The sequence below is a fragment of the Macaca fascicularis genome, chromosome 17 (assembly GCF_037993035.2).
Source record: "Macaca fascicularis isolate 582-1 chromosome 17, T2T-MFA8v1.1".
Taxonomy (NCBI): Eukaryota; Metazoa; Chordata; class Mammalia; order Primates; family Cercopithecidae; genus Macaca; species Macaca fascicularis.
The window spans coordinates 76,827,274-76,899,362 of record NC_088391.1 but is presented as its reverse complement, the minus strand read 5'-3'; positions in this window follow the sequence as shown (position 1 = coordinate 76,899,362).

Genomic DNA, 72,089 nt, shown 5'->3' with positions numbered 1-72,089 from the left:
TGATAATTTCTGTGTCTGTGTTCATAAGAGATATTGGTTTGTAACTTATTTTTTAATTGTGTCTTTGTGAAGTTTGTGTATCAGGGTTACTTTGATTTTACAGAATACAGGGAGACACCATTTCAAAAATTGAGGAGCAAAAACTTGTCCCTAAGGTGGAGAAGTCTATGCTCCTCAATTTATTTGGAATAGTTTCATTAGCATTGGTACCAGTTTTTTTTGTTTGTTTGTTTTTTGTTTTTTGTTTTTTATTTGTATGTCTGGTAGAATCCATCTGGTCTGGATCTTGTTGGTGGTGGTGGTGGTGGTAGGTTTTTTATTATTAATTCACCTTTGAAACTTATTATTGGTCTATTCATTGTTTCAATTTCTTCCTGATTCAATCTTTGGAGATTGTGTGTTTCCAGGAATTTATTCATTTCCTCTAGATTTTCTACTTTATTTGCATAAAGGTGTTCATAATGGTCTCTGAAAATATTTTGTATTTCTGTGGGATTGGTTGTAATGTCACTTTTTTCATTTCTGATTGTGCTTATTTAGATCTTCCCTCTTTTTTTTACCTTGTTAATCTAGTTACTGATCTATTAATCTTATGTATCCTTTCAAAAACTAATTTTTTTTTCTCATTGATTGTATGAATTTTTGGGGTCTCAATTTTTTTCAGTTCCTTTCTGATTTTAGTATTTATTTTATTCTGCTAGGTTTGTTCTTCGTTTGTACTTGGTTTCTAATTCTTCTAGGTGTAATGTTAATTTGAGATCATCTAACTTTTTGAGATAAGCATTTAGTGCTATAAACTCTTCTCTTAACATTGCTTTTGTTTCATCCAAGAGATCTTTGAAAATTGTGGCTCTGTTTTCATCTGTTCAAAGAATTATTTGTTTTCTGCCTTAATTTTTTTATTCAAATGTCCTTTCAGTAATAAGTTGTTTAATTTCTATATAAATTATGTGGTTTTGAAAGATTTTCTTGGTATTGATTTCTATTTTTATTCCACTATGGTCTGAAAATGTGGTTGGTATAATTTCAATGTATTAAAATTTATTGAGACTTGCTTTATGATCAAGTATGTGATCAATCTTGGAGTATGTTCCATGTATAGATGAGAAGAATGTCTATTTTGTGGTTGGTGGATGGAGTACTCCATTGATGTTTCCTAGGTCCAATCTGTAAAGTGTTGAGTTTAAGTCCAGAATTTATTTGTTAGTTTTCGGTCTTGATGATATGTCTATTTCTGTAAATGGGGTTTTGAAGCCTCCCACTGTAATTGTGTGGCTGTCTATGTCTTTTTGTAGGTCTAGAAGTACTTGTTTTATGAATCCGGGTACTCCAACATTGAGTGCATACATATTTAGGATAGTGATGTCCCCTTGTTGAATTGAACCCTTTATCATTACGAAATGATCTTCTTTGTCCTTTTGTAACTGTTGTTGGGTTCAAGTTTGTTTTGTCTGATATAAAAATAGTGACTCCTGCTCCTTTTTTTTGTTTTCTGTTTTCATGATAGATATTTCTTCAACTCTTTACTTTGAGCCGATGGGTGTCGTTATGTGTAAGCTGGATTTCTTAAAGATAGCAGATGTGCAGGTCTTGTTTTTTGTGTTTTTTTTTTCTCATTCTACATGCCACTGTGCACCTTTTAAGTGGGCATTTAGACCGTTTACATTCAATGTCAATATTGATATGTGAGGTTTTGATTCTATCATGGAGTTATTAGATGGTTTCTCTGTAGTTTCTATTGTGTGGTTTCTTCACAGGGTCTCCAGACTATGTATTTAACTGTGTTTTTGTGGTAGCAGGTATCATTCCTTTGTTTCCATGTTTAGAACTCCCTTAAGGTGCTCTTAGAGTAAGGCTGGTGTAGTGGTAACAATTTTTTTAGTACTTACTTGTTCGGAAAATATTTTATTTTTCCCTTGATTATAAAGCTTAGTTTGGCTGGACATGAAATTCTTGGTTGGAATTTCTTTTTTTTAATAACGCTGAAAATAGGCCCTGAATCTCATCTGCATTGTAAGGTTTCTGTTAAGAAGTCTACTGTTAGACTGAAGAGGTTCCCTTTGTATGTAATCTGTTCTTTTTCTCTGGTTGACTTTATTTATTTATTTATTTTATTTTAGCATTTACCTTGGTCAGTCTGATGACTATACTGCTTGGTGATGTTCATTTTTTACTGTATCTCACAAGTGTTCTTTGGATTTCTTGTACCTGGATATCTACCTCTCTAGCAAGATTAGAGAAGCTTTTTGAATAATTGTCTCAAATATATTTTTCAGGTTGTTCACTTTTTCTTTTTCTGATCAGGAATGCCAATAATTTGTAGGTTTGGTCACTGTACACTATCCCATATTTTTTGAAAACTTTATTTATTTTTTAAAAATCTATATTTATTGTTTCTGTCTGAGTGTGTTGGTTCAAAACACTGGTTTACAAAGTCTGAAATTCTTTGTTTTGCTTGGTCCAGTCTACTGATGAATCGTTCAATTGCATTTTGAAATTCCTTAAGTGAGTTTTTCAACTCCAGAAGCTCTGACTGACAATAATTTAAGATATTTATCTCTTCCTTTATTTTCTTGATTGCTTTATAAGTTTTTTCCTCCTGATTTTCAATCTTGTTTTGGATCTTATTAAGCTTCCTTGCAATTCACGTTTGATTTTTTTAATGTCATTTTTAAATTTCCATTTTGATTAGGGACTATTGTTTGAGGGCTAGTGCAATCTTTTGGTGGTGTCACTATGTTCAGATTTTTTGTGGTCTCAGGATTTTTTCACTGGTTTGTTCTCATCTGGAGATGCTGGCATTTGGAATTTTTTTAAAATTATATAATAAAATTTTGGTCTTTGTAATTACAACTAAGGCATTATGTTAACTAAGGATAGCAGTAAAATAGTAATCCAAGGTTTCATCTTATTTTCTCAATTTTTTTACTTGAATTAAATATTATGGAGCAAAAGTTTTTAAATTATTTTATTATTATAAAGTTTTACTAGAAAAATATTTTAAGTCATCCAATGCATTCAAAAGCAAAAAGTTAGTATAAATATGACAATAATTAAATAGCAGTACTCATAGACGTTTGCTTCTGGTTTACATAAAATACTGGGAGAAAATTAAACATATGCTGTGCTCTCATAAACAAAACAATTCTGGAAGATACTGCCACTTTAGGAGAGAACACAAATACTCAAGGGCTTTAAATGTCACATTTAAAATCAGGTATTATAAACATTAGCAAACTTAAAAGGAGAATTTTGTACATAGAATGATTTATATACAAACTAATTAAAACACTTAAAAGAATTATAGAAAATGGCACGTTATTATAGATTCCAATTTTGACCACTGTACATTAACATAGGTATACAGATGTTCTCTACAAGTTTATTTAGAATAATTTTTAAAATACTAAAGATTTATATATAGCAAAAAGCTGTTGGGCAAATTTTAATTCTCCATATTTTAAAATGTTATCTGCACTCTTTAAGGAGTCTTTATCTATGAAAACAAAATGCATGAACATAAGAGTGGTACAATATGGGAAGATTTGTCATTTTCTTTGCTGTCTTATTTTACATTATAAAGTTTCTTTAGTAGAAAAACCAAAAATGGAGGTTTTTGTTCAACCACACTGTAGATCTGTCAGGCTTCATCAGATCTTTTTTTTCAAAAAGGATGTATTTCTTCCTTTGAAAGAATATGCCGGTAAATAATTCTTACTTGCATCTAGATGTGAATCAATAGTAAGAAATCTGTCTCTATAGTGATTTTAAAATGCAACACTAGAATAAAAATTAAGATCTCATTTGAAACATTAGCACTTCTGTATATGGCCATTCCACCCTGAATGCATCTGATCTCATCTAAACATCAGCCCATTTTTGTTTAGACATCTTTATCCAAGATTTATTCTGGTGTGTTCTAGAATTCTAAAAGATGAATAGGTTTTCCACATCCAAAAAGTAAAATTATTTACTTTGTTTAATATGAGATAGGCATATTTAAAAGATGTACATACAAACAACCTTTTCTGAGACTCTGAGATTTCTCATGGGAATGAATATTTATCTTTGTTTAAAATGATTTGTCCATGTCATAGCCCAAACATCTTAGAAAAATCTAGCATAAAACAAGATCAAAATAAGTGTATTATAAATTAACAAGTAAAGGATAAGGCAGTGTATTCATTCATTCTCATATTGTTATAGAGAACTACCCAAGTGTGGGTAATTCATAAGGAAAAGAGGTTTAATTGAATCACAGTTCTGCATGGTTGGGGATGCCTAAGGAAACATACAATCATGGCAGAAGAGGAAGAGGCATGTTTTACATGGCAGCAGGCAAGCGAGAGCAAGTGCAAACACAGGAAAAACTACCACTTATAAAACCATTATATCTTGTGAGAATTCAGTTAGTATCATGAGAACAGGATGGGGGAAACTGCCCCCATAATCCAGTCTCTTCCCACCAGGTCTCTTCCTAAACCCTTAGGTGTTACAATTCAAGTTGAGTTTTAGGTAGGGAAACAAAGCCTAACCATACCATTCCACTCCTGGCCCCTCCAAACCTCATGTCCTCATATTTCAAAATCAATCATACCTTCCTAACAGTCCTCCCATGTCAACTAGTTTCAGCATTAATTTCAAAGTCCAATGTCTCATCTAAGACAAGGCAAGTCCCTTTTGAGGATGAGACTGTAAAATCAAAAACAAGTTAGTTACTCCCAAGATACAATGATGGTACAGGAATTGGATAAATGCTACCATTCCAAACGAAATAAATTGGTCAAAGAAAAGGGGCTACATTAAATCTGAAAGTTCCAAAATAGTCACCTTTGATTCCATGTCTTACATGCAGGTTATGCTGATGTAAAGGGTAGTCTCCCACAGCCTTGGACAGCTTCACTCCTATGTCTTTGCAGGGTACAGTCTCCCTCTCAGATGCTTTCACAGTCTGTCATTGAGTGTCTGCAGCTTTTCCAGGGACACAGTGCAAGCTGTTGGTGGATCTACCATTCTGGGGTCTGGAGGATGCTGGACCTCTTCTCATAGCTCCACTAGGCAGTGCCCCAGTGGGGACTCTGTGTGGGAACTCTGACCCTGCATTTTCCTTCTGCACTGTCCTAGCAGAGGTTCTCCATGGGGGCTCTGCCCTGCAGCAAATTTCTGCAGGATATCTAGGCATTTTCATACATTCTCGGAAATCCAGGCAGAGGTTCCCAAACCTCAGTTCTTGACTTCTGTGCACCCACAGGCACAATACCACATGGAAGCCACCAGGGATTGGGGCTCGCATCCTCTGAAGCAACAGCCTGAGCTCTATGCTGACTCATTTTAGCCAGGGCTGGGATGCAGGATGCCAAGTCCAAAGGTTGCACAGAGCAGTAGTGAGGCCCCAGGTCTGGCCCAAGAAACCATTTTTTCCTTCTAGACTTTTGGGCCTGTGATGGGAGGTGCTGCCATGAAGGTCTTTAACATGCCCTGGAGACATTTTTCTCATTGTTTTGGCTGTTAACATTCAGCTCCATGTTACTCAAAAAAAATTTCTGCAGCTAGCTTGCATTACTCCACAGAAAACGCATTTTACTTTTCTACTACATGGTCAGGCTGCAAATTTTCCTAACTTATATGCTCTGTTTCCCTTTCAAACGTAAGTTCCAATTTCAACCCATCTCTTTGTGAATGCAGAAGACTGGACACTTTGAAAATCAACCAGGTCACCTGGTAAATCCTTTGCTGCTTAGACATTTCTTTCACCAGATACCCTAAATCATCTCTCTCAAGGTCGACGTTCCACAGATTTCTAGGGCAGGGGCAAAAATGCCACCAGTCTCTGTTAAAGAATAGCATGAGTGACCCTTACTCCAGTTCCCAATAAGTTCCTCATCTCCAGCTGAGACCACCTCAGCCTGGACTTCATTGTTCACATCACTATCAGCATTTTGGTCAACACTGTTTAATATGTCCCTAGAAAGTTGCAAGCTTTCCCATCTTCCTATCTTATCCTGAGCCCTCTAAACTGTTCCAACCTCTGCCCATTACCCAATTCCAAAGTTGCTTCCACATTTTCAAGTATCTTAGCAGTGCCCCACTCTCTGTGGTACCAACTTACTGTATTAGTCAGTTTTCACACTGCTATAAAAAACTGCCCAAGACTGAGTAATTTATGAAGAAAAGTGGTTTAATTGACTCACAGTTCCACATGGCTGGGGAGGCCTCAGGAAACTTAGAATTATGGCAGAAGGGGAAGAGGCACATCTTACATGGCGGGGGTTGAGAGAGAGCAAGTGCAAGTGCAGGAAAAACTACGATTTATAAAACCATCAAATCTCCTGAGAATTCATTCACTATCATGAGAACAGCATGGGGAAAACTGCCCCCATAATCCAGTCACTTCCCACCAGCTCTCTCCATAAACACCTGGAAATTACAATTCAAGATGAGATTTGAATGGAGACAAAAAGCCTAACCATATCAGGCAGCATATCACAAAGCAATTAATTAGTTCTTGAATTATAGACACCAAAATCAACTATGTATAGTTCAGCAAAAAACAAAGTATTCTGAGAGTTACGTGGTGGTTGCACACAACATTTTCTGGGAACAGATTAATAAATTTTAGAAATAGTTCAGAAACTAGTGTACCTTCTGTTTCAGCAAAATATATTGTTCTATAGTATTTTTCATAGTTTTTTATTCCACAGTTTTCCTCTTGATTCTGAATTACTCTGCTTAGCATTTAAAATTTTAGATGATTTAATTATCGACTAACTTGGGTCATATTCCTTTGTCTAGGTGAAGTGGACATTTGTTATTTTTGCCTATCCAGGATTTACCCAAAATGAATCATAGATCTAAATGGAAAATACAAAACTTTAAATCTCTTAGAATATTATAAAGGAGAAAACTGTGATGACCTTGGGTATGAAAATGACTGTTTAAAATACAAGAAAATTTGATCCATGAAAGAAATAATTGACAAGCAGGACTTTATTGAAATTAAAAACTTCTCTGCAAAAATTAATAAACAGAATGAAAAGAAAAAGCCACAAACTTGGAGAATATATTTGCAAAAGACACATTAAGAGCTCTTATTCAAACTATACAAAGAACTCTTAATACTAAACAAAAAGAGAACAACAACAACAAAAAATCTGATGAAAAAATGGTCCCAGAACACTAATAGACAGTTCACCAAAGATGTACACATATTGAATAACCACATAAAAATTTGCTTCATATCATATGTCATCAAGAAAATGAGAATCTAACCAAGAATGAGACACCATTTACACACCAATTAGAATGGGCAAATTTTAAAACACAGAGAACTCCAGATGCTTTCAAGGATGTGGAGCACCAGGAATTCTCACTCATTTCTGTTAAGATTGTAAAATGATACAGCCACTTTAGAAAAACAGTTTTGCAATTTCTCACAAAACCAAACATATTCTATATGTTCTATACAATACTTCAATTATACCCCATAATATTTACCCAAAGAAGCTGAAATTTTTTTACATAAAAATTATTCACACAGATTGTTATGCAGCCTTATTCATAATTGCTAAAACTTGGAAGCAAGCAAACAAAATCTCTTTCAGTAGGTGAATGAATAAACTCTAGTACATCTAGACATGGAATATCATTCAGTGCTAAAAATAAATAAGCTATCAAACCATGAAAAGACATAGAGAAACCTTAAATACATAGTACTAAGTGAAAGTAGCTAATCTGAAAAAGGCTGAATGCTGTATTATTTAAACTATGTGACATTCTGAAAAAGACAGAACTTCAATGATTAAAAAAAAAAAAAAAAAAAAATCAATGGTTGCCAGGAATTGTGGCAAGGGGGAATAGGCAGAGCACAGACTATTTTTATGATAAGTAAAACATTCTATGTGACACTATAGTGGTGGATACTTATTATTCATTTCTCCAAACCCATAGATTGTGTAACACCAAGAATGAACCGTAATGTAAACTATGAACTTTGGGTGATATTGATGTGTCAACGTAGTTCTTCAATTACAACAAATGCGCCACTATGTGGGGCGTGTTATTAATGAGGAAATGTGCTCATGAGGAGCACAGGGTAAATGGGCTCTCTCTTTACCTTTCAATTTTTGTTTTGTTTTCTTTTTTTCTTTTTTTTCGAGACGGAATCTTGCTCTGTCGCCCAGGCTGGAGTGCAGTGGCACAATCTCGGCTCACTGCAACCTCCGCCTCACGCCATTCTCCTGCCTCAGCCTCCCGAGTAGCTGGGACTACAGGCGCCCACCACCACGCTGGCTAATTTTTTGTATTTTTAGTAGAGACGGGGTTTCACTATGTTAGCCAGGATGGTCTCCATCTCCTGACCTCGGGATCCGCCCGCCTCGGCCTCCCAAAGTGCTGGGATTACAGGCATGAGACACCGCGCCCAGCCCCAATTTTTGTTTTCAATAAAACTACTCTCTGAAAATAAAGTTTTAAAATACTTTAAAAAAGAAATTAGCCTTAATCTGTTGAATTTTTATCATTTGACATTACTTTCATGCTGTCATTTGATTGCTTTATTTCATTTCCCAAATTGAGATAATCATAAATATACCTCAAAAAAAAAAAAAAAAAAAAATCCTGTAGATATCATAGGCAACAAATACGGAAAATAAAGCATACTTCAAATGTAAGGTCATCACATGTATAAAACACTTAATGTTGATCATAGTTATAGCTTCAACTCTAGACGTGCATTTGAATTGCATATGTTAATTCACTCATGTCAAAAGGACAATGCATCAAATTAAAACATAAAACTGAAAGAGATAGCTGGATTAGTCAAATGCTTAACCTCTTAGGGAATGTATTATATATCTATTTAGCAGAGCCACATTTAGCATTAGAATAGAAAACAGCATAAAATATCCACGATGTCAAGATTTGAAATTTTATTGTTGGTTTCTTTATTGTAATTGTGCAGCAAGCATAATAATACATAACTGAATAAGGCTTCTATCCACAGTATTACTGTGCTGATTTCTTTAATAACTAGAGTACTGATTTCTTTAATAACTAAATAGATAATAACTGGAAATAATTTTAGAATACAAATACAAATGTTATAAGATCTGAAGACTTGAAAAATTACTATGCATGGAGAAAATTAAAATAAAGATTTAAAATTTCTACACAGAGGTTAAAAACCCAAAATAAAAAAAGATGTTTGCTTTGGTAATTTATAGAGAGAAAAATATTTACTTAAAACTAATCAGAATACATTGATATTCATTATGAAGAAATCATTATGCAACGGATAATTTAACAAAAGGGTTTCAAATGCCTCAATTTATATGTTAAAGAAAATTGAATCTGTTTTTCCCCAAATTGTTTTGATTTGCTCCTTTTTCACATACATGACTCCTACCGCTCTTTGGTAGATGTTGTTTCAAACAGTTAATGGTCATATGTTTGAAAATCTGGTTAAATAATGTTAAGTAAATCCCCACCATCTTTATCCAATTAATGATTCAAAGATGGGATAACATATCCTGTATATAATATACTTTCCAAAATCAATTGTTACATTAATATTTACAGAAATTTTACCTGAAATAGTAATAAAAGATGTCTGCTTTGAGAAGATATGTACAATCTTGACTTTATGGCAATCTAAGATATACATATTACTATATTTTAAATGTTTATATATGTCATTCAAAGTCTAGTACATTTATATCCTTATTATTTCTATGATATATTAATAAATTTGAGAAAATACTTATCCAAGAACAATAGTAGATATTTATATTGAAAGGCTACTACTCATTACTGTAGAATAAAGAAATGTTATGTATAGCTAATTCTCATTATTTGCAGCACTTAAGTTTTAGAAAATCACCACAAACACTGAATTTGTGAATACTGAGCTACTGCATCTTGAGAAAATGCAAGATTAGGCCCCTGCAAGCCTCTGGTCACATTTTGTCAAACAAAATGCTATTTGCCTTAGTATATGTTTGATTGCCAATATGTTTTTAAAACAACCCAGTCTCATCAGTGTGGAAAACCTGCCGCTCCATACATTTTTCCCGTATAGCACTTAGCAGGTATTTAAAAATTCCTCCCCAGCCTACTTATCTGCACCTGCAAGTTTAACATTTTTTGTGTGTGCCCTATTACCTTTCCAGATGTGTAAGCCAGTCAGCTTTCAAAAGTGTTTAACATTTTTTCGTGACTCCAGGTCTCATTACTACAAATGTCTTTGGCTTTTGGTCTTACTATACTTAAAAAAAAAAAAAAAAAAAAAAAGTTATTCTCATGAATCCACAAATGTAGCCATTTCTTCAGTTTTTACATAGCTTCAAAACATACTATAGATGTGACATCAGACTTTACAGAGCAGCCTCATGTACAGATTGACAACTTTTCCTTTTTATGAATGTTTTCTATTGTTGATTCATAATACTGAACTGAAGGACAGCATAAGTCATGCCTGAACAAATGTTATCTAGAAAACTTTTATTTTCCATAAGATATCTCACAGCATTCTTGTGAGATATCTTAGAAACATTAGACAGCCCTTCAACACCATGCTGATGGTCATTGTGAAGAGTGAAATAACCAACAAAAAGAAGAACAATGTTCAGAGTGGGAAACTAAATGAACCATAAAGAACCACTGGTATACAGAATGGGGGTTAAAGCAGAAGTCAGAATGCCACATTGTTCTGCCTGAACTATGAATATTCATGTTAAGTAACTCAAATTTTTGGCAGCTCTGTGAATGTCTGTGAATGATTTTGAAGTACCCTAATTATTAATATTAGGGTTAGAATTAACTTTTAGCAAGTAGGAAAGTTTACAAATACAGGACACATCGATAAAGAATATCAGCTCTTCAAAATACATGCCTATCAATTAAATGTTACTCTGATCAGAATTACCTATTGGAAGGAGAGGTCTGAGCCATAATCAGTCTCTTAAAAATATTTCATCAAAAACAGAGACATTTTTCTTTGTATTATAAAATTCTTATATATGGCCATTACAGACTCAGCTACTATTTGGAGAATGTACTTCTCAATAGATCAATTTCTGCCTGAAGTTATAAATAAAAGTATTCTACACTTGCTTTGGCTTTGATTGTTTAGTATTTTACTTAATCATTTAGTGGCTTAAAATCATTTAATACACCATTTTAAAAAATTTAGATGGAATTTCTGAAATTAAGAAATGGACTACCAGGTAGGTTTTTATTTGAGAAATAAATGTGTCTTTAAAATTAAACCACATAGAAGCAGGTGGGATAATATATTTTTAAAAATTAAAGGTACACATAGATAAAAAACTTAACATTAGCTAGAAACAATTTCTACTCAATCAGACAGTCCATCTTTTGCATGACCTGTGAAATAAAGTGTATTATCACTGAAATGACAAGAGACATAAAACTGGGAGATTTTAAAACTACACGTATAACTAAAATTATGATAGAAAACTATGAAACAAACAAGAATTGTAAAATGGGTACTTAATGTGAAAAATAACTAGACACTATGAAAAAACAATATAGGAGTTTCTCAAAATTTAGAAAGAGAACTGCTAAATGATCTAGCAATCCTATTTCTGGATATTTATCCAAATTAATTGAAAACAGAATCTAAAAGAGATATTTGCACTCCCATATTTATTGTAACATTATTCACAGTAGCCAAGGTATGGCATTAATCTAAGTGTCCATTAATGGATGAATGGATAAAGAAAATGTTACGGCTGGGCACAGTGGTTCACACCTGTGGTCCCAGCACTTTGGGAGGCCGAGGTGGGCAGATCACGAGGTCAGGAGATCAAGACCATGCTGGCTAACACGGTGAAACCCGTCTCTACTAAAAGTACAAAAAAATTAGCCAGGCGTAGTGGCGGGCACCTGTAGTTGCAGCTACTTGGGAGGCTGAGGCAGGAGAATTGTGTGAACCTGGGAGGCGGAGCTTGCAGTGAGTGCCACTGCACTCCAGCCTGGGAGACAGAGTGAGACTCCATCTCAAAAAAAAAAAAAAAAGTTACACACACATACTCAAACACACAATAGTATATCATTCAGCCATAAAAAAAGAAGAGAATCATGACATTTGTAACAACATCGATGAACAGGAAGACATTATGCTAAGTGAAATAAACCAAACACAGAAAGACAAATACCACATTATCTCAGTTACATGTGGAATCTAAAAATGTCAAACTCATAGAAGCAAGGAATAGAATGGTGTTGATCAAAGATTGTGGGATGGAGAAAATTGATAGTTGTTTGTCAAAGGATACAACTTTCTGTTACACGATGAATAAGTTCTGAGGATTTAATGTACAACATGGTGACTATAGTCAACGAAACTCTATTTGTAACCTGAAATTTGCTGAGAGTAGGTCTTTAGTGTTTCCACAACACAGGAACTAAATGGTAACTATGTGAGGTGATGGATGTGTTAATTAATTTGATTGTGGTAATCACTTCACAACATACACATACATGAAATTATTATGAAATACACCTTAAATATATACAATATTTGTCAGTTATGCATCAGTAAAGATGAGGGAATGAAAGAAAATACAAACCAATTTTTTTTTTTAAAAAAAAGGAAATAAGTAGAGTCAGAGAAATAAATTGAGTCAAGATCCAATTTACACAATTACCCTTCTATCATTTACTGGTATATGAGCCACAGGTGAAACTCATCAATGTAAACAGGCACATAAGAACATATCCAATTATGAGATACATATTATCTGGAGTCTTTCAACCTATATGCCTGAAAATCTGTCTTTGTACAGTTCAAAGTCTCCAAATGACCACAAAAGCAATCTTCATTGATCAATTTCCTTTTCCCTATACAAGCTCACTCTAACAGCAATATTAGAGTGGAATAAGGAATTTGTCTCTATGCTTACTATTTGTTTTGTATCATATTTAATAAATGAGCATTTGAGAACAGCCTTCTTTATATCAGTTCATTTTAAAAATTATTATAATTCTATTAAACTACTCTTTATTACTTCTGTAATATTTAAACCTAAAATTATTTCAAAACATATCTCATGTTTTGAAAATTTTATAATTTTTAAGGTCTAATTTTCAATGAATATTAAGAGAGCTGGAAAAAAGGATCTAATCAATTCCTTGCTGATTTATAACTTTTCAAAGCAAGCACATTTCATAAACTTCAATAATCTTAGGAACAGAAGGAACTTTAAGTATAATCTAGATCACCTCCCTCATTTTATTAATTAGGACACTGACGTTAGAGAGCGTGAATACATTAGTTAATATTCAATAGTTTATATTAATTATTAAGTTTTCTTAAAATTTATCACATTAGAAATTAATAACTTTAAAACAAAGTCAAAGGTTAAAGGATTGACATCATGTAGGCAAATTTAAATCAGCTGAAAGTCAGCAAGAAATATTAAGTTAATATTTAAAGATTACTTCAAGAATTTAATTATGAGGATATATTATATAAACTTATACATAGTTCCAAATGGAATTGAATATGCTATTGTTTTCTGACATTATATACGGAATAAGTAATTGAATAAAGTTTTTAAGACAACCATAATCTATTTTTGTAGAGACATTCAATTTCAGTTCAACCAAGAATATACTTATGAATTAGACCCTTTCTAAGATAGCATATGGCATTTTGCAATTCATGATCTAATACTTATCTTTTTCCAGGCTTTTAGATTTTCTTTGTCAATTAAATGAGAAGCCTTTTAGATTACATTTATAAATCCTTATGTCTATAGTTAAAGGCTCTTCTTTTCTTAAGGTGTCACAAGAATCCCTCATGCGCTTGACATCTATTGATCTCATCTACTTAATGGTTTTCTTTTCTGCTATAAATCTATGTCCTGGTCTTTTTTCAAAATGGTAATGACTCTCTCAATTTTCTTTTATCTTGAGCAGAATTGACTATGACATTTTAACATACAAGCTAAACAGGAGTATAATTAGAAATCATTTTAGTTACTCTCAAGTAAGTTACCCTGATTTTTTATAGGTATAACTACATAAACTTTTCAGAAAGTGCAACCAAATATTTGAGAAAGGATAAATATACACTATGGGCTTGGGAGTGCTAACAATGATAACATATATTCATACCCCATGAATCTGTACTTGAACCCACAACCTCTTCTTTAAAAATCCCTGTACTTAACTCTCTCATTCAAACAAAGCTCCAATATTTCATTCCGGATTAAGAAGGAAGAAGAGATTGAATTATAATGAATACTAACACCACTATTTGGTAGATAGACCAAAACATCTTCCTACCCAGCTTCAGGATTTCAAAACCAGACAGAGGATTTAGGAGACTGGGAGAAATTTCTTCAGTTATTAGAACAGGAGTTATCCTAAGGTGAGTGGGGAGAAGCTAAGAAGCGAGTGATTAAAATAAAGAGAAAGCGTAAGAATTATCTTTGGTTTTTGTTTTAATATTTGTAAAATAAAAATAACATACAAGGAAGACTAGGAAAGATAGGGAACCTACCGAGGCTTATCCAACCAACATTGCAAGCTTTTTTACCAATTTCATCATAATGCTAATGGCCAAGGGACTGCATAGCTAACCAGCTGAAGTGATTTGTTTTGTGCTGTTGTTTTGTTTCTGTTTTTCAAATGTTTAAAAATGTGCTTTGCAGATTATAGGAGTGGAAGGATATGTATCTATCTCACCGGTTGCTTCCGTAACCCTTGACCTCCTCTGTTCCTTTTTACCCCTACTGCTCAAGTAAATGGCTTCTTTTACTATCTGTTCCTATAAAGGTTGTACTTTATCTTTCTTTTTCAGGAGTTAACATCTACTCTTCTACTTTTTCTACACCTCAAATGATAAAATTGTTGCTAAAAAAGAAAAGAAAGAAAGAAAGAAGATATGGGAGAAAAATGAAAATCAAAATCCTAGAGTTTAATATTTTCAATATTATCTCTATTATTCATGACTCTACCCTTCCTTGAACATATATTCTTTAAGATAGAATTGATTACCTGGGTATAACGCACACAGAGTATGGAACAAAACCAGCACTTCAAAAACCTAATAAACTAATGGGAATAAACTTAAAATAAGATAAATATATAGTCATATAGTAAATTTATAGCTTTTATATTTTATTTTCAAGAAATAAAAGCTTGTTCATTTTTCACCCTTTGTAAATGCTATTTTACAAGATTTGCCAATTTTTAGAAAATGATTCTAAAAGTATAAATGGTGCAATTCAAAATTTAATAACAAAATAAATCAAAGTAATTGCTGTAATTTAATATGATAGCAATAAATAAATTGTCTTTGCAGACAAGCATAAGGACACAAAAATAATTGAAATTTTATTGTATGTCCTCCAAAATAAATAACTACATTAAAATTTGGGGAGATATTTATCAAACATATGGGTCAGATACACCTGAAGGATATCTAGCTCTTTGTACATAATTTGATAGTAGATCATGCAATTCATATTTAAGCTTTACAGTGGAAATTCCATGCAAAGCATTAAAATTGATATTTTGACAACATAAAATCTTGTCCACATTTTATAGTCTCTTAATAAAAATTTGAGAAGCTGCCAAGGCCAAGATTTTGCCTTTCTTAGGGAGATAAATGTCTTAATAAAACTCCCTTTCACCTTCATCTTAGTTTTACATGTATGCCTGATACTCCATTTGAATGCAAAGTTCTACATTATATAAACTGCATGATTTAACTGCATCTATAAAGTCTGATTTTCTAATTCTTGATACTCTGCTAATTGCTGTAACTAGTAATAATTAGATAATGCCCTAGAAACTATATATTTAAATTTAAAAATTAAATTAAAGAACTAAACAAAATTAATAGTGGGTTATGTGTAGATGTCTTTAAACTCATTGTGCTAATTGTATGTCTTCAGTTCATTAATAAGCTGTAACAAGCAAATAAAATAAATAATTGACCCTGGGAAAACACAGGATTGAACTGCATGGTTCCAATTACACATCAGTTTTCTTCTGTCTTTGCCACCCCTGACACAGCAAGACCAACCCCTTCTGTTCCTCCTCCTTATCAGCCTTCTAAATGTGAGGATGATAAGGATGGAGATCTTTATGATGGTACATTTCTATTTAATGACTAGTAAATATATTTTTTCTTCCTTATGATTTTCTTAATAACATTTTCTCTTCTTAGCTTACTTTATTGTAAGAGTAAATTACTGTATATAATACAATTGAGTTTGAACGACATGAGTTTGAACTGTATGGGTTCACTTACACATGGAGTTTTTTCAAAAAATATATTTGAAAAGTTTTTGCAGATTTGCAAAAATTTGAAAAAACTCACAGTTGAACAATGTAACCTGAAATATCAAAACAATAAAAGGTAGTTATTAATCCATAAAATATATGTAGATTCAAGTCTATTTTATGGTTTTCTACAATGAAACATACAAATGTATCACTAAAAGTTAAAATTTATCAAAACTTATGCACACAAACACTTACCGACTGTACTTGGCACCATTCTCAGTCAAGATAAATTTAAACAGAAGTAAAACCTCTGTATTAAATTATGACTGTATAGAAATAACTCTAGTACATGTTGTGCTACTGTAATACTTTTATAGCTACTTCCTGTTGCTCTTGTGGCAAACTCAGGTGTTTCAAGTATCTGCTTAAAATGCTGTGTGAATCTCACCATTTCTACGTGAGCAGTTCATGTCCTCAGTAAATTGGGTATGGCAGTAAAATGTGATCTCTCACAGTTTCAAGTATTTTTCACTGTTTTTAGTATAATACCATAAACCTTGAATAACACCCTGGGACAAAATGCCATTAATGATTCTAGAAGTGCTCTCAAAAAGCACAAAAAAAGTTGAATTCCTTGATGTGTACTGTAGACTGAGATCTGTAGCTGCTTTTGCCCACCATTTCAGATAGAAGATATATTTTATAAATAGATGAAATAAATCTGCATTATTGATAAATACCATACAGTTCAGTAAATGTATTTTCTCTCCTTCATGTTTTTCCCAATAATATGTTCTTTTCTCTAGCTTAATTTACTAAAAGAACACAACATATAATAGAGATGGCATGCAAAATATGCTGTTATCAACTATGTTATCAGTAAGGTTTCTGATTAACAATAGGCCATTAGTAGTTAAGTTTTGAGGGCATCAGAAGTTATATATAAATTTTCTACTATGTTTGGGATTGGCACTCCAACTCCTGCATTGTTCAAAAGTTAACTGTAGTTAGATTTGTGTTTAGAGTCATGCCGACTTATGTATTAATCTGTTTTCACACTGCTATAAACATTCTACCAGAGACTGGGTAATTTATGAAGAAAAGAGGTTTCATTGACTCACAGTTGCACATGGCTTGGGAGACCTCAAGAAGCTTACAATCATGGTGGAAGGCAAAGAGGAAGCAAGGCACATATTACATGGCAACAGGAAAGAGAGAAAGAGGAAAGGGAAGTGCCACATCTTTAAACCATCAGATCACATGAGAACTCACTCACTATCATGAGAAGAGCATGGAGAAAACCACTCCCATGATCCAATCACTTCCCACTAGGTCCCTCCCTTGACACATAGGGATTACAATTTGAGATGAGATTTGGGTAGGGACACAGAGCCAAATCATATCAACATATTTATAGCTTTTTAACCCACTCGAATTTTTAAACACTAAGTTCTTTTAGATGGTTCTATGGGTAATATCATGGGGAATAAAATGTAGAAGCAACTTTTTTTCTGACTACCCCAAATTAATAAAAATATTAAAGATTAGAGGAGACTATGTGAGTATAATTGATCAGATTGTTATAAAGAAACATTAATTTTGTATTTTGATGGGGTTAAAAATCATTTAGATCGACTGCTTTTTGTACCCATTTGTCACCAACCCTCAACATATACTCACACACATCCTAGATAAAAGCCACATAACTTACAATTAAAGTTACATGAGGGAAGAAGGCTGCATTGCACAGTTTCTGGTATAAATGTACTCCCTAGTTCCTAGGAATGCTTAGCACAAAGATATGTTCAATAAATATTTCTTGAGTGAATACATGACTGAAGGGCTTGCTCTGAATAGTGGTTTTGATAACTCACTGCTGAGGTGTTTAATTGATTCATTATATGTGTAAATTATTCATGTTCAAAGAAACAAGTGATAGCATACTCAGTTTCTTATGTTAAGTAATATTAATAGAGTTCAATTTATGCTATTCCTGAAATACATTAATTGGTCCTTAATAGTTTGCAAAGTTTTATTCTACAAAATGATTGTCATTAGCTATAGAAGGATTAAAAAGCATTGTTATATCAAGGATATCCAGGAGTTGTCATTGTGTGCACATATAGAATTTTCCCATATAAAATCATAGGACAATGAACAATTGTTTCATTAATGTATGTGTTTAATAAACTAGTTAGTTCACATATTTCACAGTAATTTTAAACTAACATTTATGTTTTCTAATTTTAAGGCAAAGGATATGGAATAAAATACTCTCTAGGCCCATGTTTTAAAGTCCTAGTCTCATTTGATTACAAAAATATATAGCCTCATTTACTTTACTTCTTCATTTTCAGCATTTAAAAAATATTTGTGCTATGATACGATTAAAAAATATATTGGAAATTCATTCTTCTGCTCTTATTTTTATAATACATATTGGTAAAAGCCTAGATTGCCATTGCTATGTATTACCACGTTTGAGTAAAAATAAATGTCCTCCGAGATACTGTAATATCTACTGCAAAAATATACACGCCTTTAAGAACAGGTGACATTTAATGAGGTGTACGTTCAACTGGAGACTATTGTCAGATGCTGTTATTTAGTGTCTTCTGATATTAGAATTGTGAATCGGTGATGTTTTAATAGGCTATCAACTTCTAACAACCAGATATAACCATTGTAATGTGTACTCAAACATATTAGCCTGAAATACTTCTTTCCCTAGTTAGATGCTGCCCTCTAAAGATGATCTCAAATCATTTTCACTAGAAATCAGTTTTAAAACCATGTTTGTTCTTCTATATACAACAGATTATTTTCTACTTTGAACAGTCTCATAATTATAAATAGAACTTTAATTTTTTAAATTCTATATGAATAAAAATCAATTTATTACTTTAAATGTTTTACTAATGATTTCATTAGTAAACTAAAATATTCTCTTTTATTTAATGTAAGACATTAAACAAAGGTCTTTTTTGAGAAAAAATCAGAATGAATTGAGTGAATCATTAATAGTGTGATATATAGAAATTAATATGGAGTTTTTATTATATAAGCTAGATATGTGACTTATGTAAATTATTAAAATTATACCTTGATATATTTTCTGATAAATATTTTTGGAAACTACATAGAATTATTTAAATACTTTTGGCATCAATGTAAATATATATTATAATATATGTTCATTGTTTAAAATGAACATATATTGGTCAAAAGGTTTAATTGAGGGGCATAGTATTGAATAAAAACCAAATGAGCTACTTTCACAAAAGGATTTTATTTCTGTAAGCTGTGAATTATTTAAGGGTAAATAATTTCATTTGATGCTTTTGAAAATGCCAACTTATAGAACAATACTTAATTTAATTATATAGTAACATTTAATTCAGTTATAAATTACTCTTTTGAGGTTTGGGTTTCATTTTGGATCATTTTGATTAAGATAACTTTTTCATGTTAATATATAGTTTCAATTTCAAGAAAATGATGATTTTGCAGCTTTTGAATAAATATTGTGAAAAAGCATTTTACCATCCTTTAACTGGTTATCAGAGATATCAATTATTTCAATAAATTTTATCCACAAAATGTATAACAAGGAAACCATAGATTTAGGAGACTGGTTGATTATTGCCATAAACCTCTTCTATAATACTATAGAAAAAATAATTTTAATTAATTAGCAAGCAAACAATATAAGATAATGTACTTGCAGATCTATAGTGAAATGTGTGTTGTCTATATGAAAATTTATAAAATTAACATGGAATTTTTACTAATTCAATGAATTGTTCGTTCAACTTTATGATGTGTGGAGTATTTTACATTTGTTAGTAATAATGTCATGTTAAGCATTTATGACACACATTAAGGAAAAAAGATTTGAGTGACCAGAATCTGCATTCAGATTACTTAACAAAGTTGATTATGTTTTCTAGAATCAAGTCTTAAATTATTAATCTTATCTACCCAAATAAATTAGAGAAATTATATTTAGAACTTGGTAAAATACACAGAAACAGTTATAAATATATGCAAATTTAAATGTAAACTTTTTGTTTCTTTGTTTGTTTTATCAGACAGTCTAACTTTGTTGCTTAGGCTGGAATGCAGTGGCGCGATCTCAGCACACAGTAACCTCTGGCTCCCAAATTCCAACCATTCTCGTGCCTCAGCCTCGCGTAGCTGGGACAAGAGGCAAGTGCACCAACACAAGCTAATTGTTGTATTTTTAGCAGAGACAGGTTTTGCCATGTTGGCCAGGCTGGTCTTGAACTCTTGTCCTCAAGTGATCTGCCCGCCTCAGCCTCCCAAAGTGATGGGATTACAGGCATGAGCCACCGCGCCTGGCCTAAATGTAAACTCTTTAAACTTCAATGTTATCATCCTTTTATTGGTGTAAAAAGGTTAAAAGGGTAATTCTGGCAAAGGTAAAAATTTAATGAATTTGTACCTTATGTCAACATTGAGAAATACAAGTTAAATAAAAATTTATTCTAGGTCCAAACAAAAATTTTAAGAAAAAATAAAAAAGGGTAAATGTATTAATTTATTATAAAACGTTGCTTTCCTTTAACTATGTTGACTATCATTATGCAACCCAGTAAAGTCCCTCTTTTCTTTCCCACCCTCTGACTAGTTTCCTCTCCTTCTCTCTATATTCTTTACTGTATACACCAAACACTACTGTTGGAAAACTGAATGGTCTCCATGAAGCTTAATGCAGTTTTTTGATCATTCCATGTCCATTTACAGTTCTATATTGAAAAACCGAATGTGTATTAATTTGCTAGTCTCAAAACCCTCTAATAAGTGTTTTGAAATTCTACAAAGTCTTTCTGGTTTTCAGACCTCTCCAGTGAAAATGACATGCCACAAACTTGAAATACATCATGCTAGCTATTCTTTTTCTAGAAATAAATAAATAAATAAACACAAACAAAAACAAACAAAAAAAATTAGATATTTTTAAAATTATGCTTTTCAGAATTGAAACAGATATTTGTGTTCCAAAAATATTTACAACATAAAGCCATCATTTTAAACTAGTATTTATAATAATAGGTAAACAAAATACTTAATAAATTTAGACAATTTCACTGATCTATTATTACTTATAACAAACCAAGATCACATTACTCATTTTATTTCCCCAATAACATGTTTCCCAATATCCTCATTTTTTTAGGTGCATGGACTAATACACAACAAGTCTCAGTGACATGTTCACAGTTGTCAGATGTTAAAAATACATATTTAGAAAAGAAAATCCCATTTACTTTCTTTAACTTCTCCACAGAGAAAATAATGAGTTATTTCTCTCATATTTTTGTTACAAGCATATTTTAGAATATACATTTTTTATATTTTAAATAAAATCAGCAAATTCAAAAAATATTTAATTTTTATACAAGCCAAACTCTTTAGTTGTACTTCTGGTATGCCTGAATGATATAGTCCAATTTCTGTCTTAATTAAAATCCTTATCTAAGAAACATTATTAGAAAAGTAAAGTACGGTTATTCTTCCCAATCTATGAAGAATAAATAGGTACTGTATGAAAGTCTTAGGGATGAGATTACTTTAAGATAAAAAAAAAGAAACTCAGACAGCTCATAATAGATTGGTTCTAAATCTAAGCAGGCAGAAAGCTAAAAACAAACTCAAGATTGATTCAGCTGTAGAACTAACTGCAAGATAAAAACAAGAATATAATACTAATTTTTCTAAAGCTTTGCAAAAGGTCATAGGACTTTTGTACATTCCTGAATAGTGATCAATTTTTATCTATTTGTGAAAAGACAATTTAAAAAGCAGCAATGTAATAACATCATTTGGACTACTGAAATCATTTTACAGATAAATTGTATGACCTTATGGATTGTTTTAAATTTCAAATTTCTATGAATCCATCCTACTTATTTAAAATTTGACATTATATATTTTAATTAGAATACTTGATGGAAAGAGTTTCAAAAACCTCCAATGAATAATGAAGAACTGATAATATTATTATTTCACAATAGATAAAAGTGAATAGCTAGTGATAATAATGAGACTTAGTCCACATGAATATATTAAAGTGTCCCTTTATTCAAATGACTAATTATATTTGACTATAAGGTCTAGAATATAAATAAGAGAGGTAAAATAAACACACACACACATGAAAACTGTTTTCTCATAGACTTTACATGCCAGTGGGGAGACAAAAACATTATACTAATTAAGACCTGTATTATGTCAGATGATGATATAAAATATGAATGAAAATTGTAAAAGCAGATGGTAACAGCCCGCACAAGGGTGACTGCAATTTTAAATAACACAGCCAAAGAAAGCCTCACTGAGAAGATAAAATGAAAATCAAACACACAAACAAAAAAAAAAACAGATCGTAAGAAAATATTTATAAAACATATCTTATAGAAACCTCTTACACCTCAAGAAGAAGAAAAACAGTACAATCAAATATAGGCAAATGACATAAAGGGACATCTCACAAACGAACTTATACAAATAATAATGACATGAAAAGATACCCAATATCATTAGTCAACAGGGAACTAGAAATCAAAACGACAGTAAGATGCCATTTTACACTCACTAGAATGGCTGTAAGACACACAGAAAAAACATTGTATGGATATAAAGAAAAAGGAATCCTCATCCATTACTGATAGGAATGGAAAACGATGCAGCCACTTTCTGTAACATTCAGTTTCTTAAAGAGTTAAACATAAAGCTACCATACAACCCAGAAGTTCCAATTCTAGGTATGAACCTAAGAGGAAAAAAAGCTTATGTCCACACAATGTGTATATGTGAATATAGGAGTAGTATTCATAGTAGCCAAAATGTGGAAAGAATCTCACTGTTCACCAGTTGTTGAATTAACTGAAAAAGTGTGGTATATACATACAACGGAGTACTGTTTACGAAAAGGGATGAGCTACCGATGAATAATATTTCATGGAAGAACCCCAAAACTAGTATGCAAAGTGAAAAAAAGTAAGGCACAGCAGTCAGTATGATGCAATCTTATTTTACATGAAATGCCCAGAAAAGGCAAAATTTTAGATATAGAAAGTAGATTAGTGGTTTCCTGGGACTGGGTTGGGAATAGGGAGTAATTCTCAATGGGAATGAGGGATACTCATTGCGGGTATTTTATTGGAAAAACGGAAGTGTTCTAAAAGTCATTTATGATGATAGTTTTATCATTTAGTAAAAGTGAACTGCACACTTGAAACAAATGAATTTCATTATATATAAAGTATATTAGGAAAGTTGTGTTTTTAAAAAGCCTGAGGGCCGGGCACGGTGGCTCACACCTGTAATCCCAGCACTTTGGGAGGCCAAGGCGGGCAGATCACCTGAGGTCAGGAGTTCAAGACCAGCCTGGCCAACATGGTGAAACCTCGTCTCTATTAAAAATACAAAACTTAGCCGGGCGTGGTGGCACATGCCTGTAATCCCAGCTACTAGGAAGGCTGAGGCAAGAGAATCACTTGAACCTGGGAGTAGGAGGTTGTAGTGAGCAGAGATCTCGCCACTGCACTCCAGCCTGGGTGACAAGAGTGAAACTCCGTCTCAAAAAAAAAAAAAAGGCTGAGGATTATCTAGCATAGAAGTATAGACCTCCTTGTACAATGCCCTTTAGTCATGTTACTGTTTAAATTAAATACAATTAATTAGTTTTCTCAATGACATTAGCACATTTCAAGTGTTTAATAGCCATATGTGGCTAGAGGCTATGCTATAGGCAATACAAATACAGGATATTTTTATGACTGAGGTAACTTTCATTAGCTAGTGCTATTAGGAGACTAAGGGGACCATGGTGAAGTGAGCTAGTGATGAGATTCAAAATATAATTTGAATACAGAATATGTGATGCATCGTTTATAGGCATGAGATGAGATGGGTATCAAGCAAAACTCAAAGTTTTGGCTTAAGGTAAAGGGAGAATGGAATTGCTATGAAACTGTGAAACTGTGAAGCAAACTGAAATTGTGAAGACAATAGAAGAACAGATTGAGGATAGGGCATTAGGTTATAAATTTGTCTTTAGTCATATAAATTTTAAAATACCTATTAGATATCCAAAATATAAAGATCAATTAGGTAGATAAATAATGTCTGGAGTTCATGGGTGGTATCAGAACTGAGTCCAAAGGCACCCAGTTTGAAGTAATTTGGAAGATTAGAAGTAACTAGCAATATAGCCTGACAAGGGAAATCAATGAGAAAGAAAGAACTTTAGAAGGTATAGGGTTCTGGAAACCAATAAAGACATATGTCTAGGAGGAGAGATTCATGAACTGTAGCAAATGCTCCAGAAAGGTTAACAGAAGTAAGTACTGAGATACACATTTTTAATTCAGCAACATTGGTGATATTGCAAAAATAGTTCCTGCATAGTGTTAGCATGAAATGCTGCTAGTAATCTGTGAGAGAGTAGGAAGGAAAAGATTGGAGGAAGAAAATGTACAGTACTTCTAGGAGAAGTGTAATAGAGTAGTTAGAGTGAGAAATATGATCAAGGAAGTCATATTTAACATGAGAAAAATGTCTGAATGTTGATGTGAAAGATCAAGTACGGAGCGAGCAAGAGAGGACAACTGCTGATCTAATGCTCTTGAATAAGAGAGTAGGGAACAAAAATATACAAGTGGGAGTGTTAGCTAGTTCTATGAGTTTGAGTAGCCCATGCATAGTGAACAAACTAAGTATATGTTCAAGATGCAGGTATCTGAGAAATTTGCTGGTTATACTGTGGTACTAGGGGGTGTTCTGAGAATATTTGCTGGTATCTGAGAATATTTGCTAGTTGTACTGTGGTACTAGTGGGTATTCACTTCAAATTACTTCTCTTGCCTGGATAATATAAAAGTCTATGTCAAAAGCTTTGCAGACCTGTTACACAACAACGTAAACATACTTAACACTAATGAATTGTGCATTTAAAAATGTTTAGGATGGTGAAACTTTTTTAACCACAATGCAGGAAAAAAAAAAAAAAAAAAAAAAAAAAGTCAAGCCAATGTCTACAGCCAAGAATGAAAATAGTGGAAGGTTTTGAAACTTTAAAGACAGATGAGAGTGTTTGAAAGAATCACAGAGGGCAGTGAGACAATGAATAGATAAGAAGAGAATAAAATGCTTGCTAGACACCATAAGAATCTCATTTAAAGTTAGTGAATAAATGAAGATCGAGACCGGTCAGCATGTTTTTCCTGCAACTCCCTTCAACTACACAGGATTAGACACTACTCATAGGTGCCATGGTGGAGAGCTCATTAGCTAGACTTGTAGTAATACAAAATGAGTCTAGAAAGGAGAATGAGGTAAATAAGTTAAAGGTGTATACAAATGATGATGATTATAAGTTAGTGTATATGCGAGTGGTGGACGAGAGTAGGAGGATGTATGATATACCAGTCCTGGTGGGGTGTGAGAATTTTCAGTATCACTGGGGGAAACAAACCGTAAATGTTAAGTGTTCATAGATGGAGAGTAAGATACATAAAATTGAGACTATTGTGTTAATATCTTTTTTTTCTAAGGACACATGAATACAAAGTTGAAGTAAGGTGAAAGATGAAATCATTAATGAGAGGAGATCATGGAATTTAGGTTAGGCTATTGAAAGGGTCAATTAGTAGATACTGAAACCACCAGTGATGATAAGAGGAGCAGTGTTGGAGACAAATGACAATAAGTGAGAAAGAAAGTCTTCAAAAATGAGTCCTAATATGATTTTCAGCTGATGATTCCAACAAAAAATTTAGTGGATAGTAGAGTCTAAGGATGTGAGTTTCAAAGGTGGGGATTTTTAGAGAGGAGAAATGGAGATTTATTTAAGAGCAGCAGTGAGGATGGCGGAGGTTTGCTCTCCCACATTTCAGCCACTGACAGGAGGGGCAGACGAGAAGAGCACCCTGTCTTGGAACAGCATGCAGGAAGAATACCTTTAGGAGATATTTAAACTTTGGCTACAGACAGAAAATGAAGGGAAACATTTGAGAAATAAACCTTTTTTCTAAGTAAATGAGATTCAGCAGTTGGTTAAGAGTATAATAATAGTCAGGAAAGGGCATTTGTAAGAGCCAGGTGGAGTTTAGTAGGTGAGTCACAAGAGAAAATCTGTGAAAAGAAACTTCATGGAGAAATACTGTTCGTGAACAGTAATGTCTTGTATATGAACACTTAAATCTAAAGCATGAAAAATACATGAACCAGCTGTCTTCTCTGCTTTCAGTCTTCCCCAAAACAGAGAGTACCATATGCAACATCTATAGCAATATTTTTCATGTGCATTAATTTTCTAATTCCATTCATGATGGAGAAATTGGTAAGAACAATATAAAATCTGAAGAAAATTTATAAAATGGTAATCGCACATGGAACCACTGCAGGACTGAAATTTTTTAGAAAGGGAGACACGTGAGGACTGTCCCACTTCCATTTGTGCTTAGTTTTGTAGGATATAATTTCAGCACAGTGAGGCTAAGCCAAGCATGAGGAGATCTATCTGAAAGAAGGAAGCAGATCAGCGTTTAGAACTTACAAAGAGGCTATGAAACTGGTGGCCTAGAAGTCTATGTGGAATTTCATCTTGAATAATTTGCCAACTCCTGGGCTGCCAATATATAAGGACTGAGATTCCTTGAGCCATGGCAGAGAGCAAATGTTCATACATAAAGGGTTGAAACAAGATTGGTGATCATAGAACCTCTTAAGTCATTGACATTATAATTATTATCAATTTCAAAACTCTGACATTATGTCTTCAAATATTTGTTCCATTCTCTCTTTCTGTAACTCCAATTTTATGTATTTCAATTCTTATTTCACTTGTATTAGTAGTATATCTTCTATATTTTAATATTGACCCATATTTCAGCTCAATCCCCTCATCTTCTCAAGAGACTACCATGCTAATAGCCTATTTACTAATTTATTAACTTATTTTTAATATTTTTTAGTTCTAGTATTTCCACTTACCTGTTGTCATTGACTTTCTAAAATATGCAAAAACATTCATTCCATAACTTCAGTACCTAGGTCACATTTGGGTCTGTTTCTAATGTCTATTATCTCTTTTTTTTTTTTTTTTGGTCCCTTTGAACATTTCATCTTCTCCTGGTGTGCACAGATATTTTTATTTTCATACTAAAATATAAATATGAGCATTTTAAGAAATAAATAGGGTCTCTAGAAAATATTTACATTTGCTTTCCAGCATGCAATGTAATTAGGAGCAGATCACTTAAAACCAGTCAGGTAGTGATCTACACCGAGGCTTCGTTTTAACATTTTGTTAGAGTATCCTAAGTAACTAGGACTTCTACCATTTTGCTATTCTACAGGCTTCACTGGAAACTGTTGTTTTTACCAAGGTTTCTCTTTCTTACTAGCTCTGAACTCCAGTTGCAATTGCCCTTCATACTACTATTGAAATCTCATCTAAAATTTACATCTCAGAGATTTCCATCTTTTCTTTAAGCACCTCTTTCTTTATCAGCAATTCCTTAAAGGGAAAGATGAAATAAAGTTTTGGATAAATAGATAGACAGATAGAAGGATGGATGGATGGATGGATAGATAGATAGATAGATAGATAGATAGATAGATAGATAGATAGATAGATAATAGTGCAGCTAGTCTTAAACAGCAGGGATTGTTGCCTGAAACAGACTACATCATGATTCCTACAAGTAGAAATGCTATCTGGCAGCTTTAAAATATGTCATGGCTGCTAGTAATGTAATCTCCCCACTACTGCTTCATATTTTGTAGGCTTTTCATTATTTTGTTTTCATATTAAGTTTTCCAGGATGACTTTAGTTATGTTTCAAATGACCAGCCCCACAAAAAGTTTAGTGGCATTTAGGCTTGTAATGTTACTTTTTTAGCCCTTTGTGTGCATACGTGTGTGTGTGTGTGTGTGTGTGTATGTGTGTGTTTGTTTATGTGGGTGTAAATGTGTGTGTGTGTGTGTGTGTGTGTATAGTAGTGTACTTATCCAGGCATTGTATTTATTTTCAAAACTTTGATGCTATGCTGAATTTTAACATTTTGTAATTAACCATGTAATTATCTTCCAATATAATGTATTTTTTAATTAAACTTAATATTTCAAATTAATTTCTAAATTGACAGTTTGCAAAACTGAATTTCTGTATTTAAGAACCTGAAGCCAGGGACAGTGACCCGTTCCTATAATCCCAGCTCTTTGGGAGGCTGAGGCGGGATGATCACTTGAGCACAGGCATTCCAGATCAGCCTGGGCCACATAGTGAAACTCCATCTCTACAAAGTTAGCCAGGCATAGTGGTGCACAACTGTAGTCCCGACTACTTGGGAATCAGAGGTGTGAGGATTACTTGAGCCTGGAGAGGTTGAGGCTGCAGTGACCTGTGACTATGCCTCTGCACTCCAGTCTGGGTTAGAGTAAAATCCTATCTCAAAACAAACAAACAAACAACAAAAAACTTCGATTTATCCATGTATCTCAGAATAGTTTTATTATCATCCTTTTAAAAGTTCTATGATTATTCTTATGAAAATTATTTTAGGATATATGTGAAAGTTAATGGCATGGTGGCCGGGCGTGGTGGCTCACGCCTGTAATCCCAGCACTTTGGGAGGCCAAGGCCGGCGGGGGGAATCACGAAGTCAGGAGATCGAGACCATCCTGGCTAACACTGTGAAACCCTGTCTCTACTAGAAATACGAAAACAAAAAATTAGCTGGGCATGGTGGTGGGTGCCTGTAGTCCCAGCTACTCAGGAGGCTGAGGCAGGAGAATGGTGTGAACCCAGGAGGTGGAGCTTTCAGTGAGCCGAGATCGTGCCACTGCACTCCAGTCTGGGTGACAGAGCGAGACTCTGTCTCAAAAAAAAAGTTAATGGCATGGTGTTATGTGAAGCTGTTATTGATGGTGAGATGCAGTGATATGCCTGGGTAGATCCTCAGTAGGACCAGGTGTTTGTGATTTCCAGCTATATTGAGAGACTCGGCTGTTTCTCATGAATTTGCAATGGACACACCCAGAGCTAATACTCAGCCCCAGATCACCCAGGTGCAAGTGAGGTTCCTCTTTAAACCTCAGGTTCCAAGAGTGACTTTGTGTCTGCATCAGTCCTCTCTGAGTTTCATAAAGCTCTTATGACCAGAAACTCTGAGTTCCCTTAGTCACATGCAACTTTCACCAAACAGCTTCATACTTCTCAGCTGCTAAACACTCTGGCAACAAGGAAATCCTTATGGGCATGTTGGCTTCTCTGCATGATCCCTTGGCTCCTACTTGTCACAAAGAGAATCCCAGTAAATCCAGTGACCATGTGTGTACGTTCCAATTTCAAACATGGTGCCATACTCAAAGGGGGATATATGAGGTAGTGAGAAAAGGGCTTTTGAAGGGAAAATAAATTGGCTATGTCAAGCACAATCCATGTATTTTTAAAGATCCTCTCGCTAAGCAACTGCTTTTTAAAAGATTTCAAAAGCCAAGTTTCTGAAGCTAATATTCCTTGTGAAGAATCTTTATTCTCTGTCCTTGTAAAGGTAAACAGAATATTTTAGTTATTCTTATTGTAAAGCCTTTTGGGAAAGCCTACCTATCTGCAAATGCTTTGGAAGATATATTGCCTGTGTTCCTCTACTCTTTCTTACAAGAGGTTTCTGTGGTTGTATAATGAGCAGTAGTTAAATCAGTCCCATTATTCAAATAGAACTTGATAAAAGAAAATTTGAGTTTGAATTAAAATTCTGCTACTTGCTTGGTATAAGGCTATGAGCAACTGTAAATAATACTTTTGGGGTTTAATTTTCTACTATTTAACTTAGCGATGAAAAAATAATGCTGAATCCCATAAGTTTTATGTGATAACTATAATACAGTAAAGGAATTGAAAAGCTTATTCATATTGTGAGATCCATCTAAAATGTATTCTCTTTATAATAATCAGCTTCTTACTCAACTATCTAGAAAGGCCTCCAAACTACAAAACTAAAGTTTGGGATATAAACACTAGTATGTCTGAGTAGGAGGCAATTATATTTATAATTTATATTTAGCATTTAAATCTCAGTCCAATAGGTTGGTAAGAAACATAATCTGAAAAGTCCTTCAAATGACCAGTTCTTAAGTGATGAAGGATGTAGACAGAGGTATATTGTGTGGGCCAAACACTGCTAAAATCATGCAATGCTTTAGAATATTATACTTAATTTTTATGTACTTTAATTTAAAACTACATTCTTGAAGTATAAGTAGAAAAGAAAGAGTACATTGTCTCAAATTTTCACATTTTTCCAATCATAAAGCAAAGCTTCTGAAAATCCAGGGAAAAGGTTAAGTTACATTGTACCCAATGCCAAATTTACTTTAACTGCTACTTCCATTTTTATCATCTAGATTCTTCTCTAATGCATTTTAACTTAAAAATATATTTTATAATCTGGTATTAATTTATAATCTGGTATTTTATAATATGTTATTAATTTTTATAATCTGGTATTAATTAAGATACAATTTCATATAGCCTCATTCCACCAAAAAACATAAGAATGGAAAAATCTGCTATCCCAAGGACTCAGACACAAGTTTTATACTGTTTTATCCTTACTTCTACTGATCAGAAAGAATATTGCTTCCCCAAAGAGAGAAAAATGAAAAGACCTTTTATTGTATTGGAAATTAAATATTTTATGGGTAAGTATAATGATTTTATTCTGTGGATTAAAGCTTCTAAGAAAGATGAACTTTTAAACATTCCTGAAATAGAAGTTGGGTTGTAAAATTATAAGACATGTTTGCCAATCTTTAATTAGGTGATTGCTCAAATTTTCTAAGGTTAAAAAGATTTCTGCTCTGTATAAACTCTGAAAAATGTCACAATTAAAAGTGCAGTAAAAATCCTAAGTATTATAACTGACATTTAACATCCTTGGTACTCACTGTATAGGAAAAATAATACTAAATTCAATATTGAATTGAAGAAGTAATACTTTAAAATAAGATGATTTTCACTCAAATACCTAAACAGAACAGTTTAATGTAATAAAAGTTGTTCTACCCAAATGTAAGACTTTTTATTCATCTCAAATTCCCATCTTGCAAAAAACATACGGCTTTATTTGTTAAATGCATACTCTGTATTCACAGTTATTTACAGTGATATGTGGCTTAGGGAATAAAATTTCTTTATATGAAATTAACTTTGTTATCCCATTTAAAGCTTATTAATTGAATATATGAAGGTGCTGGATTATGTGATAATTTCTACTATTTGCTCTTTTTCTGTGTCATCTTCATATTAAAAGATAAGTTCCTTACTTTAACCAGTGCCTTCTTATAGCAATAAATGAAGTTTGAACACTTATAAGAGAAGAATTTTCTTGAAGATGGTAAAATAACAAGGTAGAAGGAACCTGTGTCCTGGAAGGAGCAGCAGAGCAGGTCTATGTGGAGCAGATCCACCCCACAAACTCAGACATGTACTGCACATGAAATAGGGTATTATACACTTTGAAACACTATATGTTGATTGGTGGCTTATTATTTTAATAGATTGTGATAATTGGTATACGATACAATTCATCCCTTTTTTAAAGTGTATATTTCAATGATTTTAGAATAGTCAAAGATTCTTACAACCATCACAATAAATTTAAAACATTTTCGGCCAGGCGCAGTGGCTCATGCCTGTAATCTCAGCACTTTGGGAGGCTGAGGTGGGTGGATCATGAGGCCAGGAGATCGAGACCATCTTGGCTAACACGGTGAAACCCCATCTCTACTAAAAATACAAAAAATTAGCCGGGCGTGGTGGCGGGCGCCTGTAGTCCCAGCTACTCGGGAGGCTGAGGCAGGAGAATGGCGTGAACCCGGGAGGCAGAGCTTGCAGTGAGCCGAAATCGCGCCACTGCACTCCAGCCTGGGCAACAGAGCAAGACTCGGTCTCAAAAAAAAAAAAAAAAGAAAAGAAAAAATTTTCATCATATCAAAAAGAAACCTCATACCTGCTAGCAGTCACCACACATTTCCCCCACCTCTAGTCATAGGAAAACACTATTCTACCCTTTGTCTCTACAGAGTAGCCTATTCTGTCTATATCATATAAATAGAATCTTAAAATTTGTGGCATTTTGTGATTGGACTTTTTTTTTTTAATGTTTAGGATCGGGGTATATGTGCAGATTTGCTGTATAGGTAAATTGTGTGATACAGGTATTTGGTGTACAAATTATGTAATCATCAGGTAATGAGCATATTACCCAATTTATTCATATAGAACCAAAACAGAGCTCAAATAGTCAAGGCAGTCCTGAGCAGAAATAACAAAGCTGGAGAAACATCACATTACCCGACTTCAAACTATACCACAGGGCTACGGTAACAACAACAAAAAAATCACAGTAGTGGTACAAAAACAGACACATAGATCCAATGGAACAGAATAGAGAGCCCAGTAATAATGCTGCATCCCTACAACATCTGATCTTAAACACAGTCCATAAAAACAAACAATGGGGAAAGGACCCCTCCCATTCACTTATATTTTTAAGGTTCTTCCATGTTGTAGCATTTGTCACTACTTCATTTCCTTTAATTTTCAAATAATATTCCATTGTAGGCTATGACATGTTTTATTTATCCATTTATAAGTTGACACACATTTGAGTTGTTTTCCCTTTTTAAAATTATGAGTAACACTACCATGAGCATTTCTGTGCAAGTTTTTGTGTGGATTTGTGTTTTCAAATATCTTCAGTATATAACTCAGAATGGAAGTTCTGGGTCATATAGTAACTCAATGCTTAACCTAATGAAGAGGTGCCAGCCTGTCTTTCAAAGTGACTGAAACCATTTTATATTCCCATCAACTGCATATGAGGGTTCAGAGTTGTCCACATCCTTGGATACAAGCTCTTTCCTGCAACATAGTTCTCTCCACAAGATGGCAGCTTGCTTCTATGAGGCCAACAGGAGATTTTTCTTAGGCTACGGCTTTCAGTCTTCTTTAAAGACTCATCTGACTAGGTTAGGGTCAGCAGGATAGTCACCTCTGTTTATTAACTAAAAATCAATAGATTAGAGTTTTATTTACATCTGCAATATCCCCTATCACTCCCATATCATACCACATACCCCAATGGAACATGTCATATCCTGTCATGAACACAGGTCCTGCCCTTTCTCTTGGGTGGTTGATTATCCAATGGCAGAGGCCATTTGGGAGCTGGAGTGTGGGGGTCACAGTCTTAGAATTTAATCATATCAGTAAAATAAACACTAACTTCCACAGATGCTATACAAAACACACACATTGCAGTAATACTACATAATTTAAAAGCTTAATAACTTAATACCATATTAATTCCTTAAAATTAAAAGATCAAAAGTCAAAAATCATTTGAATGCCCAACATACACCATGAATTGTCCTAGTAACTAAGATTTTAGCTCTTAACACTATATAAAAGATCTTATCTCTTGAAGAGAGATAATTTAAAAACTAGCAAATATATTAAGATAAATTGTGATAACTTATGAAATCGATGAGCTAAGAAGAGTTATGAGATCGTTATTATAGTCAGGAATGTCAGAGGAAGGCTCTTTAGAGAAATTGAAGTTGGCAGCAGAATGAGTATAATATAGGCATGTAAATATACAATGGGAGAAAATTCCGTATCAAAGTCCTCAAAATACAACTAATCTTAAAACATTCAAGGACAAAGTAGAAGCTACAAGGTCTAGAGTGTAGAGAGAAAGAAGGAAAACAGTATAACGTAGTAGTAGTAGAGAAAAATTGCAAAAGTCAAATGGTCTTGAAGGCCATGAAATGCTTTCTTATTATCCTAATTACAGTAAAGTTATTTGGAAATGTTGTGCAGGAGAGGGGTAGTACAACAAATTTTTTGAAAGATCACCTTGGTTGCTGCTTTGAAGATGGTGTTTTTGAAGCTCGGACTTGGAAGCAAGAAGACCAAATGAAAGCTCTTACAGATTAGGAGATTTGGACTAAGGTGGTAGCTGTTGATGGAGGATAGTGAAGATGGATTTGGAATATGCTTTGGCAATAGACAAAATTGACTTTGGGATTAGACTGAATGTGGTGGGGTTAAGGAAACAACAAAGATTTGTTTTTACTCACAATAAATATTAATTATATTCAAGAGATCAATTAATTTTGTGAAGTTCAGATTTATATTTGCAAAGCCATGTAACCAGAGGAAATACAATTTAAGAGCATTTGAAAAAATATTTTAAAATCCATAGTAAACTGCTTTAGCCAAAAAAAATTTACTTTTCAGGTTTTTAATAATTTTAAGATACAGAGAAATTTAGAAGATTAAAGCTTTTAAAAAGGTATTTTTCTCTATAATATAATGCAAAATCGGCACAATTACATCAAGAACCATTGAAAAGAAATACCATACAGTATAAGTCAATGCTCTCTCATTAAACATGAAAGAGTGTACTTGATTGCACCAGTTTGCATATTTATTAGATACACATTGAAAGGTCAGAAGACATTACCAGACTCCTAGTAATTCACTGGATTGTGCCTACTACCCTTTAGAGAGCAAATAATGGGATTAACATGTTTCTAAAATAACCAGATAAGCTTTCAACATGATCAGTGAATTTCTCATAAAAAAACTGATAAAGTAGCCAGTTAAGCTGATAAAATATCTAATTCCTTTAAATTTTTAAATCTATTTGCATTTGTTTTGTTTTTATTAAGTAATTGTGCCAGTAAATGTCAGTTATTAATATTTGTTTAGTTTTTGCAAAGTAGAAAGAATAAATTGTTAATTATGACACTAGTGTATTAGAAAACCTTTTTCTGCAAGTAGCTAATGGATCAAAAGAACTGTTATTGACATAGACTGAATACTTCACTGTCATCCTTATAAACATTACAAGTAATTAATTTCCCCTTCATACTCTAAAGTTACCTTCAAGGTAGAATTAACAACCATGAACATATTTATAGACAGTCCTACATGATGAGAGAATAAATGGGACTAGAACAATGGGTAAGATAAAAATCTTAGTGGCCTTACTTTCAATTTTTGATTCTATTGTTGTAGGTTGGATATTTGTATCTGGTATAAAATGTATAGTTAATGTGAATAATTATTTGGAGCATAAAAATAAAATCAATATATGTGCATTTCTTAATACTGTTATTGAAATTATGATGAACCTGGGGAAGATGATAATAAAAATCTCCTAGAATATCACCACTTCTCTTGGTTGCTCAAAATGAAAGTAAATGTTTTATTTTGAATGGTCTTTTGTTCATCTCTGTCCTTACGTTAGAAGGTAATGCATTCATTAGAAGCTTTCTCTTATTTATCTCCAGAACTACTTTCTCCTTCTCTTCACATAGGATAAGTCAATAAAGGGTGAGATAAATCCTATTCAATATTTTCTTCCAAGATGCTAGTATAGTGCAGTTACATGATATGGGAAAGAATTTTGATAAAACAGAAATTAGATGAAAGTGAGGAAGAACGGAAGAAACACATGGTGGGAGGGGAAAAGAAAGGAAATAAATATGAAGGTCTATTTCCCTTTTGTCCAATGTGTCTTTCCACACCACTATCAATGTTTTATGCATCAGTGATGGATATAAGTCACATGGTCAAGACTTTTATCAATGGGACAAAGGGGACATACTCTGCCCGAGGAAATAGAATACAGTAGTTACCTTGTAGGGAAAGAGAACACAGCAAAGTTCCCTCACATCTGCTGCTAGCAATATTTGACAACCCCTCATGCACACTGAAATGATTTATTTTGGATTTACCATCTCTAAACATTTACCATACACGCAGAGGCACACACATTTCTTACACACATACCCTTGCACACACATATACAACCCTACACATATACACACATATATGGAATATGTATATGTGTATATACATATATATATAAATTATTATGTTCTACTGTTTGTCCCAGAGATAGAATATGAAATAAATCAGCCAGATATTTTTTAGAAATTAGTAAATAGATGCCATGATTTGGAAATAATTGAAATTATGTACATATCTTCTTTCATTATGTATTACAAAGAACATAAGACTCCAATCTGATTACTGGCAATTCTTTGTGTCATGTGTAAGGTGTCTAACAACTCTGGGGTTCAACTCCCTCACTGGTGAAATGTAAATACCCTATGTATGGAGCTGTGTGCCTTAGGTCTATTCCTACAAACCTCCATTTCTCAACTCCACAATTCTTATCTTATTGCAATCTGACTTTTATGTTCATTAGTTCGACAAAACAGTACTTACCAATGAATCCAATGATCTCCATGTTCAAAAATCCAGGGAAGAATTTTTATTTTCAGTCTTCATCTTGCCTAACATTCCACTAGAACACTTTCTCTTTCTTAATAATATTCACCAAACTAAGCATCCTTGAGGTCTCAATCATTGAGCTTTTATCTGATCTGAAATTTCCCAGTTCCTTTCAGATAAATATCTTTGTTTATTTGACAATGAAATATTGAGGGACTTCATGATTACATCCTTGTCTCATTTCTCTTGTCTTTTTAAACTCTTTCTAGAAAGTGTCATTTACAACCTGAGTTTTAATTGCCTTCTACATAACACTGACCAAAAATTGTGCTTCTCCTTGCAAATGTGCCTTTTATGCATTGTAGCCTGAAATATCAAACTTCCCATGTGTTTGAATATTGTAAAGGCAACTCAAATTCAATTCTAATTCACCATTGATCCATGATTTTCTCTAATAAACTCAACTAAATATTTACATTTACCTAGATTTACCTAGAAGATCCATATTACTTTTCGGGTGAATGGCATCTTTATGCTTATAGTTTCAAAGGTCATAAAAATTATCATTAAATAGTGTAACTTGCAGGAGGAAATGGACTTTATCTTATTCACTTATTCTCATTAGCAATAACTGAATTAGCAAATAGTAGAGATTTAGTATTTGTTAATTGAATAAATTAATGATACAATCCTGCTTCTCATAACCCACATACAATTGATTACTATGTCATTAATTTACATCTTACATATTTTGATATATGACCACATATCTACATATTTATTGCCACTCTTGTCATCCAAAGTAGCATTAACTATCAACCTGAAGGCAGCAAAAGCATCCTAAATTATTGTGTTCACTCTGCTCTACTCCATCTACTCCAATATGTTTCCCAAACCACATCATGAATGGTCACTTTAAAATGCTAATGTAGCATTGTATTGTAATTTATAGATTTAATGACTCTTTCTTTTAATTAAGGAGAAGACTACATTCTTAAATATGATCCAGAAATTCCTGTTCAGTATTCTAACTCCTTCAGACTCTTCATATGCTCTCCCTTAACCTCTGATTTCCAGCCATACTGGCTGAATTTCAGTTCCTTGTAACAAACAATGCATCACATTGTATCTCAGGAAAGATTATCCTATTGGCTCCATCCTACCCAAATTCATATATAAACCTACAAATCTGATTCCTATTGTAATATAGTCATGAAAGTTTGTATTTCATCCTGTTAAGTTTCTCTATTATACATTATTCTTTCATAGCATCATATTTCTATCTTTTACAACATATATGTATTTGAGGTTATAAGGCTACGTGGGGATGTATCACATTTGAGCAGTCTCTCTCCCTATTAGACCGTATCTTATGTTCGAGCAAATATTGTGCACATTATTCTATTTCCAATGGTAGGTATGCAATCACTATTTGTTGAAAGAACAAAAATAATCATTGTAACATGTCTTGTTAACTTAAATTATATTTATGAAAATATATAATTATCTCAAAACTTTTAAAAATTGTAATATATATATACATTTTTTTTCTCCATTTGTGGGGCGGGAGGGAGCATAGGCCTTGAATCAAAATTGCAAACTTCCAAATTACTGGTTAAAATATATCCCTTATAAAATATAGTAATATTACTGCTACAAAATATATCTTTTTGGTGCAATGGAATGGATATATGCCAAATTTTTGTTGTTATTAAAATACACTAGATATAAAGAACAGAAACTCTGGGTAACCTTACCATAACATTCTGTATTTTACTTCTCATTCTGTTGGCCAAATTTTAAATTATTTTACCCTACTATATTAGATGTATTTCTCCCAATTATAATTAATATTATGCTAACAACAAATTTGAAGGCTCCAAATGTTCTTTTCACTGATTTCTGAAAGTTAGAAATTTCGTGGATTTAAATATTTTAAAAATATTTTCTAAATATTTCATATTATTTATTGTGACTCATATGTTTGGGGATCATGATTGTTCACCTAACTCATTTTCTAAGATGCATTGAATTACTCATCAGAAAGATTCCAGAAAGTTGTCATTTCCTGCGGAGAGAGGACCATTGTCTGCCATTCCAAGAGTCAAATGCACTTGGATATGCACAAGGAGACTCTTTAAAAATAATGTCTCCAAATGCTGCTGGTCTTTGCTAACATGGTACTTTGGGAATGTGTAATGGAGCCATCTGAACTTTTGTTTACAAAGATTTATCCAAATAGACACTTTATTGAGTGCCCACTTATGTGAATATATAAGGCAACGATTTTGCCCATAGATGAAAGAAAACGAGATTATGTATTTCTCTAGTACTACACTCTTATATGTGATAAATAAATTAATTAACTTAAAAATAGGTGATGTATGTAGATTGTACTCAGGCACTGAAGCAAATTTTCATGGTTTATAAAAATGCAATGAGATCTATTCTTCAAAAGGTTTCGATGTTTTAAGCTGCATTTTAGTATTAAACTGTTTTGGGATGTACACCAATTTTTTATTTGAAAAGTAAATTTTTTATATACTAAAAGAAAAAGTTTTATAATATGTTACCAATTTATCTAGTTATATAAATTTAGCAATTTTTAAAAATAACTGTGAAATGGAAGACATTTTATTGGTGATTTCTAAATTTTGCTTTCAAATTAGGAATAGAAGAACAGTAAATTTTGAAATTTTGGTTTATATTTTATCCCATTACTTTTGACCAGGTTCCTAGTTTTTTTGCAGAGGAGTAAAAATACTTCTAAAATGTCTGATTACTAATTTTTAACAACAATTCTTTGAGTATCTACTCAGTGTCAGACTCTGGTCTGAGCTCCAAGGAAGTGGCAGTTTTTAAAATATACATACACACACAAATAAGTGAAAAATCAAAAATTATTTCCCTCAAAAATTTCATTTAATAGTGACAGAACACAAGAAATAAAGAAAATAATTAAATACTTTACATGTTTAGAGGGAGTATTTCGATGACAAAAGATGAGAAAGAGAATTCGAATAATGAGTCCTGGAGTTGAGATAGTAAAGTTTTCATTCAGGTAATCTGAAAAGGCCAAATTTGAGAAAGTTGATTAAACTGTGAAAGAGAAAGCAAGATGGATATCTGGAGGAAAAGCTTTCTCATACTAGTATATCAATGAGTGCAAAGGCCCTGAGGCAGAAGGGTATCTGTGTGTTATAGAAAGAGAAAAGAGTCTGTATCCTGCTCCTGCCAGCCCCATGGAGCACATGGCTTCAGCCTCACCCCCATCCCCTTGCTGCAGTGCGCAACTCCCCAGCAGCTGCTCCATGAGGGCTTCCGTTGCCAACAATGATTTGTAGCAAGAGTACAAACAATCGCCGAGTTTATCAAACCTTCCACAAAATACACTCCATTCCAGTGAGGTAATCAGCCCAATACAAATAAAATAGCTCATTGTATGAGTATATGTGCTTGTATATTTCAGCTCTATTTTCAATTTTTACTTTAATTTCTACCAATTGTGATTTTACCTTAACCCATTTTTTTCACTCAATTGCTATTGTGGAAAAAGAGAGAGGAAAAATGCATAATATTACAGTATTAAGGAGAGAAAAAATGAGAAACAAAAAGCACATTATAGTAAAGTTCTAAAAGTGCTATCTAAACTTCGAAAATAATGATGGAATCCCAGAATCAAACCAAAAATTTAATTTTAATGAGAGATATATACATACTATATTTTGCACAAGCATGCAGACACAATGATTTATCATCAACAATAGATGCTGTTCCTTTTTGCAGTCAGCAAAGATCCTCTACCTCATTTTCAACTACTGGTGAATCCAGATATCAGCAGCTTATTATAGGTGATTGTCTTTGAATTACAGGAGTCTTTTGTCAGTAATATAACACCTTGTCAAGTAATATTTTTATATCCTGCACTTGTAAATACACATAAAATAGTCACAGGAGCCACATGCACAGTTCTTCAGCAATCTTTCAAAAATAATCCTTGAGCAGTCCCCGGCTAATTTTACATTCCTGAAAAATGGATTAATAACCACAATATATAAAGAGCTCAAACAACTGTATGGGAAAAAATCTAATCATGATTTTTTAAAAAGGACAAAAAAATTGAAAAGACTTTTCTCAAAAGAAGACATACAAATGGCAAACAGGCATATGAAAGGTGCTCAACATCACTGATTATCAAATGATATGATTTGGCTCTGTGTCCCCACCCAAATCTCATCTTGAATAATAGTTTCCATAATTCCCATGTGTTGTGAGAGTTACTCAATGGGAGTTAATTGAATCATGAGGTTTTTTTCCCCATACTGTTCTCGTGGTAGTGAATAAGTCTCATGAGATCTGATGGTTTGAAAAGGGGTTTCCCCTTTCACTTGACTCTCATTCTCTCTTTGCCTGATGCCATGTAAGACATAACTTTCCTCCTCCTTGCCTTCCACCATGATTGTGAGGCCTCCCCAGCCATGTGGAACTGTTAGTCAATTAAATCTCTTTCCTTTATAAATTACCTGGTCTAGGATATGTCTTTATCAGAAGTGTGAAAATGGACTAATACATCCAATAAAAGCAAATCAAAACTTAATAATATATCATCTCACCCCAGTTAAAATGGCTTGTAACCAAATGACAGGCAATAACAAATACTGTTCAAAAGAACAGTCAAAAATTTTCTGGGGATATAAAAACGTAAAAGTCATTGATGTATCTAAAAAGACAGCAATGATGTACTACATCATTAGATACATTGATGTAGCTAAATAGATGATAAATAAATGTATATGTTGTAGTTATACCATATAAATATTTGCTACTTACATAATGCAAACATTCTTTATGCTGAGTGATTGCCTTTTAACTTGTGAGGTAATAATATTTATTAATAAAATTTGTGAAGCTAATTGGTGAAATTTTTTAAAAGATATTTTAAATTATCACCTCAAAGTATTCACTAAAGAAATCAAAAGAACAAATTAAGAACACTTTAATAAATAAATAAATAATTGATTGAATAGATATTAAGGAATTATGTTGATGTGGTTTGGCTGTGTCCCCATCCAAATATCCTCTTGATTTTAGCTCCCATAATTACCGCATGTCATGGGAGGGAACAGTGGGAGGTCATTGAATCATGGGGGTAGGTTTTTCCTGTGCCATTGTTATGATAGTGAATAAGTCTCATGAGATCTGATGGTTTTATAAAGGGGAGTTCCCCTGCACACTCTCTCTTGCCTGCCTTCACGTAAGATGTGACTTTGCTCTTCATTTGCCTTCTGCCATGATTGTGAGGTCTCCCCGGTCATGTGGAACTGTGAATCAATTAAACTCTTTTTTTATAAATGACCTAGTTTCAGGTATGTTTTTATTAGCAGCATAAGAACAGACTAATATACATGTTTATAAGATTCAGTGACTGACCATGAGGTAAAAGAAAAATTATACCTACTAAAAATAAGCTCAGTGAGTAGCTGTGTTTGTATGTGTTGTGGGTGTGGATGTGTTGTATTTAATTAAAAATATAAATATTCTTAAAGTAGCTAAAATACACAAAGTTTTTGACAATTATGTTACAAAAGGTGAATTAAAGCAGAACTTCCTATAACAATTTTAAACATCACCCTTCTGTAAGTATAGGGTTGAAAAATTTTACAAGAGACTACGATTTGAGGTTTCCTATGACTAGATGAAATTTAGGTATAGTAGCTCATGGTTAATATTATCTAAACCTTTATAATTATAGAGAACTATTGTATTTATATGCTCACCACTTAAATGATTTCCATATGTTTTTGGCTTTAAATTTTTAATATATTGATATAAAATACATTTAATTATCAAACATCTAAGAAGTTTTATCAACATGTATACTAATTGAAGAAATAAAAATGTAATCCAAATCCCAGTAATTTTCATGTTAATTTATATTGGTTTCAGAGTTGTAAGGACATGGTACTTGAATACAGTATAATAACTTACATTTCTATAACCTTATAAGTAGAAATAATTTTCCAAATATTGTACCCCAATATATATATCATTATGTGGATACAAATATTAAAATCATAACCTTTTATTTTTCTATGTGTTCTATAAGTCAAAGACATTTACCAAGTTTGTTAGTTTCAGTAGTGTATTTTTTGGCGAACTCACCAGAATGTTCCTAAATACTCCATTTATAAGGTTTATTTTGACAGGCCTGATACTGCTGATACTTCCATAGCTACTTTCAGGTTTGTTCTTACAAAACTGAGAATGCCTTGGGGAATAAGTGCAATGCATCAAAACATGAATATTTTAGTAGTTTAGCAATTCCTCCTGAGTATATTGCAGAGTACCAAGCAAAGTGCTATTTACACAATGTCAAGGAAAATAGCAGCAAGTATAAGATTTTCTAATCTGATGCCAATCAGCACCAAGTGCTTTCCTTAATGAAGAGTTATTATGATAATACGATTGTGTGAATGATGATAGATAAAATGATTATAATATTCTTCATAAATAGGTAAAATAATTTTTGGTTATTTTGGCAGTTGTAGAGGAGATGGTTGTAAACTATATAACATTTTAAAAATTATTCTCATAAGTGCACACATTCAAACCTGTTGGGTTTGTTAATGGATTCTAGATTTTACACTTGACAGGCATTTAAAGCACAATGATTATTGTTTCTATAATTTAAAAACAGAAACCCTCAAAAGAAAAATAACAGATAACCAGACTTAACATCAGATTTTTCTGAACCTTTATAGCTTACTTTTTCTTCCCGTTTTCCTTTCTTGTTGGATAGCAAACAGAAAATGGATTTCATTGCAATCCTGAAAAATTCCATCAAAGTTTAAAATGTGATGGATAAAAATTAGAAATATTTTATTTTATATAAAGTACCTAAAAAGAATAGTAAATCACATGAAATGTAAATACCATTATAAATTTTCTCTTGAGCATGTTTTAAATAGGATATGATTAAGAGAATTCTGATAAAGGTATTTGAGGATATAAAAAAAAAAGTACAAAGAAAGACACTTTCACTGAATAAAGGTCACATAAGGAGAAATGCCCAGATTGCAATGATAATTCAATATTGAATAACTGTATCATAACATGGATTTCTTTCTGAAAATATTAAAACTAGGTTATTTCAAAACAATCAGGCCTAAAAAGAAGCAGTAAGGGCTATATATACACAGTCCGTCAGCCATCATACTTCAAAGCATCTCGGTTAACTGGATGGAAGGTCTTGCTATTAAATTAACTACTTAACAACAACAACAACAAAAACAAAAACACAGCAAAAATATATTGCTCATGAGACAGAGACAGAGACTTCTGTTCCTGTCGTGTTGGAGATAGTTGCAATATGTTTCTTTCATACTAACCACATAAAAAGACAGATCCACTAAAATATCATAGCTTCTCTGAAATTATCAGAGAACTAATATGCAAAGACACAGAAGTGGACTCATTTACAGAAAGTGATCAGCTTTTCAGACCAGAGGAGATAATTTTCTTCTCATTGATGAGAGGAGGGAAACCCACCATAGAAGGAGGTAAAGGGAGATCACAGGAGTGCTGAGAGAAATTCCTCTTACATATTCCATCAAAGAACTCTCTATAGGCCTAGAAAGCATTGGTCAAGACTAAAGAGAAAAAAATACTTCCCCACTGAAAACAAAGCTAACGGTGGGATATAGATCACAGAGAGATCTACAGTCTGGAAAGGGGAGGCTCAGCTGTAAAGAACAGAACAATCTTTGGAGTCTCAGCTTTCTTTAGACTCAAAGTCCCACAGAAGAGAAATTTTTTTATCTTATTTGTAAAAGCATTTGAACCCGATGGTACACCCAATCAAATTAAACTTTCAAAAATGCCCAGATTCTACTCAAATACAGATAAAGTTGATTCAGCTTCCCACTCAAGTAACTTGGCACAAGACACAGAACATCCTCTTTAAAAAGTTTAGCAATATTACTTCAGTTTTAAAAGACACATAAATAAGCAGGAAAATATAACACATGATCATAAGAAGAGCCATCAATAGAAGCAGACAAAGATGTCTCCGATACTAAAATTATCAGAAAGTGAATTTCAAGTAAGTAAATAAAAATGCTATGTAAATATCTATTGAAAATTGTGAACAATATGTATGAAAATATGAGGCGTTCCACTAGAGACATAGAAACCAATTTTTTAAAAAATAAAATAGAACAGAATGTTAAAAATGTAAGATCATATATAAAGAAATCACTGATAAAAAAGATTAGATTGGACTCAACAATGAAAAAAAGACAATGAACTTGATGTCAGTAGAAAATATTTTTACTGAAAAACAGTGAAAAAAGACCAAAAAACAAAACATTTTTAAAAAATGAAATGGCGTAAGCCAGGCACGGTAGGGTGCACCTGCAGTCTCAGCTACTCTGGAGGCTGAGGCAGGAGAATCACTTGAACACAAATGTTTGAGGCTTTGGTGCACTATAATTGTGCCTTAAGAAGCACAATTAGCCACTGTACTCCAGCCTGGACAACGGAGTGAGACCCCATCTCAAAAAGAAAGACAGACAGACAGACAGACAGACAGACAGACAGACAGACAGACAGACAGAAAGAAAGAAAGAAAGAAAGAAAGAAAGAAAGAAAGAAAGAGAGAGAGAGAAAAGAAAAGAAAAGAAAAGAAAAGAAAGAAAATTGAATCACCTAGTTCCTATGTTATTGTGTGGCAATAAAAGAGAGGAGAGAGAAAATTAGAAGAAATAAAGAGATAATTGCTGAATGCCTTCAAAAATTAATGAAGGACTTCCACTACAAAGTTGAGAGCTCGGGAAACCCCAAGCAGGATAGATGCAAGCATATTATCTGAAAATACAGGTAGATACCCAGATGCAGACATTTGCCAAAACTCATCATCTGAACAATTTAGAATAGTACAGTTTATTTTAAATAAAGTATTTAAATGAAGTCACTTTATTTATTTATTTATTTTATTTTATTTTTTTGAGATGGAGTCTCTCTTTGTCCTCCAGGCTGGAGTGCAATGGCATAATCTCATCTCACTGTAAGTTCCACCTCCCAGTTTCACACCATTCTCCTGCCTCAGCCTCCCGAGTAGCTGGGACTACAGGCGCCAGCCACCACGCCTGGCTAGTTTTTTTGTTTGTTTGTTTGTTTGTTTGTTTGTTTTTTGTATTTTTAGTAGAGACTGGGTTTCACCATGTTAGCCAGGATGGTCTCCATCTCCTGACCTCATGATCTGCAAAGAGTAAAGGTAGGATAATATATAAATCCATTAATAGTCTTATTCCACTTAGTACGGTAACATTTCTTAAGGAAATTAGATTCACATAATTTAATTTTCACTGAAGGAAATAACATTTAGAAAAAAAATTGGGTAACAGTGAAAAGCATAGAGGTTGAACTATGTGATAAAATCACTTGGTGGTAATGAGTCAGTGCCAGGTAAAGAAACATCTATAAAGAAACGCTATAAAGGAGAGGAAGTAAAAGAGAAATGTGGATAAGAGAGACACAGTTTATCTATTAATATTTCTATTGTTTCCTAGACATGCCATGGTAATATATTTAGATATCTACCTCGCTGACACTTTGATGAATTCATAAATGCTTTATTTTATTTTCCGAATACTGGTATAATTCACTCTATAAAATGAGCAAACCTGCATCAGTTTATTGTAACTGATTTTCTTGGACCTTAAGATCTGATGGGCCTATGTGTAAAGTATCTGCACTATACTATGGATTTCACATTATTTGCCAACAATAATACTGCAGAAGGTATTTATGAGCAACATAATTTATATTTATTTAAAATAACCAGACGTTGAAATTGTTCACTATTGGAATAGGTTACTTCACAATATCAGTGTACTGTTTATTTCTACATACAGAGCTTATTCTCTTTTTGCTAATCTGTAAAAATGGATGTTTTTCTCGTACCTTATGAATTTTTTAAAAAAATATTATCTCCATTGTACTATGAGCTCTGAGAAGGGAACTTTATTTGTTTTGAGGAGCATTTTATCTGTAGCCTACGGGCAAATGAAAAATATTCACCAAATAAATGAAGAAATGACTTTGGCAAAAAGTATTTGAAAATGTCTTTTTACACTGTCCTTCACCAGAGCAAGAATAATTAGATTATTTGAATTCTGAAGAAATAGAGCTTAACTGAATCCTAATAACTCTTTCAAGTTTGTTTCAAATAATATCACAGTTTTCTAGATCTACACACATTCCATGTAGCCAGTCTCAACTCTAGAAATATGTCATATATCAGATCTGTGTGTTTTCCAAATTTGTTGTATTTTTGCTCTTCTTGGATAAATTTCCCTATGAGAGAATATCAGAATGTTATAAAATTGCTGAAGATAAGATTTGATGCATGCTTATTGTAATTATTTTAAATATGTATGTACTAAGATTCATATATTACTTGATGGTATATATTAAATCTATTAGAGTTTCCTCTGTACTTAGAGTTAAAAAAAATTAAAATCACTTTTAGTAACATCTTAAAAAAACCAAAAACTTCCAACAACTTTTCTTACGTTACTCTTGATGTCCTAGATCCTGAAAATTCTGAATTATTCCAATGAATATTTCAATGGAATTATTTTTGAATTACTAACTCTTAAACTGAAGACAGTCTGTAAAGGATATAAAATAAGAAAAGGGTAAGCACCTGCTGTGAAGTGTAGTTTCAGACAGCCCTGGAGTGATATCAGTCAGTAATTCTAGTGTCATTGTGAAAGAAAATGTCAGTGTCTTCGGCACAATAAAAGTGCAGTGATATTATGGGTTTTTGAAAGACAGTAATGACTGCAGGATTTCATCTGAAGCATGTCTCTAAGAAACTGAAGCTTATCAGAGAGGGTCAGAGATACTGTGAGGATAATAGGGTGCTAAACACATATTTGTGGATTTTATTTTTGAGAACGAATTAGATAACTATTTGCTTTTAGTTTTACATTTATGGAAGAGGCGTAATCTATTTAACTATTCTGCAGATACATTGCAGAAAAAAAGCATCAAAGCTAATACTTCTTATTTTATATCTTCTACAGACTGTCTTCATTTTAACTTAGTAATTTAAAAATATTTCCCTTGAAATAATTCAGCATGTTTTTAGTCAATATATATATTTATGACCTTGTTTATAATGATACTTGCTTATAGCCTCATTGTTGCTTTTACTGAAATTTCAAGAACCAACAGCAAGAAAGTAAGACTGAAAAGAGAAAGAAAGCTTCTTAAAGTCAATGGTAATACTTAATTATTTTTGTTTTTCTGCCAAAAACAGTTTTAGCAATCCTTTGAGGTAGCAGTCTTAATGGGGAAAATATCTACCACTTTTCTCTATGAAAACATACTACACATTATGGATATCCAAAGTTTCCAGTGGTTATAAAAAAAATATGCAAGATAAAGTAAAACTGAATTATATTCTTTAATTTTGCTTTTTGCCTTTTTTGTGATATCTATAATTTCCTCTATTTCACAGGTGTTCCATCTAAGAGAGTCTCCTTAAGGCAAGAATAGCTGAAAGACTTTTTGTTTTAGAGATCATAATTTTGAACACAGAAAAAGATGTGAAGTAACGATTAGGAGCTTATTTTATAACGCTTAATATGATTTGGGTTAAAAAATCCTGAAGACAATAGTTTAAATCATCTAGACATAAGTGCCATGGGGAAAGATAGTAGTATATTCTTAATTAAACACATGACAGTAAATTATATACCTAAAGAACTGGGTTTATAAAAGCTGCTAGTGAACAATTAGTAAAAAAGCAATGTAAAATAATAAAATGACTAGTCAGTGCTTCTCCTGACAACCAGCACAAGGTAAGAATAAAAGCAGGTTATAGGATTCTGAGTATCTGTTCTTTCAAAATAATAACAAATTGTAAAATCTCACTAATTGTATAATTGATGGGTGTTTCAACATAAGCATTTATTGAAAATCTAGATGACTATATTACAAAAAAGATTCTATTTTTGATTTTACAATAAGAAAAAAACAAAATAAGAATGTCATTGGAAATTTATTTTAAAGATTATTTTGTAGAGACATGTTAAGTTAAATAATGTTATGATATAAAGGAAATTATTTTGATTGGACTACTTCTATTGATCCTGCTTTTATTTTCCCATATTCATTATAGTATTTTTCTTGTACAATGTTAGAATATGATCAATTGAGATAAAACAATCCATCTATGTCTCAGAGTTTAGAGGGGTGTGTGTGTGTGTGTGTGTGTGTGTGTGTGTGTGAAAATTACAACTAAGTCAAAGATTTTTTTGTTATTGCAAAGATCTGTGCATAGTGTTTTGTCATCTGGCCTATGAAATACACTGAAAAGATGCACTGTAATGTACTTATAGGTACTTACGGTAGGTGAAGAATTTATGTAAAGTTAATAGGCAGCCCCTAATCTTCAGAATATTCTAAACAATTCCTTCAGAATAAAGTAAACAGTTCCTCATATATTCTCCTTAATGCATCTCCTTTGACAGCCTTTGTATAAACTGTAGGCCAATAGATGGCATCAGTTTAAACTATAATTCTCCTCACAACAATTTGCAATTTAGTTACCATCAAAATTATATCCTAAATGGATGCCACCATACTTATAAGCCCTGTGAAGAGTCTGAGAGTCTCCCCTACAATTGGAATCATTCTGAGAAGAAAATCTACTCTCCCTATCAAGATCTCGTTTTTCCTAGCCATGTTGAACATATAGAATGCCTTCCTAATATACTCACATTGTGACTTAAGAATATCACCTGTTCTGTCTTGCTGAACCAAAATGCAATGTCTAATCCTGTGACCAAATAATTTCTTTCTCATATTTTATCCCCAGAATTATGTGCAGAAAAAGATTTAGTTACTAGCAACCTCATTTAGAGAAAGATATTTATAAAGAAAAAGATAATGCATCCTTCCTCAAGAACATAGGTAGAAAGTCACATAGCAAGTATGCTTTTTCATTCATTCATTCATTCGTTCATTCATTCCTTCATTCATTCATCATATTCTCATCGAACAAATTAGCATTCACTAGCTACTACGTCCTAGGAATTTAAGTCACTTAAAACTTTAAGTGTTATGTCTTGCATAGAACATTCCTTACCCAATTTAAAATTTTAAGATTATACAATTATGAAATTTTTGTGCTGGATAAATTTCGAACTGCTTTTACATTGATCTTTTTAGTACATATAAATTTTATTAGGTAATGATGTGAAGCAGAAATGTAGCATTATTGTTATTTCATTTTGTTAAAAATTTTTACTTTTAGTTTAGTAACACTGACTAGACAGTACTTCCAAACTATTTGTTAAGTATTCTGTAATTTTCCTAATAATAACAAATGCAATCTTCATTTTAAATATATATGTATACATATACATACACATTATATATACATTATATCTGGATGATAAGATTGTAATGGTTATAGGCTGAAATTCGGAAGTCGGGTTTCCTGGACTCAAACCTTGGTACATATATGCTAAGTCAATTTGCTTAGTTATTTAGCTTTTCTGTGCTTCTGTTTCCTCATCAAAATATAAGAAATAATGATTGTCAGTGCTATTTATGTAATTTATGTAATATATATAAATATATAGGAGAGTCAGAGATATGAAATTAAAGAAGTAGCTATTTTTATTTCTAGATTCATGTATATTTATTCCTAGATTTTAGTTCTGTTTTTTTCATGTGCTTAAACACAGAATTTTTATATCTGTAAGCTTAGCCCTTCCCCCCTTCTCCTTCTTTTTTTATTTTTGCAAATTTATTTGTCAATCTAGCATGTTTACACTTCCAGTTAAACATTATTATCAGTTCCTCTATTCATATTTACATGGAACTCATATATTAATTTCAAAAGAATTAACAATATTCAATATTGGTTTCAATAATCCAGAAACATGAAATGTTCTAAATTATTCCAGACATTCTTCCCTGTTCTTTAAGTAGCTTTATTGGTTGGTTTTAATAAATAATTACACAATTATTTTATTTCATTTTTATTGCATTTTAATCATTCTTGTGATATAATTCACATCCTATAAAATTTACCTTTCTGGTGTATAAAATTCAGCAGCTTTGGGTAATTCACAAATTTGTGCAGCCATCACCATTACCTGGTTCCAGGACATTTTCATCAGTCCCAAAAGAAACCCTCTATCTTTTAGGAGTCATTCTCCATTCTCTCAACTTCCAGCCCCTGGCTACAACTCCTATCTACTACTTTCTCTAGGAATTTTACTCTGGACACTTTATATAAATTCGATCATACAATATTTTTGCTGTTGTGTCTGATTTTTTTCCACTTACCATAATATTTTGAAAGTTCATCCATATTGTAGTATATATCAACATTTTATTCATGTGTGTGTGGCTGAATAATATCTCATTGTAGGGTTATACCACATTTTTTTAATGTATTCATCTGCTGGTGGGCATTTGAGTTGCTTCCACATTTTGGTTATAATGAATAATGCTGCTATGGGCATTCGTGCACAAAATCTTCTGTATTCTTCTTCATTTCTCATGGGTATGTATCTAGGAATAGGTCTAAGTTAAACTCTGCTAACTTTTTAACCTATTTTCAATTGCCTTGAGTACAGTCACCAGCAGCGCTTGCAGCGGCAGCATTTACCCTGAGATAACACACAAGATTTGATATAAGAAATTCGTTTGCCACCTTCTGCATATTACAATGCTGAACTCCTATATCCTGTTCAAAAAGGACAATCCTGAGCACACAACTGATGTTGATTGAAAGTGTGCTGGAAAAGCATCACAAGCCAGGACATCAATGTCTTCAAGGTCGTCCATGCTCTGATGATGTCACACCTCTTCGCCTCTGGAAGACATTTCTCTGAGAGCACACCACCAAAGTCAGGGAAATGGAATCCAAAACTGGTCCCCGCAAAGTTTTCTGCCCACACAATGACAAGGATGGCAAGAAGATCGGAGAAAAATGCAATATTTTTGTGCAGCATGTGATGTTCTGCTTTGTGCTGTTCCTCGCTTTGAAACTTACCACATGGAAACAAAAATTAAATACGGGTCATCATATACATTTCTGTTACAAAAGGATTAGAGACAAGTTATGTTTATAAATAACTCAAAGAACAGTGTTTTTTTTTCTCTTTTATTTTCACATTAAAATTCAGTAAAATTTGCTTTAGCCTCAAAATGTGTGTTTATATCAACTTAAATGAACACTGGAAGTGAGCTGCACTTTCTTCTAAACAGGAAATGGGTTTTAAAGAACTTCTAAACTGTTCTCCAATGATACTGCATTATTTTACATGCCCACCAGCAATACATGAGCATTCCACACAGTTATTTTACTATGTTTAGTGTTAGGTATTCAATAATTTTCTTTTCATTTTAAATAATTTTCCATAACATTCTCTACACAATTATACTAGCCTTATTAGAACCATCATATTTTTGCATATTTAACCTTTAAAATATATTATGCCTTCTCTTTAGATTTAGAAGTTTCCAAATTAATATTTTAGATCTATGTATAGCATATTCTTTCCTCTGAGTGCTTAAATGATTCATTATGTTGTGACGTACACTTGGACTTTAGGTGAGATTTCAATTATGCTCATAATTTATCCCTCTTCCTAGTACAATGCCTACTTTTCCCCCACTTTTTTCAATTTATTTATAATTTCCCATTTCTATCTTTTCCTACTTAAAAAGAAAGAAAAATAATTATCAGTGTTTTATAGTCGTTCTAAAAGTAACATAATACTCACATATGTCTACACACAATACAGCAACTGGGCTCCACTGGTGCTTCCTGGGGGAATCTGGACCTGCACAGACATGTGTTGCAGCTCCAGAGAAAAACTGTACTAGTGAAATAAATGAGCTTAAACAATTTCAGGAGAAGGCACAAGATTACATAAACCTGTACCTATGTGAAAGTTGCATATGTTTGATTGAAACAACAAAGTGTACTGTAAAAGGGAAACCTGTTCATATGAATTAGGAATGAGTTGACGATCATCACAAACCTCGCAACTTCAGTTGTTTCATTAGATCTTTTTTCTCTTTTCAATACTTTAAGATTAGTAAAGTGCTGGGAAACTATAAAACTAGATGCTTGTAGAATTACCAAAACTATAAAAGTATAGAAATGGAAGCCATGGAAGGTGTAAAAAGAATGAGAAATCTAAAAACACACTTACATGTATTATAATAACCATTTTTGCTTTAGGTGCACTTTTAGTTTTATATTTACAGTAATATTGTGCATATGTTTGATTTTATTAGCTTTTTCAAATATGTATAATAATTAGAATCAGAGTCATTTGATTTGAAATTTTAAAGAGTTACAAGACTTCGCTAAATAATTGTATTATCAATGCATAGGTATCTGGGAAAGATTCGTACATTTAATCAATAATTTTTATTTAACAAATTATGCATTAAAGTATTTAGGAAAATGTTAACTCTTTTACATTTAAATAAATGTTAATTACTTCAAAATTCATGTTTGATTATTCAGTGTTATAAATCAAGGCTTGATAGTAATTAGTGTTTTTCTTTTTCTTTTTTCCTTTGAATATTTAATTTACTTCATATATTTTTGACAATAGATAATCCTGAAATCATACCACAGCCCTTTAATGGCATCATCTTCCTAAATCAGAAGAGCTAGAAATTATTAAAAAGCATAGAAGATGTTTTTTCAAAAGTCTTTGGGCTATGGATATTGAAGCCATGTTTGTTTATTTGTTTTGTTTTTCTCACTCTGTCACCCAGGCTGGAGTGCAGCGGCGCGATCTCCACTCACTGCAACCTCTGCCTCCCACGTTCAAGCGATTATCCTGCCTCAGCCTCCCAAGTAACTGGGACTACAGTCGTTCACCACCACACCCAGCTAATTTTTTTATATTTTTAGTAGAGATGCAGTTTTACCATGTTAGCCAGGATAGTCTCGATCTCCTGACCTCATGATCCACCCACATAAGCCTCCCAAAGTGTTGGGATTACAGGTGTGAGCCATAGCACCCTGCCATGTTTGTTTTTTTGACTTTACTGTATCTTCACACTCCAAGTTCTAAGAAGACAGCAAATGTACCATTTTAGCTTATTCTCCTGTACCCAAATACACAGGAATACATAGCCTTTTAAAAAAAAAAAAACTTCTCCTTACTAACCACAGTACTGCACTGTCATCAACAAGGAATGTGTTCCAAGCCCCCAGTGGCTGCCTAAAACCACAAATAGTACCTTACCCAATGAGACTATGTTTTATGTTTTCACTTTAAAATATTCCTCTACACATTAACTATCTATTAACATGTTTTTAAAAATATTTAAGGTTAATGTCTTAAAACTGCTGGATGGTGGCCTATAAAGACCAGATGTGACTTTGTGTTTTGCATTTCTTCTGAAAAATACAAGTTGTAACTGTCACTCCTTTCTTTAGTAGATTTTGTACATAGTGTGTTTATAGCAAAATCAAGCTATAGAATTTAGCATGATTAAAATCCAGTAGATAAATCTCTTTCGGACCAAATCTCATAATAGGCAATGAATTGTGAATGCATGTATGAAAATAGCCATTGCTTTTTTCTACTTCATATAAACTATAAATCCGTACTAGATTTTTTCTAATGCTTCAATTAAGTATATAAAGAAATGTTCTGCTTGCATCATGTCAAGGAAAAGGACTGAAATGTAACATATTGGATGTATGTTAGTGTTTTCAGACTTTTAAGAAGGAAAAAATATTGTCCAGCATTGCAAAATACCTGAACACAAAATCCTGAGTAAAGTCTTTACTTAAGGACTTACCAGCAAACTGAGAAAGCACCATATAATTAGAAGAAAAGCTAAAAGAATGTAGTGTCATAGGCATACCAGAATCACAAATATTTGTGCTGATGATCCCCTGTAACTTAATCTACTACAAGGCACTTTTTTCCGCCAACCCTCCACCCCAACCACAGCTGTATACGTCAAAGAAAGCATTTTATTATGTACATGAATATCCATTGTCTTTTTAGCAACTGGATAAACATTCTGGTGTTTTTTTGTTAGATTTTAGACTTATCTCTTTGTTCACTCAGCCCCCAGTATCTCTTACTAGATAAGCTGTACGCCTCATGGCCTCTGTGATGTGGTCATATAATCTCTTGCCACTGAAGCGAAGAATTCAAACTTCCAAGCTTCTGTAAAATCATAGTTCTGAGAAAGTTAAAAGAAGAGATATCTCTAAGAACTTATAAAGCTGATGTTATAATTCTTCCTGAAGAAACTCATTAGGCTGAAGGTTAAAAAAGTTTTTATTATCAGAATTTGTAGTATTTAGAGTGAGTCCATCAGAAATCTACTCTGTAACTTTGAGACATTCACTTATAAAAACAAACAAACAAACAAACAAAAAGACTAGATTAGATACCCTAAAAAAAATAATTTTTAAATTTTGCATTTTTTAAATCAATGATGGATGATCCTATGAAATATTATAGTCAGTAAATATGTGTGTTTTAGAGAAGAAAAATCTGAGAACAGTAGATATAATTAAGGTACATCAACCTTAATATCTAAACATAGTCATGCACATATATGTGTGATTTTAATCGTCACAGGCTCTCTCACTCAGCTGGAATACATTCTCTTTGGCAGGAACACATGACTGAAAATTTAAAGCCTTCATTAGAATATTTCAGGGTTTTACCATTGGTGATAAATAAAATGATAAATTCAAAATCTTTTGAGTTGGGCAAAGTGAGGGGTGGGTAGGAGATAATGTCTTACCCAGTCCATTTTATTTTCTAATACAGACGTATCTCTATGCTAACAGAAAATAAGTATTTTATACCAACAGTTAAAATCTGTTGTGATCCTATGCCAGGCTCTGTATTATGACTAAAGTTACTCCATTTATAATTAAATCCAACTGAACACCACAATGATTCAAAAACTAGGTACTATACTATTTCCATTTATAACTAAGAAAGCAGGATTAGTTGCCAGAATGATTAATATTTCAAAGTTACATTAAGTTATACTTCAGAATAAAAATTATGAAGTGATTTGTAGCTCTTAACTACTACTTTATAGTTCCACTTTTAACCACTGCACAATACCATCTTGTATCTGTAGAGTACTATGCACCCTTGAACTTATTCAGATGTCAATAAGCTATTTTGTTCAGGGTTTGCCTGAGACCCACATGCCAGCGCCCATCGCAGTCCTGGGCAAACAGGTTGGTCATTCCACAGAGGGCAGAGTAACATGGAAATTAAAACAGTGCAAATTCTTAAATCACACTGACCTAGACTTGCTTCCAGACTTCAGATTAATTTTTGTGACATTTGGAAAATAATTTTCTAACCATTAGTTTTCTTCTGTAAAATTATTATATGAATCCTGTATAACCTAGAGGTATTTCAGGAAAATAATGAAATAAATGCATGCAAAGTTCTTTTCATAATGCCTATCACCCAGTAAATTTAAGTTAATATTATCATCATAGGCATATTGAAAAAAACAAAGCTCACATATATCAAGTGATATCAACAATTATACAGATAATGATTAAATTTTTGAAAAATAAAAATATTTATCAGAGAATTCTGAAATCACTTTAACTCAACAGTAACGCTTTATAAATAATTTGTGAATATTTTCAGATTTTCAAGTCTTGAAAAGGTTTAAACTTCCCGGGCGCATTTTCTTTTTGCCTAAAATGTTTTGAAAATAAAATTATTCCTTTTGTTTTGTAAACTATATTACCAACATTCATAAAAATAATTTTTTCCTTGGGCCAGAGTCAGCATATTTGAGGTTATTAGAGATGTACTAATCATTATTATTCATAAAATGTTGAAAAGTATGCCTTTGGTATTAAGAAAAGTTGCAGCTCATGAGCAATTTCAAACTGTCTTCATGTGCAATTATTTCCTGTCTTAGTATTGATGTAATATTTACTATTAGTGTTGCTTGAGACACAAGAGTAGCTGGAGACACTAGCATTGTAATTATGCTAGGACCTAAATCCTCATTGACATGTTTATCTCAACCGTTAAAATCATGTAGTTCATCTTCCTCACTCACATTTCTGGGCTTGGCTAATAGTCATCTAGTATCTCCTTCTCTGTGTCCTTTCAACAACAGAAAATAATAAACTAAACTACAGTCCTTTGAAACTAGAATTCTGGATATAGAGTCATTTCCAGTGAAATGCACTGGCAGGAGATTTGGAAGATGAAGTAAAACAGAGGCTATATTCTCACTGCTATTTTAGCCTCAAATAAGATGGAGACATTCGTGGATGACAAGCAATTGTGGTACCCAGTCTCAGCATTTCTGTGCCTGATCACAGGCTTTACTACTGTAGAATAACTGAATCAGGGACACAACTGTGGTACTTTGACTTTCATTCAACTCTCGGTAATAGCCCCTGCTTTTCACTCCTTCAGTCATTGAAATCATTTGGAAGCCTCTCATTGTCTGTATTGAATCCCTTTTCTCTTTAAATGTTTAATGACTTTTGTTTTCTGTACAGAATTCAGACTGATGCTTTCAGTCTTTCCCCATTAATCTCCTGATGACTCCATCAGGCTTTCTGAAACAGCATGAACCATTGACGATGTGTGCCCCATATCTCCCCTTCTTATTGGCCATGTTTTTTTCAGTGGGTCATTTTCCATTCAAATTTGCACTGCCTTTTTCCTCATTAATTTAGTTCCTTGTAATATTTTCCTATAGCACAGAAAACATTTAACATTCACCCAATTCTTCTGTCTTCTCCCTTCTCTAATTTTAAGAACTGTAAAGAGGTCAGGGCAACTCTGCACTTCCTGCTCCACAGGTAGCTTCTTCCACATGCTTTTTTTCAATTATGATTATCTTTTGTATCATGTCAATAGAATATAAACCTTAAAGAAGAGCAAATGTCATAGATTTAAAGCCACAAGGGATTATGGATGTAATGGTTTATATGGTCCCTCTGCTTACTTTTCCACAGGTTTCTAAAGTAATACATATCTACGTGGGTAGCGATCTCTCTTATCTGTTTTTCTATTCTATTTTATTACCATTAATCTAATTAAAATTTTATTATTTTCAGGCTTAAGTAGTGTCTTAATCTGTAACCCTTCTCCTTACCTTCAATCTCTCTCTTCCAAAATTGCTGAAATCTCCATGTTACAGCACAAATCTGATAAAAAAATTCAAAAGCTAAGCATTTGCTTAAATTAATCCAAACATATTCAAAGTCCTTCATAGTAGGAACCAACTCATATTACCAGTAATACCTCTTGTAATCTCTCTTTACCCCAAGTAATCATATGCAATTTTATTTCCCCATGTCCATGCTATACTTTCCAATATCCCACAAGAAAGTAAACTTGTACACTCTTCCATTTAAAAAGTGATCCATATAATAAACATAGTGACCAATATTTAAAATTGTTTGAGACATTAATTATCCATATTTGCTAGAGCTACTTCTTTGAGGAGAGAGATTTCTTTATCTCATATTTGATTATTGATTTTCTATATATTCTTTATTTTTATTTTTATTTTTTGAGACGGAGTCTCACTCTGTCACCAGGCTGGAGAGCAGTCGTGCAATCTCGGCTCATTGCAACCTCCATTTCCCAGGTTCAAGTGATTCTCCTGCCTCAGCCTCCTGAGTGGCTGGTATTAAAGGGGCCCATCACCACGTCCAGCTAATTTTTGTAGAGATGGGGTTTCACGTGTTGGTCAAGACGGTCTCAATTTCCTGACGTCGTGATCCACCCGCCTTGGCCTCCCAAAGTGCCAGGATTACAGGCGTGAGCCCCTCACCCGACCGATTTTCTACATATTCTTTAGGCTTATATGGACCATGAAGACTTCCATGTCACCTCTACATAATTTTAAATTCCCTCTGAAATGTATTGGCAGTTAATTTCTTCTAACATTTATTTTATGTAACTTTGCCTCCGTTATATTAAATTCTAAGATTTCTCATTAGATAAACAAATAATACTGATTTTTGTTTTCCGAAGTGCTTATGTCTGTCTATAGAATATTGCATAATTCATGCAATTCACAATTTTGCATAGACTTTTTAGTTTCAATGGCTCAAATTATTTTAAATTGTTTTTCTGAGTCCCAGCTATCTACTAAAAATTATGTCATTTGCTTCTACACAATATTGCAGTATTAGTCTCCATACCAATATTTTAAAATTCCTTTTTGAGATGATTTATTATATATCTGGTGTGGCTTTTAAATTATGTTTAATTTTCCTGTAATTTAGTAATTTTAGTAATTTTAAGAGATGAGTTTTGTTCTTTCTTTTAGTTGCTATTCAATTTCCACTGTTTTTTATAGGTGGTTTCGGTGTAATATCATGTAAGCATCAGAAAGTGAATCATTATTAAATAAATCCTCTATTCAACTTTTAGCTGTAGGATTTATAGTCTGCACTTAATGAAAACTTATTGGCTAAATCCCCTAGAATTAAAAATAGTCGCACTGATTTTTTAATAACTGAATAACTAAAGAAAAAAAGTATGCTAATTTATTATTTTTGCCAGTTATCAATTAAATCACTTCATTTACTTTCTGATTTCTGTCATAACCATTTAAACATATTTTTAATAGGTTTTTTTTAAGATTCTCAACATTGCCATCTGGTGGAGAAGTGGAGATTTTTTTGTTTTGTTATGGTTGTTGATGTATTTTTTTAGTTGATAAAAATTACACATATTTGTCAAGTACACTAAGTTTTGAACTATGTGGAATGGAAAAGTTGACCTAAATAGCACATGCATTACCTCACCTCTTTATCATTTTTTGGTAAGACTTAAAATTTACTCTGTTAGCAATGTTCAAGAATATGATTCATTGTTACTAACTATAGTCATCTTGTTGTGCAATAGATCTCTTGAACTTATCCTTCCTATCTAAAAGAAATTTTCCATCCTTTGATCAACATCTCCCTGGCCTCACTGCCCCAGCTCCTGGTAACCACCGTTCGACTCTGTGTTTCTATGAGTCCAACTTTGTTAGATTCCTCCAATAAATGAGATCATGCTGTGCCTGGCTTATTGTAGTTTTTAATTACAACCTTTGTAGAAGTATTATTTCATATATATGATATTTTAAAATATCAAAGTAGAAAATGCCTCATAATTTACATATTTTTAAAATCTTAGTGACTTTAAAATTTGATAATAATTACATACATACATATATCATTAGCAACCTACATTTTTATATGATAGATATATACATATAACAAAATTGTAGAGGGTATGTGTACATACATATACACACATATATAAGATTATGTGGATATATAATACACACATACATATATATGCAGCATGTATGTATATGTTTACATGAATTTAAATATATAAACAATTTTCAATTGAGAACATAAATTTAAAATAGTATTTTCAATTGAGAACATGAATTCAAAATAATATTTTCAACTGCCTGCAGCCTGTGAACCAAGCAAAATTGGTGGTATCAGGCATATGCATAAAACATCTACTCCTTGATCTGATGATGTCCAAAACTGAGCCTGCTGTGACTCTTTATAAGACACAGTGCAATTTATTGAAGGTTGCAAGGAAGTGATATTGGTTTCACAATCAATAACTATTGATGAATTGATGTAATTTAAAAGTCAAATATGTGAAACATTTTAAAAATATTAGCCAATCGCTTAATGGTTTATTCCCTGATTTTATAGAAGCTGGGAGTAACTTGGAAATTTTACAAGGCATTGCATTCTCTTTCATCAAACAGAACCATATATTGCCTTGCTTTGCCATGGCTACGATAGCTGTGGTCCAGCAGATGGCAGCACTTGCAATATTATGATATTAAGAAAAAATTAAACTCATTTAAAGAATAAATACAAATATTTAATTGTTATCAATATTTATAGATTTACAAATACTTATGTGTTTATACATTTAATTTTGTTAACCTTATAAAAATAACATATAGCAAACACAATTTACTGAAATATTTAAGACACATTATTCATGACAAAAAATACTAATAGAAATATAAAATCTGCACTAATAAAGTCACAGAATGTATGGAAATCCAGTTATGCTCACCAAGTTTAGAATATTTATGTATTTAAAATAAAAATAACCTATTGTTTGTGTAGTACTTTCAAAGAACCTATCACTTAGTAAGCATATTAAGCTTAGATTATCTCCAAATCTCACTAAAACTATTTGCTTGGTGAATGACATTTTAAAACTGCATGTCTTCAATTATTTTAAATAAAATGATTTATTCATCAGTACATATTACTTAACAACAATTGAGTAAAACCTTCTAATTTTCTTTAGAAATAGTTTCACGTATGTTGAATTTCACATAACATAAAACATCAAATTAAGAACCCATGCTTATTAGCCGGGCATGGTGGCAAACTCCTGTAATCCCAGCTACTCGGGAGGCTGAGGCAGGAGAATTGCGTGAGCCTGGGAGACAGAGGTTGCAGTGAGCCGAGATTGCGCCACTGTACTACAGACCGGCTGACAGAGTGAGACTCTGTCTCAAAAAAAAAAAAAAAAAAAAAAAAAAAAAGCAGAATCCATGCTTATAAAATTTTTCTGTATTTTGTTAATTCTAAAAATAAGACTTTTCAATATATGTATCCTTCTCTCCAAATTAAAATATGCTTGCAGGAAAAGCATTTCAATTGGTTAGAAATATGTGATATTGATTATTAGATGGTTTGAAGCAAGTATCTTTATTTTGGCATTCTTAGTGTCAGTCAAAAAATCAGAAATTCTTCCAAATACGTGGAATTTCTCTGGGATTTAGAAGTGAGGATTAAAACATAAGATGCACAGCTATGTCATGCCACAAACTCATCCGAAGAGGGGAGAGTAAAGGGAAACTTTCATTGGCAAAAAGTGAGGTTCACATAAACGGCTTGGAAACAGAGTTCGTTGGTTTCAGAGAGTCAGTGAGAGAGTTAGTGTCAGTTCACTGGTGGAGACGCCATTACTGGGTAGGTGTTCCTTCGAGTCATCGGGGGTTACTTTAGAAAGTCCTTGAGACAGTCTTTGTCTTAAACATACAAGCATGAACCCTCCCCTTTTTCTCTCCTGGCTTTGTATGACAAAAAAGGATTTCATCCTAGTAGCTGCAAGTTTCATATTAGTGATATATACCAACTAGCAAAAGAAAGAACAATGACTAAAAACTTCTGAAATCCAACAATACATACTGGAATTTAAATGTTCTTAAACTTAACTAATGTGTGAATTACGACAAGTTACCTGCTTTCTCTTATTCATATCCCAAGCCACTGCATCCTCCAAGTCACGGATGCTTATAAAACAGTCAGTTAACGTTACTTAAATAATCTTTTCCTCTCGTTTGTAGCTTCTCATTGCCAATGTCCTCTCTATTACTTTGAGATTATCTCATTATTGTCAGAGGCTGCCTACGTCTTTGCTGTTTGAGCCTCAGAGGAGTTCAGTATCCTGTTTAAAAACGGACATTTCTCCCTTTTGATCCACACTGTCTCACATATTAACAAGCAAACAAATCCTGTGAACTTCCCACCCAAAACTTTGCATCATGTGGCTCTCCTTGAAGATAGCTTCTTGAAAATTTGCTTATAATCTCTCTAACCACAAATCAACAATTAACACCCGACTCCCTGATACACAAAATTAAACCTAAAGGCATCATGAGTTTGGGTTCGTTCCGTGTGCCATAATGACTCAATTGTCTGCATCACTTTTTCTCATCAGTTATAGTATACATCCTGACTTGGGCATACAGTTTTCTCTACCATGAAACAAAACTGATAATGTTCTCCAATTGTCATGCTTCAACAGATATAACCAAAATATTCTAAATTCCTTTATGTAAAACTCTACCTACAAAATATTAAAAGAATGGACTGAATATCAAGATGTATCCATGTTCATCTATCTCCATGCTAGCTTCCAACTTACACATATAACGCTGACCACTACAAGATCTCTTGACCCTAGTCAATCCTTCTCATAATTCCATGAAACTAGTTAGTATAATTTCATGGTGGCTAATATAATTCCTTGACTGTGAATATCCTGTTGACTAAGAATGCCCATCCTCCTAGGAATACAGTCCAGTAGGTCTCAGCTTTATTTTACCCCGCCCCTCTTCAAGATGGCTTTGCTCTCATTCAAATGTCTCCGATTCAAGTACTGTGGAAAGTCAATGTGCACTATGAACATTACAATAATAATAAATTATTGACTTTCAGTTTGGTGTTCAGGCAAATAAAATTATCTTTTATTCACTTTCATATTATCTAATGTGGTCATTTTAATCATTCAGATATAATAAAGACATTTTATTTAGGATATTTATGATAAATTAAGTAAATTTTTTGTTAATAATCTGAATGATAATCTGTCAAATGTTTTATTATTGTGGTCTAATGTGACAAGTTACAATCCAACCATTCGACCACTACACTTCAGTTAGTCAAACAATAAGTAATTTATAACTTAATTGCTCTTCCTTGAGTCCTCCTCCCCTTTGGGTATCCTTCTGTTGGTGAATGTTTCTGTGTGTGGGTGGGGAGGCACCCACCAAGAAACGCCTTTAAAACTTGCCAATCAATGGAATCTCAGATTCCCATTAGTCTTTGTTACGGATTATCTCATCTTTTCTATTTCCAGACTGGCTTTTCACGAGATATACAGATTCTATTTGGCTTAACAGGAAACACCATGCAGGAATCTGCTGCTGCAGTAATACAAATTTCTTTTACACCCTGCCTTCTTTGACCTGATACCAGCCTACCAGCTCTCCTCTCACATCCAAGATCACTCAGTTCTCCAGTGGCAAAGGAGGATGGCATATTATATGTATCAAAATATCTGCCTCTCCTGTCACCGCTGCATCAACGTTCCACACGCAATTCTCCACACCTTTCTGAATAAGAAAAACTGAGAACAGGGCTTCTTCCAGAGTTCAACATAGAGATTCTAGAAAAACACCCTTGCCTTAGGATTCCATTCAGTCTGCTTAGTACATCCTACTACATGACCTGGGGACACAGAAGGAAATCAGGGCACGTTTGTCTAGGCATCTATTTCCTTTCGGTCATCAATCTTTTTGGTCCATTCTTTTATCCCATGTGTTATATCTTCCCTGTTTCTGACGTAGAATTTTCTTCTCCCCATCTCCTGGAGTTAAAATGGCGCAATGAATATTACAAAATAATATTTACAAAATCATGGAAATCAAATCAAATTGAGATTTCTTTATTGGAGCTCAAATGCAGGAAATTGAGTTAAAGTCCTTAGATGATATCATATTCTCATTTCAATTTAATATTGTAAAACACTGTTTAAATGGAAATTCTTCTAAATGCTTTGGGTTGAGGCATCAGAAGACCAAGATAAATCAATATTTAATAAGTATCTCCATATCCAAAATGACATGGTAATTAATATATGCAAGACTTGTAGGAAGATATGTATAAAGCTGTTTAGAGGCGCAGAGTCACCATAAGCCTTCAGAGTATAAATAAGTTTGGGGTTATTGGAAAAAGAAGAGATCATCTCTTCGGAAAATTCTAAAATTTATCATAAGTATCCTAAAGAAAATACTTTTATTGCCAGGCGCGGTGGCTCACTCCTGTAATCCCAGCACTTTGGGAGGCCGAGGAGGGCAGATCACGAGGTCAGGAGATCAAGACCATCGTGGCTAACACGGTGAAACCCAGTCTCTACTAAAATTACAAAAATTAGCCAGGCATGGTGGCAGGTGCCTGTAGTCCCAGCTACTCAGGAGGCTGAGGCAGGAGAATGGTGTGAACCCGGGAGGCAGAGTTTGCAGTGAGCCGAGATCGTGCCACTGCACTGCAGCCTGGGTGACAGAGCAAGACTCCATCTCAAAAAAACAAAAACAAAAACAAAAACAAAAAACAGAAAACATTTTTATTATACCTGAAGGACCAAAATGATCACATTAGATAATATGAGAGAAAATGAATAAAAGATGATTATTTTATTTGCCTGAACACCAAATTGAAAGCCAATCATTTGTTTTAATTGTAATGTTCACAGTGCACATTGACTTTCCACAGTACTTTTAGAATTTTAGAATTCTGTGGCATTTTCTTAAATCTCCAGGTAGAGGACAAATATGTTATTTCTTTTCGTTTACAATGAGAGGGGCTTCCAGGAGATCACTCAGAACTTAACCTGTGCCTCTTGATTCTGAGTGATGCACTTAGGCTAGACCCAAACCTGGACTAGGCTGTAGGCTAGGTCTCTGATGACAGTCTAGTCTAGGGAACTAGGCTTTACGAAGAATGACTAAGACACCTCTAAATTTTTTGGGCAAAGGATGACCAATTGATGGCTCATGAACAAGATGTACACAGAGAGGGAAATAGCAGGTCTGGAGCCATTATGGGAAGTTTCCCTCCCCTCCCCCACCAAAACCTTCCTGCAGGCATAAGACTGGAAGTGACTTGCTAGGAACTGTTAAGTGATAGCACCCGAAGTAGCCACACAACCACAGGTCCATATCAATATTTTTCATGCATGGTCAATCTACCAGTTGATTGTTCTGGAAAAAGAATGTTCTCTATCATCTGAAAGAATCAAGCAGAAAATGTGAAGGGGCTGAGGGCAGCTGGCCAGGAAACCTGTACTTTCATCAGCTCTGTAGCTCTTCATGGCTTCTCTATTGAATTGTGTCCCCCACACACACCTCTCACCCTTGGTTGTAACTGCTTTCTCTATTGTGGAAAAATGGGTACAAAATAGGTGTCCTGGACAGGCATGGTGGCTCATGCCTGTAATCCCAGCACTTCGGGAGGCCGAGGTGGGCAGATCACCTGAGATCAGGAGTTTGGGACCAGCCTGGCCAACATGACAAAACCCTGTCTTTATTAAAAATGCAAAAATTAGGCAGGCATGGGGGCATGCACCAGTAATCCCAGATACTCGGGAGGCTGAGACAGGAGAATTGCTTGAACCCAGGAGAGGGAGGTTGCAGTGAGCTGAGATCATGCCTACTGTACTCCAGCCTGAGCCACAGGGCAAGACTCCATCTCAAAACAAAACAAAACAAAACAAAACAACAGAATAGTTCTCCTAAGTAAAAATGGAATGAAGCAAGAGTGACATTTAAAAACTTTTGCTCAACTTAGTCTAGTATACCCAGATATTTTCTATTACAAGCTGTCTTCACCTGGACATACATCAAATTATGGAAGCTTTGTTTGCCCAGGCATTGTCAGAGTTTTTTATTAGTTTATAAGATCCATACTTATGCCTTATTTCATGACTTCCTAAGAGTTGACTGGGGAGTAGAAAGCCTTCCATCATTAAAATTCCTTCCACTTATATTTATTATTCAAAGTTTACCACACACATTTCATGGCATGATACATTATGTGTGTTTTTATTTATTTTAGCTATGGGGAAAAAAATAAAGAGGCATCTGCAGTTATACATTTGGCCTTGCTGTTCAGAGGAAGCAGAGTATATGAAAATCCTTAATCTTCCATGTGTACAGCTCATAGTTTCCTACCCAAATGTTGACTAATGAGGACTGAAACTGCCAGAATCCAACATATATTGTCTCTTTTTTCAACAAACACTCTCTCTCCTGCAAACACACACACTATCAATGAGCCCTTTTCTGGCTACTTTTTCTGGAAGCTTCAGCATAAATGTCACTTCTATTTGGAGTCTTGCTTAAATTTTCAAATTCAGTTAGGTCCCCATATTACAAAAAAAATTATCATCATTCATAATCATTATTAACCAACTATATATATGTCTGTGTGTGTATGTATGTGTGTGTGTGTATATATATATATCTTTCCTATGGCTCCTCTGATTACAGTACAATCTAGAAGTTCTGGACTCTTTTTTCTTGTTGACTATATGCAGCATCCAGTGTTTTGACAATGATTAGGTTCTCAGATAATTTTGTAATAAAGTGATGAATGAATTTATGATGATTGTCATTTAAATAAACTGTGAAAGGAGAAGAGTAGTGAATATCAAAATCCAGCTTTCAAAAAATCAAAAATCAAAATTCAAAATGATGCCAAAGGTAAGGGCATAGAGATGGATAGAGGTATAGGCGGCAGGAGTGTGTGTGTGTGTGTGTGTGTGTGTGTGTAGTCATTTAATGGTGGGGCAGCAGTGAGTCATTTCACAATGAGTGATTTTTAAACTGGATTTGAAACAAAACTACAAATTTTTGTTGTGTTACTATTTCTTAAATAAGGTATTTGTTTAGGTTTATTTGTCATTCCTATTTGCAATAGCAACATAGATCAAAGATAATGTAAAATTATAGATCACTTAGCTTACTAAGAAATACATGTTTTTTAAACAGAGAAAGCTTTAAATATTGTTGCCTTATGGACAAATTCATTCAAGTGCAGAAATAAGCCTCTAGAACAGCATTACTTAGAATTACTCAGATTTATCTACGTGAGGGTTTGGAATAAAATTCCACATTAAGTGAAGGAACAGATGGACAAGTGTTATATTTTTGGCAACCTGTTTTTCATTATATAAACTAAATTGACTGTTTTGCATATGTGTGGGCAGAGTACTAAGTATCTCTTTGATCTTTCCCATTACTGCAAATAATACATGTCTGTTACACAGATGCCTTTTAAAGTACATATAAAAACAGTTGGCATTTATCCAACCATTTTGTTGCTTTGATACTGATTTCTAGACATGTTAAACGTTATAAATGAGGAAGTTAGTCAACATTTAGTTGGTCAGAAGTTATTCATAAAATTTAAAAATTAACTTATTTTGATACAATTATAATAGTACACTTTAGTTCATGTTTAACCCCAAAGGAATATGATTACATGTTTTGTACAACCTTGTACATGATTAAAATAATCTACAAAGCAACTCCAGTTTGAGCTTATTTTCATACATAGCAACATTTTGAAATTAGAGATACAGAAAGAAACTGAAAAATGTTTCAAAACAAAAGCCACAAAAGGAGTTCAGTAAATTAAACATAAAACAGTTCAAAACACACCAAATGTCTTCCTTGATTACAAAAATTATGTTAAAAAAAACTAGAATATATGTGATTATCTATTAATATAATTATAAAGCTTTAATGGGCCAGGCACAGTGACTCACGCCTGTAATCCCAGCACTTTGGGAGGCCAAGGCGGGCAGATCATGAGGTCAGGAGATCGAGACCATCTTGGCCAACATGGTGAAACCCCGTCTCTACTAAATACAAAAATTAGCCGGGCGTGGTGGCATATGCCTGTAATCCCAGCTACTTGGGAGGCAGAGGCAGGGGAATCGCTTGAACCCAGGAAGTAGAGGTTGCAGTGAGCTGAGATCTCGTCACTGCACTCCAACCTGGTGACTGAGCAAGACTGTCTCAAAAAGAACAAAAAAGAATAATTTTTAAATGACAGGAATAAATAGAAACACATGCCATATCCCAGTGTGGGAAGACAGACTATAAGAATGCTTATATTCTCCAATGCATTTAAAATACTAAATTTATTACCATCACAAATATTAGCTTGACAATTTGATTAAAATATCTGTCTAGACGAGAAAAGTGCATGTGCCTAGCTACATTTTAGGACAACTAAAACAGGAAGTTATTTTTTCAGATAACAAAAACACATGTGCAAGAATGTAAACTCTGGCACTGACAATTGAAGCTTATCTTCAAACATGTATTAATCAACTCAAAAGAGCACCTGACAACTTCAGTATCTCTTGAAAACCGCAAGCAACATGCACGGACAAATATTTAATTAGCCATCCACTTCATGTAGAACGCATGTGGGACATAGTTACATGAAAGGATTCTCTTGAAGACTTATGACCTCCACCAGATCACATCAGGAGAACAGTGTTTCTGGTACTTTCTGTATTATTACCTTATTTGGACTTATGTGGAATTTACTATCATCCTCTTCAAGGTGAAGAAACCGATTGAGCAGGGAGAAGAAGCCTATGATCTTTCTAACTTATTTATTTTATCCTTTTCTTCCTCTTTCTCGTACTTCTTCACATCAAGGGCGAGGCTTTCCATAAGTTTTTCTTTTCTAGAAGGGACTTCTATTTAATCATATTCTTTTTCAGTTTTAGGCGAAATGGGATCATTTCATGTTTTATCAAAAGAAAACCTACATCATGCTCATAAATTAAGAAAAATATAAAATACTAACGCCTGTGTAATTTAAAAAGAAATTGTAGACAGAGACAAATACAGTAAAGAAATGATACTAGTACTAACTTCTAGTTTGTACGAATGTCCAGTTGATTCAGAGCTCCAATATAATGAAGTGGATATTATATACATCACTTCTAGGTCTAGCCCTGTAATGGTTTGTCAATTCTTCAGGCCCTGTCTCTCATTTTCTCTGTCTCCATCACTAGAATAACTTAACAGCCCTAGAAGCTGTGAGAACCACAAATGTAAAGAGGCAGGACTCTAATTACTGCTTGGAGCAAAGTCACACAAGAGATTCCTGTTCAGAAACAACCGCACTGTAGTCTGTGCAAGCAAGAAATTCATTTTTATTGTATGAAGTTGAGATAAATTGAATTATAAAAATTCATTGCAATCCATATGAGGTTTTAAAAAAGTAGAAATAAAAATGGGGAGCCAACAATAAAAGTTTAAGGCTTCATTGTGTAAATCATTAAACTTGATATTCATATAAATAATAAGTTAACTCCATTGCTAAATTAATTTTACTGGATTGCAAAGCACTTTATGCCCTTTCCTGGATTTATACAAATTAATTCAACCTTAATTTTCTTTGCTTCCTGTGATTAGAAACACATAATTTTCCAAATATTTTAGTCTTTAAGTTTCTATTTTTTCTTAATTATCATAAACAGTAGAGAAGATTAATTGATATCTACATAATGTTACTACAATAAATACAATTTTAGTAAACACCTTATTAAAAACACAAAAGATTCTTTGCAAATACAAAATAATGATATATTCCTTTGAATGTCTATGCTCTGCCTTTACCTTGGGAACAAAATATTGGTAATATAATGTTTTAGTTAGATCATTTATGATATGACTTTCTGTATTTGTGATTTGTATTATTTGTTATTATGAAATTGTGTTCAGTACTAAATTTAGAGCTGTAAATTTACTAATAAAGCTATTGAAAAAACAATATATTAGGTAATAGTTTGTCCTGTCCTGAAAATCTATGAAATTTAAGGTATTTTTAAAATAATTTTCAATCATATAATAGAAAAAAGAGTTAGCATTCCAGTGACAATTAATAGGCCATATATTCACCTGAAGCAGCTTTATGAAATAGACTGATATTGGAAGGATAAATTTATTATATAAATTATTCATCATAAATTAACTTTTAACAGTTTTTTTATACATTTCAAAATAATAAAATGTTTTCTTAAATATAATCTAGGATTCACAATTTTCAAAGACAGGGAAAATGATTATAAACATTTTAATGAGCTTTAGTGTTTTAAATGAATAAAAGTATTATATCATTTATATAGGCACATTCTTAAATGATTTTCACTAGTATTTGCCAACAGTAGAGGGAGTTATTGAACTACAAATTACAATTTTACCATGCACATCTTTTGCAGAATGATTTATAGCCAGTTAGACATCTGATTTTGAACTTGTTTTTCTTGAAAAAGCACCTTTCTCACAAATACTTTATGAAGATATTTTTCTCTTCAGATATGTTTAACAACTCACAACCAATAGTGTTTTTAAATTTGAAAATTAATAGATTTATATTCTGCTAATATATCACTTGATATTGTACTTAACTGTCTAACTTTTAAATGTCAAGTAACTCAAAACTAATGCATTTTATGTTTCATGAAAACTGACTGTGGCAGGAAAGCATGATCTTTTACACTCAGCCAGACCTGAATGGATGCCTCTGTTCTGTTATTTACCAGCTGTGTGGCCCTCAGCAAGTTATTTTTCTTTTCTAATTTTCACTCTTTTTACCTGTAAAATAAGGATCATAATAATATATCATTTACAGGGTTGTTGTGAAGACTCTCTATATATACATATATATATACACACACACATATATATGTGTGTGTGTATATATGGTGTTTGCCAAAGTAATTTTCCATTAACGATGATCAATAGACATTTATTAATAATCTTGACATTATGATTACTACTTTTAGAATTTAAGAAATAATTATTAGTGAATGCATAAAAATACATAAATCTTCAATTATAAATCATATACAACTAAAATATATAAAATAGTATTCATATACACATACTTTATAATACTTTGTGTTCTAGAGTAAAATACACAGCATAATCTATAACATTAAACATGCAATTAAATTTTGTCTGGTACATGATAATCATCCTAATCTTACTTGTAATATAAAATTTCCTTTTCATGTTTTTGATTTTATTATAAGAACTGATTGTTTATTTAAAAATGTTAATGTCCTCCGAACACATGTCATCTCAATTATGTAATATTTTTTAAATGAGATTAAAGAAATAAAATGTGGGGAATAAGATAACATTGATATAAAGTAGATATAATCTTGGAAGACTGTTATTTAATAACTTCAAATGATATAAGATTGAATTTAATTACATCGAAATTAGGAGAAACTGTGGATTTCCTTGTGGTTCATAGCATTTGATGATTGCTATGTCTTCCGTTTCAATCCAACATTATTCTGTGCAGGATAATTAAATCTAGCTCTTGTTAAATTTTGTCACCTCATTTTCTGATTCATTTTATACTTCTGTATAATATATGGTATGTTTCCACTAGGCTTTATTATACAAAACTGTTTTCCACATTAGCAGGTCCTACAGTTGAGGTTTCTACCATTTAATTTAACTTTTGGGGTCACATAAGAATCAATCATTGTTTCTGGTAGATACTAGATTTGAAATAGATCTGTAAGTACAGATAAGATTTGACAGGTAAGATATGCAACAAATAATGTAAAATTCAGGCAAAAGAAACAGTTTAAACAAAGACAGTTTGAGTAGTGGAGGAATAGAAATGATATTATTTCTATATAAGGAATATATAATAATTTAATGATTCCTCAAGGCTATAGAACCAGAAATACCATTTGACCGAGCAATCCCATTACTGGATATATACCCAAAGGAATATAAATCATTCTACTATAGAAACACATGCACATGTATGTTTATTGCAGCACTACTCACAATAGCAAAGACTTGGAACCAACCCAAAGTCTCATCAGTGATAGACTGGATAAAGAAAATGTGGCATATACACACCATGGAATACTATGCAGCCATAAAAAGGAATGAGTTCATGTCTTTTGCAAGGACATGGATGAAGCTGGAAACCATCATTCTCAGCAAACTAACACAGGAACAGAAAAACAAACACCACATGTTCTCACTCAT